Source organism: Fringilla coelebs (genome assembly GCF_963513975.1).
Source record: "Fringilla coelebs genome assembly, chromosome: 5".
Taxonomy (NCBI): Eukaryota; Metazoa; Chordata; class Aves; order Passeriformes; family Fringillidae; genus Fringilla; species Fringilla coelebs.
In genome coordinates, this window is record NC_140033.1 from 56,119,326 (window position 1) to 56,191,414 (window position 72,089).

The window sequence follows — 72,089 nt, forward strand, 5'->3', positions numbered from 1 at the left end:
GCACCTGTCTTTCCAAACCAAGACACCTCTCACAGCCCAAGACCTCAAAAAGCCTTTCAAAATGCAACTAAAACTTATAAAACATTCTTTCACCTCCCAGTCCTATGAATTGGCTGTGATATCCCCTGCTGAGGGGATGAATCCATTCCCCTCCTTGCTATATATTGTATTGATGGCTTTAGTGAATCCAGAGCTTCAGTCTCAGTCTTCTGCTTAAATCCATAATTCCTTTTCGCTTCCTGAGAGATCAAAACAGATCAAAGCTGTCCTTAAAATTTACCTGATCTCTTGACTGAATCCACAACATGCTGCTCCCTAATGAACCTAGGGATTTTGTGCAGTATTCTCATCCTGGTCACCATCTAACTAAGCATTAGATTATAAAATCCTTTTACTTTCCCTGAATAGAATGGACATGAAATTATCTTCAAGAAAACTAGATTTCTGTGGGTTTCCCTGTGCTGTGGCCATCAGTAGTGCACAGAGTCTAGGTCAAAGAAACAGTTCTAACAGGGATCAGTTCTATGAGAGAATGCTCCTAATACAGATATTTTTCTGCTTTTCTTAAACCTTGGTCTCTATGAATTCTATATTACATCCACTGATATTCTGCCTATCAGAAGCCTGACTCCCTAACCCAAAATCATTCTCATCTGAGCCCTTGCTTTCAACACCCTTTGTTTCTTCTTCACATTAAAAGCCCTGAACTGACAGGAGACTACAGCTAATCCTCTGTCATCATGGTCTGTTTTGTGACATGGATGTGGAGACAAAACAGCCAAAACAACACAACTGAGAAGCTGGCACAGAAACAACAAGAATGAACAGTTGAGGCTGGGGCAAAGAAGGATATGGGGAGATAACTGACCAAGAGCAAGTATGGTGGAACAGCCATCTGCAACTGCTCTTCAGCTTTTTGTGGGATTTGGGATATGTGCTGTCACTGCTTCAGAACAGAAATGGTTAAAACTTATTGTACGCAAAATATCTGCTTTAATTGAGATTGAGACACTCCTAATTCTGTTGATTTTTTTTTTCAAAAAGCATTCCTGATGTCGAGTAAGTTTGATTAATTTGTAGTTTCCTGGAATGACAAAGTAGCTACATCTTCAAAGGAATACTGCAAAGCAGCAACCAAGCCTGTCAAATGTACATTTCACATTTAGAAAAGGGTACAATATAGAGAAAGACTGTATCAAATGACCTTTAAATCTTGAAAACACTCTTAAAAATACCATAAAACAGTCTATAGGCCAGAACATTTCATTATATGCAATTTTCAGGAGTTCTTTGAGGTATGTATCTCAAGCATATTTGAATCTGCAAGTACAATCTACATACTAATTAAAAAATCCTTGCTGCAGCTCATAAGATCCAGTTAAAATCTCAGAACATTGTTTGACTCATAGTCCATTTTCTGCATTTCAATATTTTGTTTTTTTTATGACCCAGCAGATTCAAAGGACCACAGAATGCTGTCTTTGTATTCATTATTCTTAGTGAAATATCAAAATATAGCTTATATTTTTCTTATTCTCTTTTGCTTTCCTTTACAGAGGAGGAACAAAATGCAGACTAAGATATAACTGCTCCCCCAGTTTGTGCAAACCACAAGAAATTACACAAATAGATCTTTTTTGCTTGAGGTTTTGCACTTAAAGATAAATTTTGTCATGATCTAATGGGCAATATGTCACTAGGCATTTACAGGAGGAAAAGCATGCTCAAGCATTTACCTGACATAAATTGTTATAGAGCAAAAAGTGGATGGTGTTACAGTATTTACAATTAAAATGTGAGAAGTAGTCCAGTAAATATTGTTTTGCTTTTCCCTACAATCTTTTCCTTTATGATGCCAACAGCAGCAGCAATCTGAAAAACAGGTTTAGCACAGGTGAATGGAGTCCTATTCCCAACAGAGAATTTATATTCTCAGTATACCTGGAAGGCACATACGCAAGTAATGTGGGTGCTGGTTTCTCAATTCCAAAGCCAGACCTATGAAAACAAATTGCCTTAGCTTATTAATCTTTTTCCAGCTTCATTTACATGTAACAGCATGAAATGTAACACTGGTATAAATTAAGTGAAATCAACACCAGGTGTAAGAGAACTAGGAATGGACTTAGTTTGTTGGGCAAGAAGGAACACTCTCTTTCAGGTCAAATTTTCAAAATCTGGCAGGCTGAATTTCTTGCTAAATTCCCACAACCCCATTTGACATGTGCCTGGCTTTTGTAAATGCAACAGTCTAATTAAAGGATGGTTTAAGCAAGAGTTACAGAAGTGAGATCATGCAGCACCTACAAGACTGGCTCCTGGCTTACTTCATGTTGGCTTCTCAAAGGCATTCAAAGAAATCTCCATTGCTACCCATCTCAAAGTACTGGAAAAGATTCAGTGAGAGCTGAATCTTTCATGATTTCTATCTGATATTTTGCTTAATAAAACATCTTCAATCGTGTGAATCAGACCTTCAATTACAGCCTGAGCTGTATTTGTTATGAGTACTCAGTGCAATTCAAGACAGTTTGAGTAACCCTCTACCACGGTTTTTCTAAAGAACAAATAGGAGAGTGAAAAACACAAATTTAATAAAAAAAGCATTACCTACAGGGCCCTAGAGCTGGATACTAAATCCCAGGCTGATCACAACCATACCACTAAGCCAGCCAATGACCCCAGCACTCTGTGCAGCACCAGGGAGAAGAAGCCAAAGACTCTTGAGCTGCACTTCTGAATTTTCCCTACTCCAGGCCCCAAAATTTTCTAGCACACAGGTTCCACAGGAAGCATGGGGGGGGCCTTCGTTCTCACCCAAGCACACCACTAAGCCACATCCATAAGCACATCTACATAGTTTTAAAAAGACTCCAAGGCACCAGGACTACTATTCACTACATTTCATAAGTACAGAAAGAGAAGGTTTAAGAACTTGAGTGGGAACATTGAATAAATTAGAGCAAAACTGGGATTAGAAACTAAGACATCGGTTTCCCATTGCCATGCTTAAACTTCAGAACAATACTCTCTCTCCTGCACTGCCTCTGCTTCATGTTGGCCCTCTTTTTAGAGATTAACCTTCCATCCCTAATTCCCATGATCAATTCCATGGAAATGAATCAGAAAAGGCTCAGGACTGAGCATTTAAATTGCAGTCTTAATGTTTTGTAGCCCTTTTTTTTGTTAACCCAGCACCTGTGCTCTCTTATCACTCAGTACTTAAACTGTGATTATAAAAGTAATTAGAAATAATCACAGGTACCTATATTCCAAAGGCTCCAAATTATATTTGGCAAACTGAAGTTATAATGAATGGTGTAAGAAAAACACACATAATTTGTCAGCCTAATTAATGAGTCTGGTTAAGATAAGTCATATTACACCTGAACAGATGACATACTCCTGAAAGCCTGAGACCTCTCTCCTTATTACGGGTCCACCCACAGGAGATGACTGCAGCCTTTAGCAGAAGACACGTTACATCTGAACTATTTTCGGGTGCTTTCAGCTGATGATGTATCCAGAATAATATCCATACTAACCATGCCAGCAGACACTGTACCACAGTCCTTGTGACTGAAGAACTGTATTCCTTCTAGGGAGGAACTGGAGATGGTCTGGAACCAAGAATCTCAACTTTGCAATTGTCAGCTTCTGGATTTGGCAGCTGAAAGATGAACTGCCTAAATTCCAAACACAGCAAGTGCAAGTTTAAAAGCCTTCTCTTCACTTGTGCATCACTTCAGAACTTGCAGGGCAGAGTGGGCTTGAAGCCTGGCATGCAGAAATATACAGTAGTATGTGGTTTGTTAACCTCTTACAGACTCCTGGACACAGTGAGGACACAGTGAAGTAACACTGCTGCTCTCACAGAACCAGTTGTGGCACCTTACACACAGGGAAGTTTCAGTGAGGTTCTTTCAGTGGCCACCCCTGGGTTGTTCCCTCCATGCCTGATGCAATCCTTAAGCAGGTGATGATGTAGGCATTGCTCATATCTCTTCCTGCTCCTACTGAACAAACTTTTTGTGATGATGTCATGGTTTGACCCCAGCCAGACCCAAGCCCCTGGCAGCTGCTCACTTACTCCCACACCAGTGGGTTGTGGAGAGAATCAGAAGGGTAAAAGCTGGAAAATTCATGGGCTGAGATAAGGACATCTTAATAGGAGAAGCAAAGGCTGCACACACAAGCAAAGCAAAACAAGGAGTTAATTCCCTGCTTCCCATGGGCAGGCAGGTGTTCAGCACCTCCAGGAGAGCAGGGCCCTGTCCTGTGGAATAGTGACTTGGGAAGACAAACACCATCACCCCAAATGTCCCTGCCCTTCCTCCCTCCTCCTCCCCCTTTACAGACTGAGCATGACATCACGGGCTCTGGAGCATCCCTTGGGTCAGTCAGGGTCACCTGTCCTGGCTGTGTCCCCTCCCAAACTCCCAGGCACCCCCAGCCCATCCCCAGCATGGCCTTTGAGGTGCAGGAAAGGCCTTGGCTCTGTGCAATTCCTGCTCAGCAATAACAGCAGCACCTCTGTTTTATCAGCCCTGTGTGCAGCACAGATCCAAACACAGCCCCATTCCAGCCCCTGGGAAGGAAACTAAAAAATAAAATTTAAAATTTGCCTGTTTTCCGAATAAAAGTTGCTCTTAAAAATAGCCACAAATTCAACACCACATGAGTATGGAACAGAGACAGAAATGTGCAGGTACCTAAAGCCCACTGGGGAAAATATTTACAGCTATGCAATATTAAGCTATACAAGGTATCCCATACCATCTTGGCTAGTGGAATTACCATTGCACAATTTGTTCTGGGGGTTCTACAAAAACAGCAGCTTTGAACTTTCCGGAAAGCAGAGCATAGCTGACTCATTCGCTGCTCCTCTTCCCCTCATGTGATCTTTGCTTTGAGGCACTGAAAATACGAATGCATCCCCAGTGTTTTTCCCTTGAAGAAATCAACTTGCTGTGTATTTTCAATACTCATCTCTTCATGTTCCTGCTCTCATTTCTTGTACAATGTACATGATGCAAAGGGAGCACATGATTTCTTCATTCTGTTGAAGCTGGTGATACAGCAAGCTCATCTTGTGTGGATGTCTCCACCTGGCCTGTTGGGAAGGGTGGTCTTAAGGGTAAAGATGATATATGATGTCTACATGTAGTTATGATCCAAGTCTGCTGAATGTGAAATGATCTAGGATATAATTTTAGGAATGCTGTAAATTTGTGAAAGATATTCTCTGGTAAGGACCTGTCTCAGAGCTGGCACAGCAAGTGATTTGCATTGCTCCTGAATCCTATAGCCTGGGGCACTCAGCAGCTGGTTCTGTCAGGTACCAGCTAAGAAAATTTCAGAGAGAAATACAAACCCTTGCATCCCAATCACATTGATCAGATCACATCAAAGAAATCATGATTTGCATCAATCTTGTCTCTTAGAAAGACCATGTATCTTTTCGTTAGGTAATGGGAGGCAAGAGATTTAGCTTCAGACAGCCTCCTGAGGTGGATCACAATTCTTGCACCATTTTGACAGCTGGAAATTAAAGGAAAGGGAGACTGAGTTATTTAAGGTTACAGAGAAATCAGAAAGAGAGCAGAAAAGAAATCATATTCCTTAACATCCTGGCTATAAGGCAAGAGCGCTCATTCCTGTTTACAGGTACAAGAAACAGAAAAAAGATGGTGAGTGCTGACTAACAGCTCGATCCTCAGCCTCACAGGCAGCAGGAGAATCAAATGCTGTGTTAGGATCCTGTGCTCAAACCTCCCACGGTTGTAGCTCACATTTAGTGTGAGTCAGTGAAAAACATTCCTGAAAGTTCATGTGTCCGCACTGAACAAATGCCAGCAGGCAGCAGTGCTTTGTAAACACCAAGCTGGTGCATTAATACATCACATGCTGCTATTAGGGTAACACCACATCAGTGTAGTGTAATAGCTACAGGAGCCTTCATGAAATGTCATGTCTAAAGATTAATTTCAGTTAGCTTTTATCTTCCTGTGCAGTTTATCTTCCTGTGAACATGCCCCTCCAGCCCCGATGCATGTTTCTATTGCCATGTTTTAATACAAAGGCAAGGCAAAATATGGCCAGGTTTAGCTCTGTTCATCAGATGCATTTCAAAATCTGAAACTCCATTTTGGTATGAGCATCAGTGTGCACACACCTCAAGTCAGGGACATTCTTTACAGTATCTTTAGCTTTAGGCACAGCTTTAGGCAGCAGCAGCAGCAAGGAGACACCTCCTGACTCTTCAGGAGTACAGACCACAGAAAGACAGACATAGCAAAGATGCAGAGGAAAAGACTTTTTTCTCAGGGTTAAATTCTACTTCTTCTAAGATCTACTCCTTAGTTTCCTCTTAGCCAAGTTTTATAAAGAGATGGGTCGACTGAGGTTGGTCCCAGTTTACATCCCTGTAAGAGGATCTGAAGTTTTTTTGCCTCCATCACTTTGCAAGCTACATATTCTGATTCAGTCCTTGAGTTCTGTCTAGTTTGAGGGGAAGTGAAACACTGCAGGATTTATTTTCTGCTACAGCACATTTGATTTTTATTTAGCTTTAACACTGGATCATCCTCAGGTCATTTGCATAAACTCTTGGGTACCTGAACAAGAGTCTGCCACCCTCACCCTGTTTGTGAATGATGAATCTACTGACTGCAGTCTGTTTTAACAGGGAATTCCTAAATAGTTTCCATGCATTTTGTGGTTCAGCTGTCTTGAAATACCCAGCAGATCTGATGTGACTCAGGTATGTCAGACCTGAGTAAGCACCGGGCCAGTGATCTGCACACAGGCATTAAACCCTGATGCTTAATATCCACATGCATGCATCAGCTCTGCAATTTGTGCACTAGATATCCCACATCCTCACTTAGTGCACCTGCAACACAGAGACAGTCATCCCAAGTGCAGTTAGTCCAGGGGACTTGGTTTCTCAGCCACATTCCAACTTCTCTTTCATTTAGAACATTATGTTGTTGGGGTTTGAGGGTGGGTTTTTTTGTGTTGCTGTTGTTGCTGCTGTTGTTGTTATTTTTTTTTTCCCTAGCACATCCTTTTAAAGACTTTCTAGTCAATGAAATAATATTTTTGAGGTTAGACTTTGACATACTTTTCCTACCTGCCCTAACCATAGCTTTAATATCTGCAGTTTATTTTTAGTATGAGCAGACATAAGTAAACTACAGTAAAAACATTGATTTATTCAAGCTGGTGGGTAGATCTGCAAAGCCTGAAAGCAGTTACTGCTTAGCCATTTGAGCTGCTACTTTTCCCGAGGTTGCTTCTGTAGAAGAGAGAGTTTGACAGGACACACAAAGTCCACAATTTAGAAAACTCAATTGAAATTATCTGTTGTATTTACTCCCTACTACCTAGACATGTATTTTCTAAGCAACTGTACCTTCTTCCCTTACTTTTCTTCTTCTTTATATTCTTATTTGATTTCTTTCAAATGTATGAATCTGCTACAGATGGTTTGAAGGTTTTAAAGGATTTCTGTTGTGTTTTAGTGCCACCACAGAAAGATACATAACTTAAAAACAAAGCAGCTGTTATAAGACAAACAAGAGTAAACTAAACCAAAGTTCTTCACTGATGCTTCCAGAACTAAGGGAAGTCTTAATTCTGTTGAAATACTGCTGGCTTCTCATTCATGCCAGACCAGGCAGCCACACTGCCTTTCTTTTGGTAGCACAAATACATTTTAAGGGAGGTTAGGTGTGTTGGGTACCACTGAGTGCTGAGGTCTGAGCCCCACCTGAAAGATGCCCCAGGCTGTAATGAAAGCTGTTACCCCCCTGCATACACAGAGGCGGCATCCAAGAGATCGGGATGAGGGAGTCAGGATGAAGAGTATCCTAAACGGGAGTAGTGCAAGGAGCAAATAATCTGTGTTGTTTAAAAAGCAGGTGGGCTCTCCTTTGTCACTGTCTTACCTGCCCCCGCCATGGATCATGACTAATCTCGGTGCAAGGAGGGGGGATGAGCCCCCGGTTCACTTGGCGGCTCGGCTGCGGCTCATCCCTCTCCCCTGCACTCCCTAGCATCCCACCTGCCCTCTCCGAGGCCTTGGCATTGCCACAGCGCCCGCACCGCCGCGGGCTGGGTGGAAACGGGGATGGCGGCAGGTCCTGCCTCCACCCCCGCTGCCTCTGCCGCCGCCGTGTCCGGGGAAGAGTGGGGAGGAGAGTGGAAAGGTGGGGCCGGCAGGGCATCCATCCATCCATCCATCCATCCATCCATCCATCCATCCATCCATCCATCCATCCATCCATCCATCCATCCATCCATCCATCCATCCATCCATCCATCCATCCATCCATCCATCCATCCATCCATCCATCCATCCATCCCCTCCGCTCCCGGCCCGGCCGCGGCTGCGGCTGCCCCGCAATGACATCACCGTGCGCGGAGCCCCCGCCCGCCGTGCGCGGGGCTGTGCCGGGGGCCGGGGCTGCCGCGCCCGCCGCTCGCCCGCCCCTTCCCTCCCCTCCTCTTCCCTTCCTCCCTCCCCACCTCCATCCCTCCGTCCCTCCCTCCCTCCCTTCCTGCCGCCGGAGCGCCCGCGGCCCGCGCACCTCGGCCTCCCCCGCGGCCGGCAGGGAAGAGGATGGCGGAGAGCGAGGCCGAGACCCCCAGCACGCCCTGCGAGTTCGAGAGCAAGTACTTCGAGTACAATGGGGTGCGGCTGCCGCCCTTCTGCCGCGGGAAGATGGAGGAGATCGCCAATTTCCCGGTGAGGGACAGCGACGTCTGGATTGTCACCTATCCCAAATCAGGTAGGCGGGCGGGCGGGCCGGGGCTGCCGCGGCTGGTGGGGCGGCTCCTCCTGCTCCTCCTCCTGGCCCCGCTCGCCGGGAGGCCGGGCCCGGGAGCGGGGGCTGGAGGTGCCCCGGCTTCCCCCGCGGGATGTGGGGGCGAGGCCTGAGCCCGTTCTCCGCGGCGGGTGTGCCCGGGGATGGTGCCCTGTGTCCAAGGACGGTAGCCTGTATCCGGGGATGGAGCCCTGGGGCCGGGGATGGTGCAGTGCCCTGTGTGCAAGGATGGTACCCTGTATCCGGGGATGGGGTCCTGGGTCCAGAGACTGTGTCCTGTATCCGGGGATGGGGTCCGGTCTCCGGGGATGTGCCCTGTGGCCAGGTGTGGTGCTCTGCGCCCGGAGCCGCCGCCGCTCTGCAGAGTTGAGAGCCTGCCCCGGGCGCGGAGGGCGGTCGGGGCCCTGTGGGGCACTCACGGCCGGTGGGTACCCGCGGGCCAGCGCTGCCCGGCACCCTGCCGGGGTGGTCCCGAACCGCTGGAGTGTGACGGTGCCGCTCCGGGCAAGGGAAATCTCGCTCAGCAAAGATGTCGAACGGGGAAGGGCTATGGCATCGCTGCAAATATCTGCTGTGGTGCACAGGTTCGGTGTCTGCTCCACAGCCTTCCGTCCGTGCTGTGCTCCCGAGGCGGCTGCCCTGATCCTTCTGGGAGAACATGTGCTCCAAGTACGTTCTCGCTGCACTGTCTGAATCACCAGAAAGGCCTCCTGTTCACAGCAGAAGTGAATGTTTTGTCCAGTAAATGCATCCTTTGGCTGTTGCACACCGTTTGAGTGTCTGCTTGTAATGCTGTATTTCTTGATTTTTTTATCCTCCCCGTTTCCAAGCAAAAATATTTAAAGAGAATTACCATGGATGTAGTGCTGCCTGCAAAGAGACAGACAATATGGGAGCTTTGTACCCCACCTGATAAAATCATATAAACTCTTTTGTGAGTGCATTCTCGAGTGACTTTTTTCCTGACAATGAGATGATCTCTTTCTAGGAAATCCAAAGTCCACTGGAGATAACAGATGTCGTCTCTGTAAATGCCCTTGTAAAACGATGTTTCAGTATTGTAGGTTTCTCACTTACTTCATTGTTTGTTGTGTGAATGGCTAATGCTTTTCAATTTCCTGGTGTGCTGCTTCAAGCACGCACATTTGTACAATGTAGCATCTGTTATGCTTTTATCATTTCTCAAGTAGTTTCAAACATTTTTCTTTACATTTTTTTCTATTTTGTTACTAACTATGCTCTTAAAGACTGGCAAGAGCTTTATAGATAATCCATTAGATACGGAAAAATGGGTAGATGGATGGCCCTCAAAATACTAGTATTAGGAATAGACAGCTACTTTTAAATTGTTCTTTTAAATTGTCTTCTTTGAGATTTATATAATGCATGCAGCAACAACACTGTTAAATTCTTTGTGGTTTTTCAGTTTTGAGGATCTGAGGCTACAATGTTCATATGTTTGATTTGCACCCCAATTTTTAGTGGCATCTTGTTAAATATCTTCAGCCAATCTCAGCCAGCCACAATATCATTAATAGCTGGCAGTAGCTTAGTTTTGATGGCTAGACAGTTGGCTGTGGAAAGCCAGCTTGCATAATCATATTTAATTTGCTGGTTTGTGCATATAGCAACATAATATTTGATCTTTTGGGCTCCTGTAACAGGGGACTGCCCACTTAGAAAATGGACATGCTGCAAGAGGATTTACTGGCAATCACTGGGAGAAGGAGGAGATGGGTGAGATGGGGCATTGAAAGTGAAGGTGCAGTATTGTGTGGATGAACTGGAGGAGCAGCCTTGAGATCAAAACAGGATTTTATTTGCTAGGAAAGAGAATGCTTGGGTGGTGAGTAATCTGATGTCCTTGTTGAGGGAATAGGCTCTGGACAATAACAGCATCTTCAAGCTCCACCTTCTTGTAGCCCAAAGTCTACCAAGACCCTTGGAATCTTGTTTTGTCAGCTGCTCCTGTGTGGCCTACAGGTAATTTAGGGCTTCAGAGGGGCTAGGGACAGGCATAGCAGCAGAAACTGGGCTTCCCTAGGATGGTTCCCACTGATTTAGCCAAGGTCATGCAGAAAGTCTACAGCAAAGCCAGGAATTAAATCCAGAAGCCCATTATCCAAACTACAACTTTGTCTTTCTGCCTCTATTCAGCTTGTTCTGGTAACATTTAGGGATAGAACATGGCTGGGACCACTTATCTAGTTTCTGTGAATAAATTGTGTTTGAACAATAGTTCAAGAAAGAAAAATGCACCAATGTCAAACAGGTCCAACAAAAAACTTTTTTCTTGTTTCTAAGGAAATCAGCTTTGTTCAGTGTAGCAGCAGCTCTCCATCTGCTCAAACTGTGGAAAATACCCAAAAAAGTCTGTTTGCTGGATGTGTGAGAGGCCGGAGCCTGTGGCTACAAGCAGAAGGCTCCAGCAGTAGCTATTGACCATATGGTGGCTTATTTGGTAAAGAAAATCCACAAGTGGCCAGGGCTGCTTCAGCTGTCCCAGGGACTGCTGAAGTGGTCTGGAAGCCATTTGGAAGACACTGTACACTGCAGGAATAGACAGCACAGCTCCAAACATGTGAAATGGAGGCGGTGCTTGGAAATAGTTACAGTCATTGGTAAATTGGGAGGGACCCAGGAAGAAGCTGTTCCAATAATGGTAGAAAATCAAATGTACCAGTGGCCTTACTGGCAGTAATGTAATAAGCCTAATGGAAAGTGACTCTGCTTTAATGTGATTTCCACTGAGGGATGGCTGAATAATGATATCTCTTATATCTTTAATTATTCTTAACACCTGTGCCCAGTCAATGGTAACAGCTTTTGGGAGCTTCTGGACTATGAGAAACTTAATGCCTAAAACCCAGAGACTCAGATATATGAATGTGTATCTGTGTTTGTGCATATGGGAGTACTGTAATTATAGAAAACCATTTTTATCGTGATGCATAATTTAAAATCAGGTGTGCTACTGAAAAAATGAAGTCAAAAGTTTCATCTTCCACATAACTTTGTTGTCTAGAGTGGGCAGGCTGAGATTTGCAGGAGAAAATGTAAACTAGAATGCTGTTCTCTATAGTGTAAAATAACTTATCACACCACAGATAGATACAGAGGCACTGTTTATAGGGAGCACTGTGTCTCTGCCACAGCTTGAGCTGAGCCCTCTCATCCTGTGGATTTCCTGTGCCCTACTTGAAAATTAAAATTCTCATCTGTGAGCTTAAGCTACAGAATTTATGGAGAGGCAAACTTTTCCATGGTATTCCCTCAGTCACCGTGCTGAGGGCCAGGTTAGCTGTTTGCTAACATCGGTGGAATTAAATCAGTCCCTAAAGTGTCGTGTTTAGTTCAGGTTCACTCAACGCTTTATTGTGTCTTAGAGTGTCCCCCTAGCTGGACGTGATCTGTCCATGTTCTTGCTCAGAAGTGGTGCCCAGCTCTCTTCATACCATCTTGTGTGTGTTCTAAATGGATGTGTACTCGGTATTCTTGGGTCAAAACCCTCAAGTTCATGCCTTTTGCAAAACTGGTAATTTGAGAAAGTGAGCTGTTTACATTAATAATGAAGCTCTCTCTCCCATGGCGATTATTTTGCCAAATAAGTTTTTGGAGTTCTGTGTGGAAAAATGTCAATTGTTGAGCAAATATCAGCTTCAAGTCCGGCCAGTACATGAGAACTTGCATTAGGTGCCAGACAACGGGTGAAAAGAGCAAATGTTGCCTATGGCCTTACCTGTCTGGGGTTGTCTTTCTATAGATTCTCAATTTCCCTTGTAGCACTGGATTTTTGTAACTACCCTTGGGCTGCTAGGGAATATGATGGCTCTAGGCCTTTGCCTTAATGAAGTGCCAGCAGTGATTTTGAGGGTCATTCCAAGGACAGCTTTCAAGTGTGTGTATTTACCGAGTTCTCCTCTTTGGAATTCTTTCACAATCAATTCTGGTGTTACGTGAAATGAACCAGGGAAAGTCAGTTTGAGTTGTCCATTTTGTAATGTGTTTGAGAAGTTCTGTGTGTCCAGGTCACGTCTCTGGCAGTGCATTGTTTGCACGGGGAGGTTCTCTGTTCTTCTCCTGTTCTGTGTGCCTCTCCCACTGTGTGCACACCTCTTTCATCCTCCTCTTTCTAGCACTCCTGAATCCAACACTCCCTCTTGCTGGGTCAGCAGGATGTCCAGTCCCTTCCCTGGCTGATGGAGGAGCTCTGTCCTTCCTCTCCCTTACGGTCTCTCTGCATTCTTCCATGGCCCATGTCCCACATCCCATAACCCCTGTTATGTTCTTCCCATGTGGGCACTCTGTGTGCCCTGGGGTTTTCTTCTCTCATGGGGAAAGGGTTGTTTGATGCATTGACCATTACAGCTATGACAGAGACAACTGTTAAACTGTGGGATACAGAGGGTACAATATAATCAACAGTTTTCTTCTTTGTCTGAATCCCCAATAAAAGTGATAGACTTCAGCTCATCAACATCTAAAATAATTTTTGATTAGACTCAAAAGTTGCTGCACTTAAGGCAAATAGAGGCTTGAACCATTGGAGATGTAGATGTATGTACTTTTTCTTTGGATATGAGATTGGTTTAAGAATTTCTTATCTTTGGCCTCTTGTTTCTTCCCCTTCCAATGAGCCTTAGCTATCTGTGGGACCATGTTATAAAACAGATTAGCAGAATCTCGAATAAAGAAATACATTACAAAGAAAATGTACCATGTAAGTATGCCAAAATCTTGCTTTGTTTATCTTGTTCAATCCTACTTTTCATGTTTTCCACAGACTCTAAAAACTTCCTGGCAATGAGGTTATATTTCCAGGTGAGATTGGTATTACTGTACTTCACAGTAACAGTCTTAATATTCAATATACCGAGTATTATTGCTTGATTAAGTTCCCATGGCTGCAGATTCCCAGATGGACACAGGTCAAACACTGCTGACAGTCAGTCCTGATTTGCAGAATCATAACTGAGAGGAGAATCAGGCTGAAGCCCAAGGATGTTCCTGAGCTGTGGGAGGCTCGGCTGGGAGCTGTCAGAGGGACATGTGGCAGCTGCGGTGGATTGCAGAGGTTTCCCTCCTAATGGCAGGTCTGAGTGGCCTTTGTAGCAAAGGCTCCTCAGGGGACACAAGCATCCACATGTGTTAAATTAATTGACTTCCCTTAATTTCAAGTGTTCTCATATGGAACTTCTCCCAGCAGTTTTGTTGGCATGGTTTTAAACAACAGCTTTGCAGTTGCAAAAGAGCCAGATTCTGCAGTGCTGGATTTATAGTGCTATAGCCTCTGCAGAGTTTTGTTGCCTTGGGCTGAAACCAGTTTTATGTAGGGAATTAATGCAAATGTTACTGGCCCAGAGGCATGCCTTGAGAAATCATGAGGCTGGGTAAAAAATCAATTTTTTTACGCAAAATACATTTGGGATTCTTTTTCTTTCTGGTTTTTGAAGCAATATATGCTCTGTGACATGGAATGAGGAGAAACCTCTGTTAGTTTCATGAATCTGGATGAGCGAGTTGATCCCTTTAAAATCAGAATAGAGCATGTAACTTTTTCTCTCTGACAGTAACATCACAGTTATTTGGTTTCTTTAAGCAATGTATAAAGCTCAGATATTGTTCTGTTTAAATGACAGGTGAATGTGCATCAATTCCCATACCAGCTGGCCAGTATGAATGGAATTCTTTTTCAAACAGGAAGGGAAGAACAAACTGCATTGTGTGATAGAGATATGCTTTGTGAGCTGTCTCTTTAGGGACTGATGGACAGTGTCTATATTTGAATCTGATTTCGTGCTCTTCATGACTGAAATCTTGTTCCTTCCACCACTGAGGAGAGTAAATACTCCACAGCCTAAACTCACTCCATTCAGGTGCAGAAAGTGACTCTGGTAGATTAATATTTCTGGAGCTTAGAGCCACTGGGTTCCTTCCTTCAGAAAGTCCTTCTGAAATGGGTCTATCTTTTTATATATATATATATCTCAAAATACCTTCAGGTATTGACTCACTCTTTAATGCTGCTAGGCAAAGAAATTATAAATAAAACTATCCAAAAATAAGTAATTGAAGACAATGTTTAGTTTGCCACTGATGCATTTGACTTGATTTCAATGTGAGTAGAATTGAATAGGTCCTTGTATATCTCAAACTTGAAATAAAAGCAGAAAAAAAAAAAATCTGTGGTTAAGGGAAACTCCTTTTATTATCCAGATAGCAGTGTTTCTCTCATGACCCTTTTATCAAACCAGTGAAGAGATGTTACTAGAGGCAGAACAAATGGTTCAGAAGACGAAGAATTCTCCAGTTATTTAATAGGTTTTGCTGGGTCTTTTGCATTATTGCTTCCCTGCTGTTAAGTAGTGCAAAACTCAACTTGCTTTTTTTTTTGTAAACAGGCATAGGGAAAAAAAAAAAAAAGAAAAAAGGTTTTACCCTGGGTAAAAAGTCTATTCTGAACATGTGAAATCATTTTTGATAGTATTAAATGATAATGACCTCAAAGGCTAAAGAATTAGAAAATTACATAGATCAGCCAGACCCACCAGCCAGTCATTCTCATTTCATGTTAATGTTCATTTGCCACAGTAAAGATATTAATGAAAGGAAGCATAATGCTTAATTTTTTAATTCTTATTATGCAGTCTTATTAAATGAAGGTTTTTCTCTTGTTGGGTACAGTAGGGACTTATACACCCCATGATGAGGGGAAGGAACTACCCCCTGTTTTGTCTCAAAAATGCTGCTTTAGAAGTGATACAAGCATTGGGACACTGGGCATGCAATGTGACTTTGTGGCTGCAGATTCTGTGATCAGGGATAAATCACGTAATCTTTTTGTCTGTGTTTTCCACTGGATGTGTTTCTTCTCATTTTTCCTATATAATGGTAAGCAGTTCTCATGGGCAAACAGATGTCACCTACCATATATATTTTTTCCTGTCAGGGAGTTGTGCAGAGCCAGAAGGTTCCCCCTGAGCCTCCTTTTCTCCAGGCTGAGCCCCCCCAGCTCCCTCAGCCCCTCCTGCTGCTCCAGCCCCTTCCCCAGCTCCGTTCCCTTCTCTGGACACGCTCCAGCCCCTCCGTGCCTTTCTTGTCCTGAGGTTCCCAGCAGTGCCCCAGGATCTGAGGTGTGGCCCCAGCAGTGCCAGCCCAGGGGACAGTCACTGCCCTGGCCCTGCTGCCACCCCATGGCTGGCACAGCCCAGGTGCCATTGGCCCCTTGGCCACCTGTTGATGCAACCATGCAGTCCAGAGCCTGTTTACTGCTGGTCAGGATTGCCAAAGTAGCACAGAACAGCTGCAGGCATTGCTGAAGCTGGATTGCTCTCTGCATGCAGAGCTGAAATGCACATTGGTAATGATCAGTGTCCGTGCTTATACGGGATCACCAGTGCTTTCTGTCAGAAAAAGTGTCTTCTCTTCAACCATTTTGCTGCAGCACTGTAAATCTGTTGCCGGAAAGGGAAAAACCTTGTAACAGAATTAAAATGATAAAATAAAAAAGCAGGTCTTTGTTGGAAGTTTACAGGTTTCCCCATGGTTATGGGCACACCCAGGATCAGATTTCCACAATTTTTATAAGTTTCACAAATGATGATATCTAACAAATACTGTCCCATTAGAAGAGCAGTTGGTTAGGTAGTTTTCCCCCAGGGTTCTGCCCCGTTAGTGTTGGTTCATGGGCTTCTTTGCCTCATTTCTTGTTGGGTCTTCTCAGATTCTGACTGAAAAACAAAATGTCCTTGAAGGTTCCCTTATTGAAAACCAGTCTTTCAGGAATGTGTTAGAAGATTACTTTATTACTCTAAAATCTTAGAGAAAGGGTAGGAAAAATACCAGAAGCTATATAACTATGTATTATCAGTCCACAAAGCTATGAATATATAAAAAATGTATAAAAAGCTAAAATCTTTAGGCATCAAACCCATGGTGCTACCGGTTGGCTGATCCCCTTTTATACTCCCGAACAGCTCTCTTTCCATTTCTGATTCTGAAGAGCAGCAATGGAAAGGGCTGTAGCTGTCTTAAAACTGCAGTCCAGCTCAATGAGGAGAGACCTAGGTACCTTGAGAAAAATGGTTTTGCTTAGTACAGCTCTCTCTTGAGTGGGATTCTGTGTGGGACAAAATGCTTTACTCCCTGACCTTAGGCAAGCAATAGCTGACTGGACAGGTTGTGTTTTTTTAAATGTGTAACCTGTACCTGCAGCTGTTTCACATTATATTATTGCTGTGCTGCACTCTTGAAACTTCACCACCTGATATGTGCAAATGCACATTATGTGTAGGCAGGTTTTGCCTAACAATTTTCCTGGAAGGGGTTGAAGCTGTCGCAGAGAATTGCCTTTTGAGTAGTGACAGACATCTTCTGACATTATTTTGTGGGGAGAGGAATATGTTCACAGCCGAGGGTATGAGATCTACCTCAACTCAAGTGCCTAATAGAGGTGCCCTGTTGTTCCCTGATTTCTGATCCTATCTCAGTCAGCAGAGCTTGCTGTGAAGCTCTGCATTTACCCACAGACCATATTATGACTGTAGAAGAGAGCACAGAGTGATAGAGTTGTCCTAGAAATCAATGGAGCTAGGGTAACTATGCAGTTCTTTTCCATGCAATGAAGTCCTTGAGTGTGATTTTAAAATCTAATTACTTGTCATCGCAGCAAAGTTCTTTCCTGCATTGTTGTCCTTGGTAGAGTGTGTGAAAACAAAGGGAAATTAGGCGCAGTGGGAAGACTTTCAGCTGGAGACTGTGAGCTCCTGCTGGGATAATGTATTATGCAATTTAGGCATGTTTTTTGATATGGGCTCTAAAAAGATGGGAGAATAGACCTGCCAGAGGATGTAGGAGGGCAGGCTACAACTGAGCTAACAACTTATTGTGCTGGGTTTGCTTTAGACCTGGTCAGCCTTGAATAGATGTGGAAAGGGGAAAAAGAAATGTCATTCTGTCAGAGCAAGAAGGCTTATTGGTTATTTCTATGTTCCTGCATGTTGTATGTTACGTTTTTTTTGGTTTAGCCTGATGGATGTTGTGCTCTCTTTTACCATGGGAATGTGTTTGGTTGGTGAGTAGAAACTGGAAGAAAAATTACCCCAAGGATATGGGCAGATGTCTGCTTTTAAAGGTGACTGTACTAGTGCAGGGCTGTTAGGGTCCTTAGCCTGCTGTCCATCATTCCTGGTAGAAAAACAACATGCAGAGTATTTTGGGTGGATGCATTCCCATTTGTCCCACGCAAAATTTGCTACCTGAGTTGATGCCAAAAGTAGAAACTCCTTCAGCTGATCTTTGGTAGATCTACTCTTAAGTGAATTGGAGTAGTTTGTGTGAAGTTACTCCATTAGTGTTGACACCTGGTGCAAGACAGGGTGAGCATCCACAGATATGGAGAGCCCAGCTAAAGCTTCAATAGAAGAGTAAAACCATTTTCCCTTTGAATATCTGATACCAAGAGATGTCTGTAACTAGCCAGTAGCAGCTGTCTGTGAAGGACCTGTGACAAAATCCAGGACACCCGGATATGATGACATCATGGATGTAGGGACAAGCTTGAAGACATAAATCAGGACTCTTGAATCAGAAGGCAAATGAAGGCAAACTCTTGGCCTGTTGATGTTTTTAACAGTAGATCTGTAGACCTGAGTCACAGTTCTTAGAGTTGTAAGGATGCTACTTACTCAGCCCTTGCTGCAGAGCATGTGAGTGTGTTGTGGATTATTAACAAGGATAGAAAAGAAAGGCTTTTTGCCCCAGCTCTCCTCAGCAAAAGACCTCTGCCAGCAAGAGCCAGATGAATCTCTCTTCTTCAGGGAATCGATCTCTGTGGGTGTGGGTTTGGCTGTGCCACAGATCTCCCAGAGAACAGGTCCTGGTGTGTTTTATTTACTGGTGTTGCTCCAGTTTTGGGATCCAGCATGCTCCAGAGGAGGTGTTTTGCTCCAGGCTGGTGTTTGGTGTGGGCAATTGTGGCCGCCTGCCTGGCTGTGTGGGGCTGAGGCTGCCCCGGCTGTCAGTGCCAGGTCGCAGACGCTCTGTGGTCGATGTGCACTTCTCATCCTCTCCTCTGCTGGGTAGTTAGTGTGCTAATGTATGGGAGAATCACGACTCAGGCCACTTTAAAAAAAATAGTACTAATGCATTAGCCAAAAATAGCTCTTCTTTGTAACCAGTTCATTAAAGCAGTGCTTTAGGATACTGTATTGGACATAGTAGCAATAATTCTGCGGATAATATATGTGTGTGTGTGTGTGTGTGTGTGTGTGTGTAAACAGTTCGGTGACAGCATTTTTAGCAAACAGAAAGTAGGTTTTCCTCCTAAATGTAATGGGGTTTTCATAGTGTGCTGTTTATAGCCTCTGGCAAAGCATACTCAAAACACAACCCAGAATTAATGGACCCATGTCTGCAGCATTTAGCCCGTTGGTTTTGGTTTAAAAGCTGGTAGCTGCAGGAAGAAAAAAAAAATGGATTTCCAAGTCTGAAAATCTAATACTTAGATTTGTGCTTACTGAATGTTGCTGGAAATTGTATTTAACACTTCTTTTAAATTCAGTCGTCCTTAAATTGTCCCCTTAACTTTCAGAAGGTTAAGGTTTGAATACAGGTTTGTTGTGTCCTACAGACTCCCTTGACAGGTCACTATTGAGTATGTGGCATTTAGGCCATATAAGAGGGGCATTAGTCTTAAAGGATGAGTATTCAGTCCTTTCTGAAAATTGGGCCCTCTGATAAATGTTTAATTGGTCAGTCAAAAAAAATAGTGTGGCAATATAACATCACAATTTCAGTCTTTATTCTGAATCCCCAGTCTCATTTAGGAAAACAGAAGAATTGGAAAATATGGTATCAAGGTATATACATTATTTTTATTTTTAAAACGCTAGTTGTTAATGAAAACCTTTGTTTGTAAGCCAGGTGGAATTTGAATGTGGAGGAGAACTTCAGCATACAGACCTCAAGAGGAGACACTTTAAGGTTTTGGAAATGTTTTTTTTTTCTTCTAATGGAAAATCTAATTTTCCCTCCAGTATTGCAGGGTGAGAATGAATCTGTCATACTGACCTGAAGATTTACATTGCAATTGGCCTAGGAGGACTGAGCTTGCAGGCAATTAGAACAACAGTGTGAGGCTCTGCTGTACAGCACTTGCAGACCAGTCTGGCAGCTTTGCCAGCCCTCATTTTTAATGAGCACTTGCATCTACCAATGCTATAAAAAAGTTATGAGTCATAATGGATCTGCTGCACTGGATTAGCCAAAATTTGGTCAAGCGCTGGCAGATCAAAGAAAGTACAGATAATTGGGATTGTTAGATTACTAGCATTAGTCTTTATTTTAATTTTCCATGTGGTTCCATATAAGAAACGAATAAAGGGAATATACCAAGGCCTTTGCATCCTTAGGTCGCAGGTTTGTCCTGTCTTAGCTGATAAGAGAGGAGAAACTGAAAGAAACTACCTTAGACACCACCTAGAGAAGCGAAATTTCACTGGACGTCTTACAGTTTTATATCTGCCACTTCACTTTGAACACATCTATGATATCTAGTGACTTCATAGGAGTGCCAGTGGCCAGAAAAAGTTGAGAGAGAAGCCAGAGAACATCTGCACTAGAGAACATTTCTCCCTCCACAGTGACTAAATTTGACATTGGAAGACATCTAACACACAGAAGGCAGAAGGAGTAGCTGTGGCGTTTCCAAGCCGTGTCTGTCTCCCTGTGCTGCCTGGCTGCTGCTGCAGCAGCTCCCGAGGAGCCGAGGCAGAGTGGCCCTGGTCTGACTTTGCTCTTGCTGCACTGAGGCACTGGCTGTGGAAAGGGCACAAAGGAGGAGTTCCCAGTCACAGGGACTGCTGGGGTGTGAGGGATTTGTAATGAGTCCTGTGCATCTTTAAGTAGCCCAGGAAAGCACAGTGCATCCCCACCAGCACACTCCTGTTATGCAGGGCAGAAATACAGGCTCACAGATCATTTAAAAAGGTTTCCTAAAGACACCTGCAGATTCTGGCAGGCAGTAGCTTCTCACAGCTGTTTCCCACCCCCTCTCTTTCCAGATATTGTGTGATAAACTGGAACACTCTGTTCTCCTGAGGCGTTTTATTGACATAGCAGAGGAGCTTGTCAGGAAGAGCATTTCTCAGGTACTTTGCACTGAAGTTCATCAGATGCTGACTGCCTCCATTTCAGCTGGAATTGGATAAGTGTTCATGAATTCCATGTCTGTTTAGGCAATATGACCTTAGAGGTAGCAGGGTGAGCAGTCTTCCTCCTGAATGAAATGTTGCAGATGGAAGAAGAAAGGGTAGAATTGCTAGAAACTTATTAATGTGGCATTCAGTGCCTCATGTCCAATGGCTGGCAGTTAATCCTGTTTTTCAGTGATTATCCTATTGTGTTTACCATCCCAAGTGAGGTGTGCATTTACATGTGCAGGTGTTCAGCAGCACAAGGAGGAAGCAGTGAAGATACTGGAGATGTACAACATCCCTTGTCTTGGCAGGGCCAGAAATCTAGAGGCACACTCCTTTTCCTCTCCTTTCCTCTCCTTTCCTCTCCTTTCCTCTCCTTTCCTCTCCTTTCCTCTCCTTTCCTCCCCTTCCCCTTCCCCTTCCCCTTCCCCTTCCCCTTCCCCTTCCCCTTCCCCTTCCCCTTCCCCTTCCCCTTCCCCTTCCCCTTCCCCTTCCCCTTCCCCTTCCCCTTCCCCCTTCCCCCTTCCCCCTTCCCCTTTCCTCACCTTTTTCTTCAGTCCAACAGGTATCATAATTTTTCTCTGTGACATTTACATCTGGCCAGGTTTTGTGATAGACTGGGATTGCTGGCATTATTCACATCATCTTCTTTGATAATCTCAGTTTCAGAAATTTACTCTACTTTCCATCCATAAAATGATGGTTCTTGCAAATCTCCACAGAGATCACTAAGTCAGCTGGGTCAAATGGCAAATTTCTGTATGTGTTACACACAGATGGGGATGCAGCATAAGACTCACATCCTATCATACTATGGCATTTTAATAAATTTTGCTACCCCAAGTCTAGGCTTGGGCTCTTCATTTTGTGCATAGGTACAGTATCCCACCTGATTTGGCTTTTCAGCCAGCTGGTGTTCCCAGCGTTGAAGATGTTGCCCTAGCAGCCAGGTCTGGAATTTGGGCTGTCTGTTGCTAGGTTAAGTTCTCCTTCCTGAAGCAAAAGAACATTTAGCTCTGATACTTTTAATTTGAGTGGGTTTTAGTCCTAGAAGAGATGTGAGGACGTCGTATCTATCTAATTATACATATAAAAGCTTTTAGATTTTTTTTCTTTTTAAAAAATTAGGCATGTGATACTTTAATTTGTTCTTTTAAACAGGAAATCAGGTCAAGGATAAATTTTTTACCTTGAGCTTTTGGAATGTGTGTGTGTGGTAAATAATAATAGATTAAGGGTGACAAATTAAAAAAAAAATCACTGTTCCCTCAAAATTTAATTACCTAATTTTCATTTGCATTAAGACCCTGAAATTCTTAAGCATAGTAACTTGAGTGCTAATGTGGGAAAAAATCAGGCTAAAAAAAAAAATCAGGGAAAAAATACAGTGACTAACAAAAGAAAAAAGTAGCACAGAGATCATGGCTGAGGGTAATTGAGATGAGTGATCCTGCTGCAGGTGCAGGGAGGAGAAATTCCAGCCTACTGGATAGTCCCAGCATTTCTCTTTCAGCGTGTCACCGGTTTTGGTGGAAACTCTTTTAGATGGAGACTTTTGAGCTTCCAAAACTCCCACTTTTGATAGGAAATACGTCGTTTCCCACCTCTGCAGTTCTCCATGGATTTGACAGCAATCAAGCCAAGTCTGGTGCGCAGCCACAGGTCTGGGCAGAACCAGGGAAGACGGTGCTCCCCATGGGGCCTGTGCTCCCTCTCCTCACTTTTAACTTTTCTGGTGGACTCTGTGGAGAGCTGGTTCTTCCCTCCCAAAGGTTCAGTGTGGTTCTACCTTAACCCTGCAGCCCTTCTGTGTTCAGAGGCACAATAGAGATGGCAGCTTTCTGCCTAGAGAGCAGCTGAGCAATGAAAAAATAGTTTATTTTGTATCCCCACAGAGTTATTTCTTTTAATTTCATGGAAGCAGGACTGCTGTGATAGCATTTCTCTTTGCAGGTGGAATTGGAAATACTGAAATAAATTATGGAGAACCGGGGTGTTTCTGGTCAGAATAAATTTTTAATGAGAACAAGGGTTGTGCTCATTCAGAGTCACAAGGACTGATACTAAAGTACTGTATGAATGTTGATTTGAATGCATAAAATATATGCTTGAACTTAAAAATGCAGAGTGAACAGCCTTGGGGGCAAGTGTGTATTAAGTGTGTGACAACTGTCTCTGTGGGTGATGATAATATAAAAGTGTCTGCTTTTTTTTTTATTCCCTGTCCCAATCCTTTTTAATTTACCCATCAATCAGTAAGGGAACAGTGGAATCTTGAAGTACTTACTATCCAAGACAATTCTTGGAGGTGTGTGTTCTTTCACATTGTATCCAGGCTGTGTTGTGTTCCCTCCAACCATCGGCCCCACTTAACTGTTTCTGTCTCAGATGAAAAAATAACCAGAATAATAATGCAGTAGGGTTTTGGGTTTCATTTGTTGTTGGGGTTTTTTATGTTGGTTTTTTTTTAATTGGAAACAACATACAAGATTTGTACAAAGGTGCCTATTTGTGTGTACTGTCTTGTTAGTTAAAATGAATTAGCTAGTGACTGTTACAAGTGATTTGCAGCTCATGAATTATCTTCAAATGGTCATTGATCTCAGAGTTTACAGCTCATCATTTCAAGGGCCAGGATGCAGGAGCAAGATTGGGCTTTGTAACCAGTTCTGGAACCATTACTTGTTCCTTTAGGCGACACGAGAGAATGGATAAATCCTGGTCTCATTTCCCTTACTGCTCACAGTAAATAATTAATAATGGGTTAAATAATGGGTTTGCCTTTTGCAGTTTCCAGGGTGTCCCACACTCTTGGGGTCTTTTCATCTGAACTGTGGATTCCCTCCCCTGGCTCATTGTGATCTTTCCCCATTCTGTTCCTCCATTTCAGCAAGAGCCTTTCTCTTCATTACCCTCTGTCAAATATTTCTGTTTTGAGGATTCCCTACCTGCCTGAAGCTAAAGTAATTTTGAAATAGTTTCCCTGTCCAAATTGAAGCACCTATTAATTTTCCAAAGTGCAGTGACTGGCCATGATATCTAATGGTTGCTTTGTAAATGTCCTCAGAGTGGGAAGAGATGCATAATTGAGGCTTCTAAAGCTTGTGACTGATGCATGGATGTATTTGGGGCTTTATCCACTCCATAACCTGGAGGCATAAACAGACTCTCAAATCATTGCGTAACAGGGACCTTGTCTGCAATTTAGAATAAAGGTCTCTCAGCACAGGCACTAATGCATTTTGTGAACTTGGATGACCTCTGTTCGCCTCATTTTTTAGTTCCTAAAATGGAAATAGTAGTGTTTTGCCAAGGTGACATTTACAGAGGTAAAACCTTTTGTTAAATGCTTTGCAATTCACAGGTTAAGTGATTTGGAAGCAGAAGTGTATTTAAATCGTTACTGAAGAAAAAAAATCTCAGGTCTTTTGCATGGAAGATCTACATGTATTTAAAATTAAACCAAGAGAGCTGACATACTGCATTAAAACAGTAGTAATAGACTTAGCTCACAGCCAGCTGTTGAGGACAAAAGTTGCCATTATTTCTCTGTTTAGGTCTCCCTTCATATGGCTGTGTTTAGATAAGAACTGTAATACAATCTGTTCTCTCTCATTGTTTGGTTTGTGCAGGCACAGGCTTGCTGCAGGAAGTGGTGTATCTAGTGAGTCAGGGAGCTGATCCAGATGAGATTGGACTAATGAATATAGATGAGCAACTTCCAGTCCTAGAGTACCCTCAGCCTGGTCTGGACATCATCAAGGTACAAATTATTGCAAAGAAAGTCTTCCAGCATTTGGGGGTCTTTTTCCTCAGTTCCATGTTTATCATTCATTTCATTCTGTGTCCTTCTCGTCACTGGACTTGTTTAGAATGTTGAAATGATTTAAAGTGTTAATAGTTCATTTAAAATTGCTTTTATTAAGCTTCATTGTGTTCTGTTTAATACTTTAAATGTGTCTCCATGTCCTAAATATCTTGGCAGTGGGAATCAAAGTTCCAGGCCTCTCTTGCTTATGTAAATGGGGGCTGGACAAATGAGGCAAATTTGCTTTGATTCCTTCCCTGAATTTGTGAAAGAGTAACTAAAAATGCAGCTATCCATGCATCTGTATTCCCACTGCTCCGAATTTACACATCTCAATCTTTAGATCCACAGATCCTGGCTCTCTACAGACACTGTAGGGCATTGTTTGAGGGGTCTGGAATATCCAGAGCATGAAATTCCACAGTGTTAAGAATCCCTTGAAGTCCAGCTGCATGGCACATGAGTGTGATCTTGTCCTTGCTGCAGCCACTTCTGACAGAGGCATGTCTTGGAATTATTAGGATAACTATACAGGGCCATCCTGTAACAGCTGCAGTGCTGCTTGGACTGAGCAAGCTGAGGCTGGCAGGGATAGAATTAAGCTGCTTGTGGTCAATGACAACTGCAGCTTCAGCCTACTTTAGGCTGAGAGTATTTAGAGGTCAGAGATTGCTCTTCTTTTTTATCTGGGATGCCTAATCCAGCAAGACCTCAGTGCTACCCTGCTGCAAAAAAGTGGTGGCAATAGTAAGAGGTTTAGTTTGAGATTACACATTCTTATCTATGCCATATGCTAGCAGTTTGATTCAATATGGATTTATTCCATTTTTAATAGCAGAGCATGATTTCTGTCTTGAGACAATTTTGTATCGAATTACAGAAAAAATATTGTTTGAAAGACGTTCACACGCTCAGATGAACCTTTGGGTCTAATTCTGAGGATAAAATAAAATGCAAGGGTAAAATTTGGAAGAAGTCAGGGTCATGCTTTCAGAGCTTCTAGTATTTTTCAAGGATTTTTAGTGGAGGCATCACTGGAAATAAAGTGAGTTTGATATAAGAATCTTGAGCAGTTATATTCTCTTTCTGAGAAGGTCCTGCAAATGGACATACTTTGAAACAAAAGGGATAAAACCCCAATATGACAAAACCCCCAACACATTATCCGACCTTTTGATATTTAAAAACCAGATGTAATTCCCTGACCTGATTTTGAGTCCCAAATTCCTGTTAATTTTAGGAAGTGAATTTGTGAATGGAAGTCAGTGTAGTAGAGAGCCTCAAATGTGACAGTTCAGGCCAGCTCAGCATATTCCCAGAAGCAGTGCTCAATGGGAAACAGTTCTCTCTGCTTTATTTTAGGAGCTGACGTCCCCTCGCCTCATCAAAAGCCACCTGCCCTATCGGTTTTTGCCTTCAGACCTCCACAACGGCAACTCAAAGGTGAAAATGAACTCGTGTTTGTTTTAACTCTGCTGGCAGCAGTTGTGTCAGTGCTTTGGGATGAGGAAAAAGCTTTCAACAAGATGATTTTCCCCCATCACAGGTAATATACATGGCTCGAAACCCCAAAGACCTCGTGGTGTCTTATTACCAGTTCCACCGCTCCCTAAGGACCATGAGCTACAGAGGAACGTTTCAGGAGTTCTGCAGAAGGTTTATGAATGACAAGTGTAAGGAGCTGTTCTCTCTGCACACATTTATTTTCATCTCTGCGTTCCTTCTGCACGTACAGAAGTGAACTGGATAAAGGTGCATTTGTTTTGCATATACAGCAAGGAGGTTGCTATGGATAGCGCTGTGGGGATTGAGATTTGTCCATGCAAACTATGAGCCGTGCTTTTTGTAAAGATTTGCCTTACAGTATTTGACCCCCTGGGTTCAGCAGTTTGCCACCTGAACTGGAGCAAAACTCTGGTGTACTTTTCTGAAATTCAGTTTGCAGGCTGCCAGGTACCTCCTAAAAAGGGGTGAATACTCCCAGCATCATTTGATTTCAGTTATGCCTCACTATCAGCTACTTCTCAGGAGTGTTTCTGGTCCTCAGGTTTGGGGTTATTTTCCTGGTAATTCCTTTAATATTTAAATTTTAGCCAAAAACTCAAGGTTCATACTTTGGAAGTTAACACAAAATTCTCTAGTTTGCATGGCCCTTATCTGGAGTGCACCAGTGAGCTTGAGTGAGACCTTGAGCTCTGAGAGCAGGATCTCCTCTAGATCTAGAGCAGCAAACCTGGAATTTGGGGAGCTGATGCTGAAGGAGCTGTGTAATACCAAAGGGAAGAAAAAAGTAAAGCCTACCAGTGGAGGTTATTTAACAGGCCTAAAAAACCCTTTGCTGCTCCTTATCCTGCAAGCTTGAGCAGGGTTAATGCTCTCCTCCCACTCCAGCCCACCTTCAGTTTTCCGTTTGCATTCCCTGGGAATGGAATGTTTGCCTGTAGCCCCTGATATGGAACTTCAAGACCAGAGACATAAGAAAGACACGTTAGAAGGTCTTCTAAGATAGAAAGGTCGGATGCTCTTTTCCATGTAAGTATCCCAAGAGTTGTCTCTTTATCTTGTAGCAGCCACCTGACTTTATCATGACCCCCCCAGAGCCAATGAAACATCACAGCGTGTTCCGTGGCTGTAACTGTACAAATGGGAGGTTTGTGATGCACAGGAAATTCAGCATTCAGCTGCTTGTTTGCATCTCAGCAGAATCCTAGCATCTCGAACGTGTCCAGTGGACAAAGAGATCAGTTTCATAGGAAAACAATTTTGTTCAACTGACCAGTTTTCAATTTTCATAAAGGCACTGAGATTCCATTTTTGTTATTCCCATTCCATAAGAAATGGATGCATGAAGGTAGTACATCAGTGTTCCAGTTACCAGAATGAAACAATTCTTTTCAAAGAGAAAAAGGGGCTTCAAAATACAAACCTAAAAAGTTGCTTTTATAATGTGTCTGTAGCTGCTTTGCTGAAAAGATAAAATTGACCAAAACAAAATATTGGGAAAGAATTGAAAAACTCCTTATTTGCTTAACTCCTGCCTTGATTATGTGAAGTGCTTTGTGAGAATTAGTCACTGGTAACGGAGAAAAATGTAGAATGCATTTCTCATGGCGTTTTCTTGTAATAATGGCAACAAAAGAGATTCTTGAGGTTGTGAATACCAAGTACCAGTGGCTGAACCTCTGGTAGAGACACATAAATTGACTGAAATCAGGGCAAATGTGGACTTAATCAGAGAACTGAAAAACAAATGAGTAAAGTTGTGGGGGGAGGGCTAGGTCTCCCATTACATGGGTCAAAATGAGACACTGCTCTCCTGGGGCTATGAACCAATCCAGTTATTTAATTTTGCTTTTTAAATTTTTTTTCCTTTTTGAAAACAGCTTAATAACCAAAGTGGTTTTTTTCCTCATGCCAATCATAATGTTTATGCAGTAGGATATGGCTCCTGGTTTGAACATGTGCAAGAGTTTTGGGAACACCACATGGATGCCAATGTACTTTTTCTCAAGTATGAAGATATGCACAAGGTAGGTTAGATGTAGCAAAATGGTGTTTTTACCACATATAGCATCCTAGTTTTTAAAGTACCTAAGGCACAGAATTACATTCTTATGTCCATATTTGGGCTCCCTAATGCCTGATACAATTTTTAAAGCACTGGCTTTAAAAATTCAGTAGCTTCTATAGACTTTAGGCATTTTCATATCCATATTAATTTACCAGGAAGTCTGCCTGCAATGTATAGGCACTGAACTACTTGCAGAGAAGGTAGTGATGTGAAACTATTCAGTACTAGCTACACTCAGCCCTGGGCATTCATTTAAAATAAATGTTTTGCTCTATGTGCTGTATCAATGAGGCAAAAAATATATAATCACTGTTTTTTTCCCTGTGTTTGGCATTTACTGGAATTATTTGGTTGTTTTTACTGCTTTCTGTGAAACAAATCTGAAAACAATGAGGGTATGATCATGTAGCATAAGGTAGATAAAATTATTGAGTCCTTACAGTATGCTGGCTAATAAATCTACTTAAATCAGAAGTCTAGTGGAAATACTATGTATTTCTTATTGCAGTAATATCTTTTTGACAGCTAATGAAAATACTTCAGAATGTTTATTTGACTGGAAAACTAATGCAAACATAGGAAAAACCCAGCTCCTGTTTCTAAACCTGTAAGAAGAAGAAATCAGGACAAGACTCTATAAAGCTGGGTAAATTATAATTCCAGCTTTACTGAGCCTTCTGATGGAGTGGGATTCTAAAAGAAGGTGTAATACAATCAGAGTAAATAAAGTTTAGTCAAAATCATTTCAATTCCATGGTTTTGAATAATTAATAGATTCCTTGCTGTGCTCACCAGATGGTGGCATCACAGCATTCTTCTGCTTCCTGATAAATATTACTATTTTGTTGTTGCAACTCATACTGAGGAACCCTGGAATTCTGGAGATGTAAATTACTGGTTATTCTCAGAGGCCACCTCCCCAGCTCCTTCCCATCTACAGGTCACAGAAGCTGACAAAGGAAGAAGGGCTCTCCTAACATTTTTAGTCATTTATTTGACTAAGTTTAAAATTAAAGTAATTTTCAAATCCTCTGAAATGCACTGGTGTTCCAAAGGGATCAGCCAAGGGTGGGGTGTTCCCTGAAGTGGGAAGCATCACAATTACTTTTCAGTTGTTCCCTGTTCCAGCATCTGAGAGTTACATGGCCATGGCTTTCTACCAGCCTGTCTTACTCTAATTGCTCAGAATGTTTCTTTTCAGCAAATTGGAAGATGGCAAAACTTCAATGCAGTGGTGTTTCTACAACTTCCGCACTTGTATTTTTTACACTCACCAGGATATAACTTATTTTGCAATGTTTAAACTCATTAAAATTGGGATTTTAATTATTGTGAAATAACACGGGTTTTAAATGGTCTCTTGCAGGACCTAGCGACAATGGTTGAGCAGCTGGTGAGGTTCTTGGGAGTTTCTTATGACAAAGCACAGTTGGAATCCATGGTGGAACATTGCCATCAACTCATTGATCAGTGCTGCAATGCAGAGGCTCTTCCTGTTGGCAGGGGTATGTTTAAAACCCACAGCAAAACTCTTCTTGGAGAAGTTGCAAGTAAACCCCAGGGTGTGTTAGATGTTGGCAAAATATTGCCATGTAAAGGATGGGAGGGAGCTGACTGTTGGTGCAATTTGGGGGCTGGGTTGTTTTGAAATCATGTTAGGTAGAAGTGACTGAAAAGGATGGAAGAATCCAAGATGAACAGGGTAATATCAAACCACTCCATCAGAGAGTCTTTGTCTCACTTTGATGGATTCAGCTCCTTGTACTGAGAACTCTGCTCTGCTCCTTCTGACCTCTGGCATGCCAAAGCCCACACCATCTTACACAGTTTATCCTGTCCTGAGCCCTGGGGTTTAATTAGATCAGGTTTTCTAGAATAGCAGATATTTCTCATTTGGAAGGCATAAAATCACAAGGAACCACAGCTTCTCTTATAAGCTTTTTATTTTCATTTCCTACCTCAGCTGTTTAAAATGTGCTTATCTTCCAGATGTTTGTTCTGGTGAGAGTCTTTAAAAACCTGAAGGTGCCCTGTGATCTGTTGATATATCTGTCCTTTGATAAGAAATCAAGTCCTTTCAATTGCCTTTGAAAAGCGTAAGAGTGAACTTAGGCTCCCCTAAATTATTTTCTGTGGGCTGCTCTACATCACTTTTAAAAATGAGGAAACCAGGTCAAGATGGTCAGTTCCTATGTTACTGCTACATATTCCTTACCCAAACCTAAAATCACTTCATACACTAATTTAATCCAGTTCTGTTTGGACTTTTCCCTTGTTTTCCACCCATAGCAGTGGTAGCACTTTGTGATACAGCATCACACATGAAGTACTTGTTTATCGTCACCACAAAGTTTCTCAGAGGAATCAATTTGCAGGGTATTGTCCCTTACTCAGGGGTTATGACAGGAATACTTGGGTCTTCTTCTGTGTGTAGGAGCCCTTTCCATACCACCATTTTCAGCCAGCCTTCATGTGACCTGCAAATTATAGCAGCTGCAATTTTTATAATTATTTTCAAATCTCTGATGAAAATGCCAAATATTACCAATCCCTCTTGACTACTAATTCTGTGTTAGCTGGTTATTTATTCAGTTATCACACATTTGGTTGGGACACCCCCAAGTCCCTAGATAAGGTGCTCATGTGGATGCAAGGCTTTGCAAACAGCGGGGTTGTGTTCTACTTGTTGGCCCACATGTAGCCTCTTATTTCTACTGTCTACAAATATTTCAGAAAGAAGCCTCCATGTTGTAATAGAGAAGGAAGGGAGCTGCAGCACTTAATGTGATACTTTGTCATTTGTTCGCTGTGTGCTTTTTAGTATAAATATCCTTATTTTGAATTTCTTTTCTTTGCTGTCTTTGGCTTTTGCAATATTTTGTTACTCCAGAGTGTAGCTTCATTAGCAGTGCTTTGTTCCTTCTCTGTTCGTTTCTGTGACAAAGAATGGTGGCAATGACATGGCAGCTGATTGTAATTTGTTTCAAATATTTTAATTTGTCATTATTACATTTACTTTATTATTTTGCTTTATTTTAGTTCTTCATATTTTTTTTCTTTTAGCACATTGATCTTTACTCTGAAGATAACCCTGAACTGCTGTGAAAGCAGAACAATGATTAGATATGTTACTTGTATTTGACTCTTATCACATCATAATTTACGCAGTTGCATGATTCAAATCATAAACCAGGTGGGTGACTTTTTGACAAGCTATCAATTGATATGGTAAAAAAAGAAAGGAATTATTAAAAACAATCCACTGTGTATGTATGTCATTTGTAGAACTTGTCGTCTGTCCATACGTGTTTTTAGGGAGACTCAGAAATAAAAGGATTTTTTTACCAAGCAGAGGAAGAAAATACTTTATTATCATTATTGAATGGGAAATACAGGGTTTTGTGTTTCATGTTGTACTTTTTGCTGTTACAGTTGCCAGAGCAAGATTTAAGTTAGTATCAGATATTTGTAAGTGTTTCTTAATTTATTCTTTTAAAAATAAGTGAGAAATTTGGTAAAAACAATAAATGGCATTTTCAGTGTCAGGTTATTCTGGCCTTTGGATCTCGAAAAGAAATCAGGACCCTTTCATACCTTCAGGATTTGTACAAAAGCCCTGATTTCATAAAAAGGCCCTTGCCAGACATGCTATACCATCAGATTAATAAGTAATATGTAGATGTTTCAGACAGTTTTGTCTTTGATCGCAATTATAAAGTTTCTGCATAAAAGCAATGGTAATTGAATTAAATGGGTATTCTTCTTATGCATCAAATGCACAATTAAGCTCCCTGCATGTAGCTTTGTTCTTGCTGTTATGATTAAACTCTGGTACCACAGTCCCAATTCTCCTTTCATTTATTCCAGTTGAACAAGTCTGGATTTTGTCTTTATCTCCAGCATAAATGAGAAGAGAATTGGGCCTCTCAGTGTGGTTATTCCATGGGGCTTATTCAGCCACAAGTAACCCTGGCTGACTTTGAATTAAATATATTTTGGGCTGCATTGAAACAGTTGTTAAGTGGGCTCCTGCCTTTGGCTGGTAGGTTCAGCAGGGTCAACAGGTTATGTTAAGTCACTGGTTGGGTTCCATAGGTTAATTCATATGAGGAAGGTGCTCAGTGTCCATATTGCATCCCCCAAAAGCTTCCTATTCCTTGTGTTGAAAATTAAAGTGTCAGTGGCACAACTTGAGTACATGGCACTTGTTCTCTTTCGTAGATGGAAACTTGTATTTAACAAACGAATCTCTCTACGTTGAGAAATGGAAATTCATCTGTTGGACTTATCTCTAGACGCAAAATAGAAATTAGCAATGAAAATATTATACTCCAATAGTCACTTATACCCCACATTCTCTGTACCTTTTGGATAGTTTTCTAAGCAGTGAGTGCCAGAGGCATGGTGATTTTGAAATGTGTTCTTAGCTGTTGGAATTATTAAACAGCCACAGCTTGCACTGAAAGAAGAAATCCACATTTAAGTGAGCACCCAACCCAAAAATCTGTGTTCTTTTCTGATTAAGGCCAGAGTAAAGTCTCTGACAAATATGAATTCTTCCTGTGTGACACTGGGCTGGTGCAGCTGAAGATGTATTCCATTTGAAGGCTTTGCAAGCGTAGTGCCAGAGTAACTGGGTGAGACAATGAACAGCTTTAGGTCTCATTAAGCTTTCAGAGAAAGCCCAGACTGATCAGAATCTCACAGCTGACACTCAGTGCCCAGCACAATTAGACTGTAGGTATTTGGTGTCCTGTTACATCCACTCTCTGACTTGTGTTCTTTCTCTGTGTTTCAGGACGAGTTGGGCTGTGGAAAGATATCTTCACTGTTTCAATGAATGAGAAATTTGATTTAGTTTATAAACAGAAGATGGGAAAATGTGACCTCACATTCGATTTTTATTTATAAAAAAATGCATGCATATGATATCCAGATATAGCTAGAAGTGCTTTATGCATTCATTTATTACCTGCTGGACAAACTACTGTATCTATTATGTGTAATAAGATTTAAAGAAAGAAAAACAATCTAAGTAAACCATATCAGATGCAATTATCTTTGATCCTGAACAGCTGTTTATCTTCTAGTATTTAAGTCCTTTGTCCACATGCAAGAACTTCTCAGCCAATACTAGAACATTCAGCTGTTATGGAATGTATTATATACGTATAAGGTATGTATCATATATGCAACTAGAATGTACACCTTTTCAGCCCCACATTGATTATTTAATGTGTTTTATAAAAGCTTGTCACTAGAACCGAAGTAAACATCCGTAAACCAAATAAAAATTTATTTCTGAGGGAAACAAGTAACAGGCCAAAACAGTATGCTAGAATGATCTCAGGGGTTAATTGTCACATTTATTTTTATAGCAGGTATAACCAAGTATAAATAAATCCCATTCCAAAATAGGAACTGATCCAAGTGGGGTTCACATTAGGTTCTGCACACCCTTATCTGTGTGATTTGAGCAGGTTCCGTGCACGGGCACACTCTGGGAGACCGGGCTTGTTCTGATTTACAGCTGTGATTGTCAGCCTGATCCCAGATCCCACCCATGCCTTTATGGACACAGCGCAGAGCCGGCTTCCTGATGGAGGCAGTTCAGCTCCATGCCCAGGGACAGCAGATAGAAGATTCTTAAGCCCTCAGCTCTAGGTCACTCCCTCAAAATGGGGCTTAAAAGCCAGGAATCTGGTACAGGGACTTTCCTGAAGAATCAGTCTCCAACCCATGTCACTTTGCTGAGTGAATTTCTCCCTTTAAGGGCAGCCCCAGAAGTTAAGGTGCTGAAAAAGCTCCGGTTCCACTAAAAGTTGAGGGCACTTAGCACTGCTTATGGGTTGTTCTCCTCGACTCCACCAGACCTAAGGGGAAGATCTGTGCCAGTGTAAAGCAGGCAAAGGGAACTGCAGCATCTGAGGAAAAGAGTTGATGGATATGCCAGCAGGTGGGAGTATTGCACAAATATCCATGCACAATAAGTTCCAGGAATTGTTAGCCATGACTGATCTGGATTATAATCAGGATTCAAGTTTATTTGTCTTATCTTTTTTTGGTCTCTACACAAACAGCCCGAAGGAGGCTACTATCACTACAGAACTCTCCCAAATTATTTTATTGTCCATTATGTAATGACATCTATGCTTTATAGGTTCTCAGCTGCAGGAGGCCGATTTTTTGCTAGTCAAATGTTCAGGCTCACCAAAAACTATGAGGAAGGACTAGTTTTTAGTGTTTCAGTTCTGTTGGGAAACTGTCAGTTCAGCACTGGCAAGTGGTGTAGCATGATGTGGCTTGACAGCACTTTTCCTTGTATATTTGTGAGTGAAAATGCTTTCAGTGAAATTTTATTTCTATTTTTATATTTTTAGTACTGTATGAATATTAAGCACTACACATTATACTTCTGTGCTTGCTTGCTTACTGAATAAAAGATGTGTTCTGTGCATTGTGGCTGCTCATTTTCTAGACCTCCCACTCAGGCCAGGTGGTCTTTGCAGACAAACTACAACAAACTGCAGGAACATGGAAGAAAGAGAATTTCCTCTTGCTACAGAGGAAGACAAAATTCCTCCACAGTTTCTGCAGATTAGAGTCAGAAGAAAATTTCATTAGCACAAGAAATCTACTTAAATCACTTAATCCCAAGGGTGTACGAGCAATACAACCTAACATTTCTGAATGCACCAGGGAATCCTCCTCTGGTTCCCAGAGCTGCTTTCCTTTGCTGCAGCCGATGCCCAAAAGCCAGGAATGTCCTACACCCACATTTCTAACAGCCAGCTCCATCCATATGCCACTGCCTGTGCAGAGGGCCACCAGCTGCCAGGCCACGTAACGTGCTGAAATTCTGCCTTTGGATCTCTGGTACTTGAAAGCATTTGAGGTTTTCTATAAAAATCCAGGGGTAGTGAGCTCCCTCCTTGAACTTTCAGGACTCAGCCCAGTGTTACCAAGACTCTGCACAAACACAGACACCCTTTGGTCCAAATTATCTGTGGAGAGAATGCCTCATTGCTACCAAAGCACTGCAAATGAAGAACAAAATACCAGAAAACCAAGAGAGTTTCTATTTTTCTCCCCTCAACATTCCAGTTTGGTGAGCTGCTTCTGCTGAGGGAACTGCTGCAAAGTTTGTGCCCTGTCCAGATTTGTCAGAGTCCTGAAGGTTCAAGTGTTTATTGCATCGAAGTTGGGCAGGACAGAGGAAAGACAAGAAAGCTGAGGAATAACCAGTAAAGGTTCTCAGCACTTTTGTATAAGCTTCACAACATGGCACCAATAGTCCTGGCAATAATTATAAAGATGCATAGGCTTGAGTCACCATTATAATAAACCATCCAGTCTTGCCTGGGCTACAAATAACCACTTAGTAGCTACCAGCAAAGGTTTAAAGAGAGGATTAAGGAACCACTACTGCTGCTTCAGTCAAAAAAAAGGTTAAACAGAAAATCAGCTGAATCAAATAATATTCAAAAATCCCAAACCCAGTGAGCACACCTGTGGGAAGGGCACAGTACAGAAATGATGATGTGTAATCTCACTTCATAATCCATTTGATATCTTTACTGCAGGATCTGCAGAATGGTGTCCTCTAGTTTTTGAATCATAAAACATGTGCCAATGAGTATTTTCTTATTTTCTGCTACCTGTCATAGTGTGTGTCATGCAGAATGGAAATGCAACTAATAATCAGCTTCATTCTGGCAATGGAGAGAGAATCAGCAAAAATGAGCATTTTTTAAAAATAGAACATACCCAGATTTCAGCTTAATGAGGTTTAGACCTCGAGTGCCAAGTCATACTCCAGTACAAACTGCTGGTTTATGTTCAGATAGTGGCAAAGAAATCAAGAAAACTGATGCCACTGATCTCTGGTCTATCAGCTTGGAAACCACCACTCTTAAAGATGGGCGAGCGATGACAAATTCTACAGGCAGACTGGAACAACTCCCCCTTACAGTTCTCAGGCTTGAATCACACTTGGGTGCATGTAACATCCAGTGTCCTCCTGACAGCATCTGAGCTATGCAGTCTTTAAGAATGAATGTGAGAAAAGTTTACAAAAATGCAGGGAAAGTCTTTGTGCTTTAGAGCACTGACATGTCGGAATAACTATTAGCAGCTCAGGACTCCTTAGCAGAAGTTGGTTTTAAAAAGGATGAAGAGCTAATGCAGGAACATTAGGTTCTTTTGGTGAGCTGTACCATGCCAGCACAATTCTTCTGGATTTTGCCACTTCATCCACGGGCAAAATTGTAAAGCCACGCAACAAGTTTTGCTGGAGTTCTCTCTGTGCACAGATGATAAGCCCTGGCAGTGCAAGCTAGAGTAGTTTGAGAAGCTGCCACCTCCAGCTGTCCACGCTGCCTCTCTGCCAGGAATGGCCACCACGGAGGAGAGACAGCAGAAGCAAATGTGTGCTGGTTCCTCAGCTGCTGGGATTTACAGGCTGATGGTAACTGGAACCGACGTGGATGTGGTGGCAGATAGTGGGCTGTGCCGAGAGCCAAAGCACGTGCTCAGGTGCTGCCCTGGCTTGGAGGTGTCCTCGAGCTCCTTGTCTGAGCTCCTCTGCACCAGCCCTGCCATTGGCCTGGGAGCAGCCTGCTTCACACACAGGCTGAGTCTCACCTGCGAGATATTGTCTGTGAAACTAGCCCCGTGTCCTTGAGCGAGGAGGAGAGACAGATCCCCTCTACCACATGGCGTGTGGAGCTAAAACCTGCTTTTGGGAGGCATGCTGTTTTGGAGGAGGGAGTGCTGCAATGTGTGACAGCACACAAGACGAAGGAAGAAAGGCAACGTAATGACTGCTCAGACTGATCCCAGTCACAGGCACTAATGTGCCGACTGGCTTGATGTGTGTGCTACGAGTGATATTCAAAGGAACTGCCACGCAGACATTCAATCCACTGTCACCATCTCTGTCACATACTCGGCTTTTGCCAGCACTGAACATAAGATGACAATTTAATCCTCGCAGCTGGTGTTACAGTGTGTTAAGACTGCAGCCCTTGCAGGCCTTACATCTGCTTCCTTTTGGCTTTGGAGGAGAGTCACCCATTAAATATGGGAGTGCTCTAAGGACTCAGAAAAAGTGAACCAATTGGAACAAAACAAGAACTAAGGAAAATGTTTGGATTTCAAGCTCCACTGGGAAAACCGCTCTCTTGTTTCAAAAGAAAAAAACCCATTATTTTTCCCAGGTACCACTCTTGCTTTCCTGTGCACCTTGTTCTGCACCCCCCTGCCCCCAAAGGCAGTTCTAACCCTACAGAAACAAATAATCCTGGAAATGCTGCAGGAGACTTTCAGTGGCTGGGATTGGTACTGTTCCATAGATGGTAGGATTTAAACTCACAAAGAAAGACCCACAGTGGGTCTCCAATTTCAGGTTTTTAACCACCCTGCTCTGGCCAAACATGCTGAGGGGTTGGTCTCTCTTAGCAGCCAGACCCTTTCAGACACATTCCTTATTCCCTCCTCAGTAAATACCAGAGAGATTAGAGGCTAAAATAGTTCTGATTTGTTTTTAGCATTAAAGATCTGTATAAGCCTGTGTACTCTAAACAGGATGAAAAAGGAATATAAACAAAAATATGGCATGGGTCAATTTAAGTTGTAAACATTTAGATTTTAACCATGCAAGTGTGGATCATTTGGTCACTCTTTTACTGAGTAATCTGCAGCAATTTACATGAAGTCTTTGAAATAAAGAAGTAATTTCAAAACTATCATTTTATTCTAGCAGTAACTATGTGGCCATGTACAGCAATTACATTTCTGTGATCCTACACACTTCTGCTCAAGTTATTGTCTCTAAATGAGAAGTATGACTGAATTCAAAGGGTGTACATTGAAGGTAGGCTACATACACCAATATTTGGGGGAAACTTTTAATGTGCCATGTAGGGCATTAATCTGTATCAAGAGCTACTGAAATACTGAATCTGTTAATGGATATTGGAAAACAGCATTATCATTTGGTTGCTGATGCATGGCCAGTATGTCTGGATCCTGCCAGGCACTGCATTTTTTCCCAGAATGTGGCTACAGTATAGTTTCAAGTAATCTCTCTCAACCTATTAAGAAAATACACCAAACCTGAGGGACAGATGTAGAATAAGGCCTTTTTAGTCTTTTTCCATGTTGGACTGCAGTGATTTAAGTGGTCCTTTAGAATGTCCAGGAGGTCATCCCTAACTGCCCCCAATGAAGAAGAATCTGCTTTATGTGTATTTTAATCCACAGTTCTGCTTGGCAGGAGTTTGTTCACCTTTCCACTGAAGTACCTGAAACAGAGATGTTTTCTTGCTAGGACCTTTATAGGCCAGTAGTCCGTCCCTGCAGCCCAGCATGTCCTGATAATCAGAATGAGCTGCTGCACAATGAGGAAGAGGTGCCAGAGGCAGCAGGGCAGACCAGGAGGCAGCCTGTGTGCTACTGAACCTCCTTATGTGATGTATCGCAGGTTGGCTTTCACTTTGCACATATTTCTGCCTTTGGGACACAAAATTACTTGGTCACTACATACAAAATTCTCTTTTCCTCTAAAATAAATAGCACCTCCTCTGGGTGATTTCAGTTCTGCTGCATTATTGGGCAGGTCTCTTGGAGGTGGTTTGTCCGAACAAATGGCATGTGCTGGAATCCAGAAAACTGTCACACACACAGGGACAGATGACATGTGAGAGAGAGCATGGTATCTGTAGGATTGCTCATTCTTTCTAGAGAGCGCTGTCACGTTTGTTTGCTTCCATTTTGTATGTTCCATAAAGCAAGTGCAGATGCTGTTTTCCCTGCATTGTATGAAGTGAGGAGGAAAGTTCTTTGGTCCTTCTCTGAGTAGGTCAAAGGCTGGCTGTAAGTAGTTGATACTTCTGGAATGTTCCTTCTCCTCTCAAGTCATGGAAACAGGGAAAAGTAGCAACTGCAGACTGAGAACACTTTGATTAAGGGTTTCGTAACTGGAGTTAGCAAGGTGCCAAAAGGAAGGCAGCAAGGAGACACCATCTATACTGTGGATAGTCTGATTTACACGTCAGGATTTTTCCTCTGGCTGGTGAACACTGGCAAAGATGCTGTCTGCTTCCAATAAACACACAGCTCCAGGAAGAGGTGGGAATCATTTTGCAGGAAACTCCTGCTTCACCCCACATTTGGATTTCAGGGTGACTTGCTCTGTGTGTCTATAGTACAAGCAGGTGTGCAAAGCTGTGCTGAGAGAGAGAAAGGAGTGAGGGGAAAGAAACAGTGTGAAAACCACCCTGCAGATCCCAGAGTGGCAGAGGAGGACAAGGAGAAGGTGGCGGTGGTGGTGCCCTGGGCGGTGAAGCAGAGATTCCCCTGCAGGGCCCTGGGGAAGCAGGGATTTCACTGCAGCCAGGGAGAGGACCCTGCTGGGGCAGACACCGTTCTGGAGCCACCTTTTGCTATCCTCCAGGTAACCATGGCCTGAAGGAAGCTGCTCTCTGCTGGAGAAGATTCCTGACAGGAGCTGTGGCCCTTGGAGAGGAGACCATGAAGGAGCTCTCTGTGAAGGACTCTAGCCAGTGGGAAGGACACACACTGGAGCAGGAGAAAAGTGTGAGGGAGAAGGAGTGGCAGAGAGGCCTTCTGCATTTCTGTCTAAGCTGACCAGAAATACAACATTTGCAAGATTCATCCGTCTTGTCGCTATGGTGAAACATGGCTCAGCTGCAGGACTACGCATACAGACACTTGGGAAACTCCTATCAATTAAATTATTGAAATGAGAGCCAAATCTCTTAGTGGCTATAAATGCTGTAATTCTTCTTAAGATAGGAAAGCAAGCAGAGCTGTTCTGATTTATGATAACTGAGGATCTTGCTCTCACACTAGTAGGAATGTACTTAAAAATATAAGCAGTGGGTCTGATTTATGACTTTTTATGCACTGCTGTGAATTCCAAGTAACGCATAAATCAGGAGCTATTCAGTGCAGGTAAGCTATTCTTGATTCATGCACTGATATTGTGCAGGTATAAAGGCAATGGAAGTGAGAGAGAACCAGGCTCAGTATTTGATGAAACTTGAAATCTGTTTGCTCTGTATCAGTAACTTTGACTTCTTATCGATCACGTCCTGTTTCTGAAGGGTCTTGAGAAAGACAAGCTTAGACCTGATGCACATATACTCCAACCAGAAAATATTTTAGAGTCCAGAAAAATGCCAGCTGACTTCACAGGAGTGTTTCAGAGCTTCATCCTGATTTTCTGGAGTCAAAGATATCTATGCTAATGACTTCAGCAGCATTAGGATGTGCTACTACCTACCATATTCCTGTTGTAGTCTAGTCACTGAGCCACAGAGCTGCTGCTGCATCTGCTTTTGGGACAGTCCTTTTGCTAACAAATTGATTAACATATGATGCAGTAAAAGGAACTGCATTGAAAGGTCTCTGAATTTCCCTGGGCTGGTACCAGTATCTGAGGAGGTAACAGCAGAACCGTCATGTGTGTGTTTGTCTGAAACATTTTTGTTGTCTGAAAAATAGGTTACTGCCTATATTTATGATGGGGTATGTCTTGCAGGCAGAACTGGTTAATTTGTGGTTTTGGTCTCTAAGAAATGGACCCTCCCTGTTCATGGTTTCTATAGAGCCAAACACAGGTCCCAGTGCCAGTGTATCAGCCACTGTGGTGGGTTCATCTGTTCATTCATTTCGGGTGAATTTTTTCAGAGTGGGAGGCAGAAGGGCTTTTCTACCTATGCAAAATGCTGCACAGTGCTCCACTTTCACTGGCTGACCAGTAAGTCTTGCTCTTGTCCTGCTGTTTTTCACTTGGCTGTGCAATATCCACTGGTTTTTTTTCATATCTCCCTTTACCGAGTTGTAATTGACAGCATGGTGAGTTGACCTTGACTGGATGCCACCAACCCTTTCTATCACTCCCCCTTCTCAGCTGGACAGGGGAGACAAAGGATAGAAAACAACTCAAAGGCTGCAGAGCTCACAGAATTCCCTGTGCTAACATTTGCTTTCTATACTGTGATAATTGAATGGCAGGAGCATGGTGCAGTTGATTGGCACATATCAGAGAGAGGAGAAATATGTTGTAGTCTCTGACTGTCACTCAGCTTGGAGAGAAACCAAATTTCTCATTTTGAATTACATTTGTAACAGAGAAAACAAGGTCTTGAAACATTTGCTTTGAAGTCTGATTGGGTTAACCTTGTAAGTATCACTAGAACCACACTGTGATTGAGTGCCTAAGAATGTCAATATTCAGAAGTGTTTTTGTGACTAATGACTATAAAACAGTGTGTAAAAGATTGGATGATAGCACCATCAGCTGGGTCACCCTGGTTTTGCCAGCACTTAAAACCCTTTACCCGGGGGGAAAACAAGTGCCTCATCGTACCTGAATAAGCTTTGGAGCAGCCTGTTGCCTAAAATCGGAATAAAAATTTTAGGCACCAGGCCTCTGCCAGAGTTTTGGTCCCTAGATTTCCCATGGCTCTTGGATTCTTCCCTGGAGCTGGCAGCATTGCTTGCAGGAGCTGTTGGAGCTGGGTGGCTGCACAGAGCAGATGCAGATCCCTCAGCTTTGCCCTCGTGGAGCCACACTGACCCCACTCTGGGAATGCCATGTCTGATTGCTGTTTCCCCACTTCCCTCTTCTGTTTGTACTTGCAGTGTAGTTTGCTGCAGATTTCCTGGAAGATTAATACTGTCTCTTCATGAAACAGAGTAATTAGTTTAATGAGCTTGTGTCTAGTATATGTATTTTTCTCCCCAAAACCCTGGAACTCAATAGCAACATTTAAAGCAGCTGTGCTGCTTAATAAAATAGCAGGCTTTCTTGACTAAAAGGTGGTGGGTTTAAATATATTTAGAGTACTTTAATGTGCACAGACTTCAAGATAACAGCAGAAAACTTTTCCAGGTATAATTCTGTGGCAAAGGAGTTCGTGTAAAACTCCAGCCTCCTACTCTAAACTGTGTATCCAAAAGTACTGATATAGGAGATAGCACCCAGCACAACCACAGAAACTGTGAGCTCCTCTCATTTGATCACTACCATCAGCAAGATGTATCTCAGTCTATGCCTTTATTAGCAAATTAGATCCCACGTCAGAATTCAGTTTTGTCTCTCCTGTTGCTGTGCCAGCCACACTGCTTCTCTTGGTGTCCTGCACTCTGCCGTGGTCCCATAACCCAGGGGACACCATGGCCAGGGTGCAGACTGCAGAACTCAGTGCCTGGCACGCCCCTGCCAAGACATCACACCTGGACCTCGTTTTATTCCCAACACAAACTCCTTGTGTGGCAGCAGGTGACATTCCATTAAATCAACTGCAGGTTGTGTCCACAGTCTTGGAACTTTAGGTCAAAATTCCTGGTTAGGGTGTGGGACACACTTTCTGCATTGCTTGGGGAGAAGTCATCTGTGAGGCACGCTGCGTTTGCTGGATCCTGTGGAATGAACTAAACCCATCTCGTTCTGCAGATGGGAAGAGCGTGGAAGAGGGAGCCATGGCCCTGCTCACACAGCTCTTGTTCCTCCTGCTTGTATGTGAGGAAACAGGGTCTTCATTTCCTTCCCCACTCTGCAGTCCACTGAAACTTGAGAGAGGTGTGTCCTTTGGATTAACTTCTGTTCTGAAGTCACTGCAGGACTACTGGTTTGGGTTATAATGGATTTGGTACCCATCTTATCCTTTGACAGCTCCTTTGGAATGGCAATACACTTACCAAAGAAATCTCATCTTCTGGACAAGCAAGATTTATAGTTTTTTCCAATCAAGTATGAATTTTCCGGTAATCCCAACCTGGACAATTCTCTTGCAAGTAATTTTTAATTATTATCATGTGAGGCTTCCTCCATCACAGTTTGTGTCACTTTTCCTCCCCCCCTTGTCGTGCAGTTTTAGATTTAGGGTCAGATTCATTGTAGGAGTAAGATGTGACAGCTCTATTGATTTCACTGGATTTGTATCCAGCTGTGAATTTGAATGCTTTCTTTTGTCAGAATGCCTTGAAGTTGAAATGAAATGTGCAAGGCATCTGTGATTGTGTACCTTCATTGTAAGGAAGGGATGAGCATAAGAAAAAAATTGGCCCTTGTAAAACTGCAGCAAAGCTGTAAATAACAAAAAGCTGCATTTTGCCATCTTGCTTTTTGTAAACAAAGCTTTTTCTGAAGGCAGTGTTGTTTAAGAGCAGATCCTGAGCTTGGGAAAAACATAAATACCTATGAACTAGCCCTAGAGTTCAAATTTGTGTTCAAAGCCTCCTTTGATCTGAGTAGAAGGTAGACAAATGCTCATTGGTAGGGCTGAATTTGGCTCATCATGAATCCAAAAGAAACATGAGGGCAAATCCATGAGAGCCAGAGGTGTCTTAAGTAAAATAAATCATCTCTTACACATTCTTGCACTGCCAGGGTGCATCACTCTCCATTGCTGGTTGTGCTTTTAGTGGGAAAGGAGCTGAGATACATACCAGGCACAGACCCCTGATGCAGACAATGAATTTTGACCTCACTGCTCCATGGCATCCCTACCCAAAGCTCAATAACTGAATAAAGTCTCTCAATTGTCCAGGGCAATGAGGTTCTCTCTGTTGATTGAAGTGCGAGGGCTGCTGTCATGGAACACAGTTGGGCACTCAAAATTATTTGAACTTTTAAAACTTAAGTGTGTATTTGAACTTGTTGTTTAGTCTGTAGTATCAGAAAGAGAAACCCTGGAATCTTTAATTACTTACAGTTGTGTTTGGCTATTAATTGCTTTCAAAGATGTGGACCTATCAATAACTGATTTGCATATACATTTATAGGAAATTACATTATGCATTAATACATTTATAGAAATTAACTGATTCATATTGAGTTCCCAAAAAAAAAAAAAGTGATTTTGCCAAACTTAGGAGTATCTGGATAACTGCCTAATACGTTTTACAGCTACGTTTGTGACCTCTGTCCCAGATCCCAAATTTTTCTCCTGGGATATTGGACAGATCTTACTTCAAAATATAGTTGACAAAGAAGAGGAACTGGAAAAAGAAAGCATTTCAGATGCTTGATGTTGGTCAGACTTTGACAGTCTCAAAGGGTGGGTTCAGGAGGTGTTGAAACCTTTCTCTCCTGTGTAGCAGAAGTGAAATGAGATGCTGTGCTGGCAGGGCCACACTGTGTCATTGCTGTTGATAATTGTTTAGAGGCTGTCCCTTTTTATGTCAAGAGCAAAACTTCAAGTGGGAGCAGGTTTCCAGATCAATAACATCAAAAAGTGCAAGACGTGGCCAAAACCTATTCAAGTGAAAGTTTTGAAAAATTGCAAAAGTAATGTTACCTGAATTTGAGAACTGGAATGTTTGCATGAGATTTTGTTTGTGTAATGTCTCTCTATGTGAAGGAGCTGCAGTTTGCCAGCAGATGATTTTTTTGATTTAAGAGAAGATCTCAAAGCTTAAATTTATATACATGCGGTGTTATGAATATGCATAGATTAGGTTGTGAACTCTGAGTCAGAGACCAGCCGGTTTTTGTCTGCACAGAGAGCTTCTCTGCTCACTTTTGGAATTTGTCACCTTATAAACCACCATCAGATTGGACTTGAAGGAGCACTGGGTGTTTATATGATATCATAACTGAGGCCTATCAAAAACAGAGGAGGATTCTGATGCACAGTCTGCACCGGCATTATTGTATGCTTCAATTTCTGTCCTGAATCTGGAGGTGAAAAAGTTAGTTTTTTTTTTCCAGAAGTACTTGACTGTCCTTTTTGTTTAATTTAGGTGAACTGCTCTGTTACATTTGCATTTTAAACTAGTCAGTCTGTAATGGGTTAATGGTTTGATTTCTTTGCCCAAACTAAATTATCATTAGGAGGACACCTATCCTCCTGAAACACTTCAAGAGTGTTTTGGTAGAAGAGAGGGATGTATCAGTGAGATTGATGAGAATGAACATGTTTTCATATAAACATATGAAAGTTCATAGAGCTAAAGCTTTGAAAAAAAAATTATCTTACATGATGGTAAGTTTTTTGTTTTTTGTAAGTTTTTTGAGAAGGACTTACCAATATTAAATTAATGCCCTGCCTAATTCTGGACAAATCATTGAGAAGTAACAATGTATAATGTGCAAAATAAAACCAAAACTGTAAGAGAAATTTATTTTTGCTCAGTTTGAGGAACTAGTAGTCCAGATGTAGTATTTAAAAAATCTGACATCAATTTAGGCCTTATCCATGTATACTCAAATACAGACCCCAAATATTTTCAAAGTTACTATGCCATATATTGATTTCCTGTCAAACTTCCCTAAAATTGCCAGAAGTACCAGCATGTTCAAAAGGTAGGCAAGAGTTCTGTAGTTTGCAGTCAAATTTCTCCTAAGCTGTAATTGTGAATCACTTGTGGGTTGTGGTGCTCTCAGTCCATAGTGTACCTGCTAATGTGAGCTTCTAGTGATGCAGAGATATGCTACACTTCTCCCTAAAATTGCTTTTTCTGTATGTGCAAGTGGCGTAGTTGCCATAGGAATGTTACCAGGTTGATGAAGGGAATGGTCTGCTAAGCCACTGATCTGCTCTTGGAGAAATGTGAGCCTTTGAGACTATTCAGTCTGTTCTCTCAAGTGACAGTGGTAACTTGTTGTGTGTGGAAGAAATTGTAACTGATTGATTTTAATTGTGATTTGAAAACATGCCACTCAGCTTGGCATGTCTTTAAGTGAAACAGGGAAGTTAAGCCAAGGGACCCACTGATGGAAAAGTTATAATCTTTCAGGATTCAATATTTTCGTAATAAATAATTCTCATTCATCTTCCTTTTGTGTAAAGTAATTTTTCATTAATAAAGTTGTGAAGAGACCAGCTGTGTGTGAACTACATTAAATTAAATTTGGATTCTTCCTTCAATGAAGTAAAATGAAAAGTAAAGTTGTACTCTGCATGAAAATAAAAACCCTGAGCAAATCTGTGCTGTCACGGTAGCTTTCTTTGTGGGGCACTAAATAGTTTTTATTCCTCCAGTGAAATATAAAGGGGGAAAATCTGCAAGAGGCTCTGTAGGGAAATTCCTTTTCCTTAATTTTGTCTTCTGGGTTTATATGATCTGGCCTTCAGTAAGGCGTCACCTCAAAAAATATTCTGTAAATTCTGGTCCAACTTTGTTCCCAGCAAGTGCAAAGCTAAGGAAACTCTCAGACAAAGAGGGAATGGGGGAGTGTAATACTGAGGATACAAAAATGGGATTAGGACTTTGAAAGGAAGCAGGAGGAAGAAGAGGAGCAGCAAAAGAAAAGAAGAAAAAGGGAGGCACCTAAGCCACTTTCTCCCAGAGAGACAGAGGAGCTTAAAAATTCTAATTAATTAGTGAAAACTAATTAAATAACAAATGACAGAACTTTCCTGGAATAAAAGGTTAATCTTTTCTTTATTACATGCAATATAATAAAATGTAAAGCTTTTTGTACGCTTGGGGTTGGATTTTCTTCCAGTGTTCAAGGAGAATATGTGTTACTCTTGACTTCCTCTTAAACTCATTAAACCGTGGAGAGTAAGGATCACACTCAGGCAATCTTGTCCTTTGGCCCTCTGGTTTGTTAGGGAACTTCTCTGGGGCTGTCTGCTCTGTGGAGAAGCTGAAACCCCAGCACAGGTGTTTGCTCGGGCTGCCAGGCACAGATTGGTGAGATTTCCACGGGAGGGCAGTGCAGGTGCTGTTTTCCAGGAGTGGGGACGGAAGGAAATTTCAGAGATGCTCTCTGTTTAAAGCTCACAATTCAGAGGCTGAGTTGACAGCAGTGCTTGGCTTCTAGGACTTCAGCCCCCAAAAAAGAGATCCAACTGAAGTTGCACAAGGCTTTTCAGAAGTGGTAAGTTGAGGCTGAGAGCAAAGGAGGATGTGCAGAGGGTGCAATTTGGCACCAGCAGAACCTGCTTGCACAAGCAAACCTGGCTGGTAGTTGACTCTGAAAAAGACCTGTGGTGATGCTTGATGCAAATCATTAGGGTGAGGAAGCAAAAAGCAAAAGCAAAGTGATGTGTTTTCACCTTTTAAAAGGCTTTAAAACTTACTGGTGACAAATGGATTGGAGGTGTGTGCTGGGGAGAAGAGGAGGAGAAAACACGATGGTAGTCTGGAAAATACTTGAGCAGAGGGGAGAACTTGTGCTATAATTTCTTGACCTTGGGACTCATGAATACGCTGTCATTCCAAAGGTCAGATCAAGCTTCAGATGATTTTTTGTGCTCCGTATGGCAGCCAAAACAAAATCCTTCAAGAGAAGTTATTTTACACTAACAGTGATAACACCTGTGGTAGAGGAGCCACATTTCTCAGGGATTCAGATTTGTGGTGATTTTCTCCAAGAGCAGAGCAGAGCTGTGAAGAGCAGCCACAAGAAGAAGGCAGGATCAAGCCACTTTCTTCCATTTGTAGTTGTTCACATGCTAAAACAAAACTGCCACTGATGTTCTTACAGGGGTCAGTGGTACTGTGGAGCACTTGTGGTTTTTGTCTGTCTATAACTTGTGGTTTATGTTCACCTAGTCCTTTTTATTGTATTTATTTTCAGGTTGATCAGCCACAGCTGCCAAACAATGACATTAAGTCAGCTGGAATCACTGCTCAAGGAGAAAGTATGTTGACCAGGGTAATAACAGAAACCACATGCAGGGGTAGTGATTCATTTCAGATAAGTAGATGATGTTCTTGATGTACTGATATCAATTTAGTAACAAGTTTTAAAGGATGTTGCCCTGTTGTTGTATCATGAAGATCTATTCATACTTGCATGATTAAGGGATTTGTTGTTGTTTGGGCATTTTTTATTCAGCTCAATGAATATTTTAAAAGCCTCTTTTATCCCCACTGTGAATCCCTTTTTAGCATCAAAACCCCAAGAACTCCTCTTTCAAGCAGTCTTGCTACAAATCTCTGGTGTAGGAATGACATAGTCCCACAATTTTATTTCATTATGTGCTTGTGTCTTGACTTTTTTAAGAGACTAGATTCTCCATGGCAGCACAACTTCTATATTGCCCAGCCCTTTGCAAGGCTTGTGTAAAACATACTGTCACATCACAAGAATGGTATTTGAGGCATTTTGCTCTCTTTTTACACAGATGTATCCAGATACTTAAATCTCAACACAAATTTGAACAGCACAAACCCTCTCTTAAAAAGCAAGGAGAAAGTGGTCGTGTGACTGTGGGAAATTTGTATTTTTATAATTTTATATTTGCACAAATGGAGCCATGAAAATTTGTTTATAAACACCACAGTATTTTAGTATGTTTGGGCATTTGCAACTTTACCTAATGTCACATATCACTATCATTAGCAACTAAATAATAGTTATTATTTACCAGGACACAGAAGAGTATTTAATGCCTTTCACAGAACCGTGTGACAGTCTGTTGGCTCCACCCTGAAACTGCTCATAGAAGAAGAAATACATTAAACATAACCTGATGTAAATTCCTAGGAAAATCCAACCTCCTGCTGGGTTTGGCATGGACTTGGCCTGTAATTTGGGAGAAGGAAATAAAATCTTTGTGATTTCACAGCTGTTATTGCACCTCAGGGCTGCAGTTGTATTTGCAACCCATTTGCTTCTCTTCCACCGAGTAGGACATGTGAATATATCCTCACTCCAGCCTGAATAAAATATTAACATATCGCAAGGCTGTTAGGACAGATTGTATCCAAGACAATCTTTTCTCGCTCTAGAAAAGCCTATCAATCATAACTTGGTATGGCTGTTATTAATGCCATAGCTTATTCACTTGGCTATATGCACCTAACTGAAGAGCAAAGTTTACATTTTCATGTTAAGTGTTTACTATCACAAAAGAAACTGCTGAAATGCTTTTTTGTTACAGAATTTATGAATTGAAAATATCCTCCAAAGTTCTAATTAGGGCTATATTTATTTTACAAGGTCTTGTGGTATTTTTTTCAACAGCATTATGAAGTAGAGCTGTTACATGCATTTTAGTATATTAACAGAAATAATTATTTTCTTAAGGCAAGGTTACTGCTACCCATGTGTCCCAAGAATAATTCAGTTAAAGAAGTAAATATAAATGCAAGATGTATAGATGCATGATGTACACAGACAGTCATTCAAATGCACCAAAGAGTTCATTTACTCTGAAATATTTATTTGTGAGCTATCACAGTGGTTAGTCTCAAGCTAAACCTTATTCTTCTTCTGTTTGGATGCACCTAAAGTACCAAGAATACATTTATATTCATAACTCTGAGTTTTTAATTGGCATGTGTGTAATAAACAAACAAACAAGCAAACAAACAAACCCCCCAAAACACAACCCTTTCCTCAGGAAATCTGCCCCAGCCTGGGCTTCCCATGGGGTTGCAGCATCCTTTGGACATTCCCCTGCTCCGGTGCTGGAGCGTGTCCAGAGAAGGGAAACAGACCTGGTGGAGGCTCTGGAACATGAGGAGTCCAGTGAGGAGCAGCTGAGGGAGCTGGAGTTGTTCAGCCTGGAGCAAAAGAGACTCAGGGGTCACCTCCTCACTCTCCAACTCCCTGACACGAGGGTGCAGCCAGGTGGGGATCAGCCTTTTCTCCCAGACAACCAGCAACAGGACAAGGGGAAAAGGCCTCAAGCTGCCCCAGAAGGCTCAGGTTGGATATTAGGAACAATTTTTGCCCTGAAGATGTGGTTAAGCTTGAACAGGCTGCCCAAGGAAGAAGTGGAGTCACCATCCCTGGGAGGGTTCAGAAAATGAGTGGATGTGGTGCTTTGCAGCATGGCTTGTGCTCAGCTGAAGGCTGGAATTGATGATCTTGGAAGTCTTTTTCAACTTTAATGATTCTATGATTCACTGACCTGGCTGTCAAGACTCCAAAAGTAGGGACAGGATTTGTTTCCCACTAGCAAAAGGTGGCATAGAAAGGAGCCTCTATTTTCATGACACAGTGTTCCTGAATATTAAAAGTCTCCCATCTTTGTTCAAGAGCTTGCAACTTGCAACAGTTTTTTTTAAATGGCAGCAATAAGACTCTCCTGAAGCGAGTCAGTCCCTACAAATTATAGTCTCTTTAAGAAAAGAATCCAACCACTGTGAAAGTTTGTCAGAATGCAAAGATGACTCTGTACTGCATGTGCACATCCATTTTCTGTGGAAGTCCTTCACTCAGAGCTGTCTGGTGGGACTGAGAATATTGTATTAGCCAGATTCAGAACCCAACTGTTTCTATTTAAAGATTACTGAAGTACTGTGATTGATTCACAGTTACAATCAGGCTGTTCATATAAAGAAGAAAGTAAAGAGGAGTGAAAATTGATTTATTTGGCATGCTCATTGCACAAATTTCAAGGTCTCTAAAAATTGTTAATGGATTGTAGAAGACTATCTCTATGAAACAAGCATCAGACCCATATATTCTACTCCCTCCCTCTACTTTTATCTCCCCTCCCCCTTTAATTTTTGATTTTATGTTTATGAGGATCTGAAAATAGTCTAATTCTTTTCTATCTGGTTTGGGCCTATCTTTACCAGCTGGTAAATAGGAAATGTTCACTGTAGGAAGCCAATACTCTGCAGAGTGTAAACAGATGGAATCAATATAAAGTGACAAGTTAGACTGTGCTACTGAGAATACAGAGCCAAAACTAAGAGCATAACAGTCACGATACTTATTTCGTTCCAATTCATTTGGTACTGAATAGCACTTCATATATGCACAGCTGTGTCCTTCCATTTTTTACTTTCTTTCTTCTGGTTTGATGATGACAATTTCAAAGAAAAACTTTAATTAAAGATTTTACACAGAATGGCCCAAAGTAGAATATAGAGAAAATGAGCACTGATGTGTTTATAGCACAGAGAATATTTTTCGGGCATTTATTTCCTTTCTTTCTTTTTAACAAAACAAACAAAATCTGATGGCCGTATCTCCCTGCATGTAATATGCTGGATTGATAGATCTTTGCAGATTGAAATCTCCCATTTGGTGACAAGGACCTCTAAAATCTTCCCCATCATCCCCTTTCTTCCTGCAGTACGTGGTACAGCAGGGTGCCATCAAGGGCAGGAGATCCGAGTGCTCATCCCTGCTGAAGGGAGGGGGACAGTCAGACACAGAGGCTGCTGCAAAATGCTCTAGACTGCCCTGAGACAGCCTGGAGGCAGGGTGGCTGAGGGTCCTCCTCCTCCTCCGCTCTCCAGAAGGGTGTTTTGGAGACCCTTCAGGGACATTTTGTGGGCCAGCGAGCTCCCAGGCTGTGCTGTGTCGCAGGGTTTGCCTTGAAGGCACATCTGAGCTCCAGTCCTTTTGCTAGAGAGAGTACCAGGTGTTGCAGTACGGCTTTTTCTTTACTCATTTATGCATTTTTGACACATTCTCACAAAAATGGAAGAATACAGCATGTTTTACCGCTCTATCTCCAGCTTATTCTTTGCAGCATATTTCTTGATGCTGCCATTAAAATTTTTGCTATTTTTGCTTTCTTGGCAGATAAGAACCCTGGATTTCCCATATGTTGTTCATTAGGGTGGCTGTATGGTTCTAATGAGGGGCAGCAGCCACAAGTTTGGACACAGATTTTGCTTCTGATCCTTGTGTCAAGGGCAAGGTGAACTCTTTCCTTCAGAAGAACCACTGGGTGTGTCCCAGCGTCCTCTGTGCACCTTCCAAGGCGAGATCCATGGGGCAGATTCAGTAGCTGAGGAAAATGCCAGGTGATACAGCGGCTGGCAATACCTGTGGGGGTGACAAAACGAATTCCAGTGATTTGTGGCAGGAAATCATCTCACAGACAGCCACAGTGTGCAGAAGGGAGTGCCTGCAAGCTCCCCCCTCGTGATGGCTGCAGGAGATCTGTTTTCACTGGGTATCCTACATGCTCCTGAAGAATAAGAAAATATTTAAAATATTAATTGTCTTCCCTCTTCCCAAAGGGAAGCCTGAGTGTTTTACATGCATAAATGCTGCTGGGATGCAGTCACTGCTGGGGTGGGGAGCAGCAGCCAGCTGGCACGTGTCGGTGACAACAGAGCACGCTATGCCAAAGACACTGTGGCAAGGCCTTGTGGTTGCTGGAAGTGTGTGATATCAGCAACACTCCAGAGAACAAACAGGAGCAGTGCTTCCACTGCTCTGCTGGAACATCCTGATACCATTAGCTGGTGGGTTCATGGCCTTTCTAACCCGTAAGGACAAATGGTCACATCAAGCTGGCAGAAAAATGTGCCGCTGGTGCCAGGCACCCCAGCATCCAAACCTGTGCTTCACTCACTCAATAATCCACTTTGCTTAAATCTGATTGCAGGGAGAAAGGAATCGTGATTTCTGTGTTTCTTTCCCCTGAACAGCTTGGATTTGTGGTGGAAACATTTTGCCAATCATGTCATGGAAGAGAAATCCATGCTCTGGTGAAGTCTAATCCTATCTTTGAATTTCAACTTCCTTTCTCATTTTTATCTATAGAAATTGTAGAAATAAATTCCTATAGAATTATAAGAAAATACTTTTTAAAATGAAAAAATTCTCTTTTTCTGCCTTCTTGTCTTTAGCCAGATAAGCTTTGTCTCCTTCCACCCTGCTTTGACAGGCAGAGTTGCCAAGGAGTAGCCAAATCTGCCTGACTCACAGCTTCTTACTTTGGGCAACCTTTGCTTATCTCAGGGGCTGGTTACAGCCACAAAGAGGCTAAAATGTGCTGCAGTGGAAGGACTGGGCTTGAAATGCTGACTGGACTGAGACTGTTGACTCTTTTGGTGAGAAAAACCCCAAAATATGGAATCTTGGCCCCTCTGAAATAATTTCTCTATGATCAGGACTCCCTACAAGGGCTCTCCTCCTTACTCCGAATAGTAGCACTGCAGAGCAGATACAGCTGAGCTGAGTTTAATTGTCTCAGGCAGCCACCCTCAAATGAGTGAGTAAGGAGCAGTGGCAGGATCTTTATTATTGCTGCTGTTATGTGAGCCAGAGAGAACACAGCCTGACTCAATTCCCAGTTGCTTCTGCAGAAAAAAGCAGTAAAAAAAGAGTGATATTTTTAAACAAGGCTTTGTTCTTGCAAGCTGAACAATTCAACACAGAACAGAATAAGCGTGGAAGACTTCCAACACTACTCTTATTGTCAGTTCTCAGTTTTTAAGTTTACTCTAAGGTCCAGGCTGCTGAGGGGTTTAACAGACCTGGAGAAGGCACTTACAGTTGCTAGAATGTTAACATATTTGTGGTTTTGTCCCATGTATCCATTTTCTTTCAACCTCTTCTTGATTGGGGGAATTTTTGCAGAATTGGAAAAAAAAAGTTTTGGTATATTTGGAAAATAATTCACTAATGTTCTGGAGTTCATTGATACTTTGGAAATGTATACCTGCCTTGATCTTTTGTTTCCAGCAAACCTCCAGGTTTTAGTATTGAAGGAAAAACATCCTCCGCCTGCCATTTAAAATATATGAATCTGAAATTCATTTCTTTGCTTAAAATAGTCTTGAAGTTTACTAGTGCCATTTGAAGAGAAATTTGCCTTAGAACACTGAGTAAATGAAAAACACTCATTTCTCATGGGGTGTTATTGCAACATTTCCTGCTGTGCCAGGGAAGGTTGTACTCTATTCCTGTTCATTGGAATCACCTGTAATTTGTAGATTGCAGAGCATGTGGAAAACATTATCAGGTGCTGCAGACCTTTTGGCTGCAGCCAGGCAGGATGGACAGAGAGGAACATAGCTTGAGATGACCTGGTTTAGGATGAAGGGCTTGGAATTTGAAAGTAAGTAAAGAAAAAGCTGTGATTTTTCTGTGAGAGTAAAAATAACAATAAATGATGAGCCTTTGTGATCTTCTGAGTGACAGTGGCTGCGGGCTGCAGCAGCAGGGTAATTTGACAGTTTATCTTCTGTGTGCAAGTTGCAGCCTTCAGCCTTCCTCTGACTAATGGATGCAATGGTATGCAAGGATAAATGTGTTGGTAATTCATTCCAAAGGCATGAGTCCCTGCATCTGAATGCATCCCAATCACCTTGAGTTTCAGGATGGAGGTTAAGATACTGGAGAGATGATGTGTGGCTGCCCTTGCCTGCAGTCCCATCGAGTGGCTTTGGGAGTGGATGTTCCTGGCCTCAAATCCAGGACAAAGTTGGGGAGTCTGCATGGCAATGTTTGTGCCTACTCCACTCTGAAAGCTGCATGGAAGAGATAGTGAGAACCCCAGAGGCTCTTCCAGAGGAAGAAGTAGTGAAAAGAAGAAGGAATTTTCCTTACTCTGCTTAAAAGAGGGGTTAGGACAGCATTTTTCTTCATCCCTTCAGTTTCTTGGTGTGACACAGGATTTATGGTTTTTTTAAAAAATAATTTTCAGCAGAATCAATACGTCGGAGGACAGAGTGTGTGTGCAGGACATACCTACAGGAGCCAAGATGCCATCCCTTTTGCCGCTGATTTGAAGCTGGTGGTTTCTGAATGAGAAATTGGCTCCCCCTCCTGCTGATATCAGTGAGTGGAGAGAGCCAAGAGCTTCTGCCCCTCACAGGGAAAAAGATCCTGATAACCAGGTGACAAGTGAAACCCTGCCTTTGGAAAAGGAAACATCTCTTATCAGCTGTGTTTCATGCCTTTGCTAAATTCCTGCAAGAGGCTTGAATATGACTGGGTTTTTCCCTGGGGTGGAGGAATGCTGTTATTTAAACACTGTGGTACCTTTGCACATCTTCACATCCTGTGCAGCTTGAGGCAGTGAACAGGAAAATGTCATATCACAGACACTGGGATGTTCTTCCTCTCACTTTAGCACTGTTCTCATATGAAGCAGTCTGGTGAAATGAAAACTCACAGAGTTTTGAATCACTGAAAATCATGAGGTTTAACCAGACCAAGTGCTGGTACTGCCCCTGTCTTGGGCACATCCCTGTGTGTGATGGATCCAGGCTGGGGATGAGCAGAGGGAGCAGCCCTGGCAGAAGGACTTGGGGGTGCTGTGGGTGAGAGCTGACCCTGCCCCATCCCAGAGCCCCCCTGTGCTGGGCAGCACCCAGAGCCCCAGGGCAGGGGGGATTCTGCCCCTCTGCCCCACCTTGCTGAGCCCCCTGCAGGTCTGCATCCAGCTCTGGGATCCCAGCACAGGAAGGACAGGGAGCTGCTGGAGCCAGGCCAGAGCAGGGACACCAAGGGGATCAGAGGGAAGGAGCAGCTCTGCTGGGAGGAAAGGCTGAGGGAATTGGGATTGCTCAGCCTGGAGAGGAGAAGGCTTTGGGGTGACCTCATTGTGCCCTTGCAGTGCCTGAAGGGATGGAGAGAAACAATCTACAAGGGTCAGGAGTGACAGGACAGGGGGATGGCTTCACACTGACAGAGAGCAGGTTTAGATTGGATATGTGGAAGGAATTGTTCCCTGTGAGGGTGCTGAGGCCCTGGCACAGGTTGCCCAGAGCCGCTGTGGCTGCCCCAAGCCCAGCAGTGCCCAAGGCCAGGTTGGATGGGGCTCAGAGCGAGCTGGGATAGTGGAAGGTGTCCCTGCCCATGGCAGGGGGTGGGACTGGATGGGCTTCAAGGTCCCCTTCCAACCCAAGCCATTCCATGATTCTTTGATCTCTTGGAGTAAGTCCAGAGGAGGCAACAATTGGAGCTGGGGCACTTCTGCCACAGAGACAGGCTGGGAGAATTGGAGTTGGTCAGCCTAGAGAAGAGAAGGTTCTGGGTCCTTTTTGTGGCATTTCAATACTTAAAGGGAAAGATGGGAACAAAGTCTTTCGCAGGATCTGTTGTGATAGGATAAAAGGTAATGGTTTTAAACTAAAAGAGGGGAGAATCAGACTTGATTTAAGGAAGAAATTTTTCATGGTGAGGGTGGTGAAGCACTGGCATGGGTTGCCCAGAGCTGTGGTGGATGCCCATCCTTGGAAGCATTCAGTGTCAGGTTGGTTGGGGCTCTAGGCAACTTGATTTGGTCAAAGATGTCCCTGTTCATTACAGGGGCATTGGACTGGATGAGCTTTAAAAGTCCTGTCCGACCCAAGCTATTCTATGACTGCACGATCCTACGCACTCTCATTCTAAATAATGTCTAGTGTCTTATGATTTCAAAAGACTTTCTGTGGATTTTGGAGTCTGTGATATCCATCAGGAAATACCACCTTCAATATTCTTTGGTGGATAGGGACCTAAAAGAAAAGGAAGCAAATTAGGATGGTGTTTAACTGTTTGAGAGTTTGTTCACATTTTTTAAAAGTTTTTACATTAATTTCATTGTGAGAGACTTCCAAAGTATTTTTTCTCATTTCATATTGCCTGGCTACATTATTTCTCTTTGTGTACTTTTTTCTGGTTGGGATACTTTCCATAATTAGTTATCAACAAAACCAGTTAAATAATTTGGTGGAAGCAATTATAGAGCAAAAGCAATATTCTTCTAAAGCAGGCAATCAAAAAACAAAAAATTATGCTTTATTTGGCAATAAACCTTATGTTTGGCATTGCAATCTGAAAGGTAATAAATTTATAAAAATTTTGCAACATTCCATAAGTGCTGAATGATAAAAAAGAACACAGAGTTTCATACTGGGGACTTAAAGCTCTAAAATGAAGTTTTATCAGAAAAATTTCTGAAGTTTAGCAGATGATAATAATGGTCCTGAGTCACTTTTGTATGAAACAACAGGATACCAGACACAATACTGATATAAAATGTAACCTTTACATAATTTTCTTACTGATGGAAAATCACGCAAGCAGCTTCAGAAGTCTATGAAATTTGAGGGTGTTTAAATATACCCTAATTATATCTGAATTTCTTCTTATGGATGAACCATAAAGCAAATGAAAGTCTATTTTCTTCTCAAAGTACAAACTGTGAGACAGTTAATATTAGGTTTAAAGGAGGAAATTACTGCCCAAGTCAAAGGAATAAAGTGTTTTGGTTTTTTTCAAAATGTCATTAAAATCGTGGATCAAATTCGCTTCTCTGCTGAAAATTTTGCTCAGCTCCAGTTAAATCTCAATGATAAGACAAAACAGATGAGTGTGCTCTGCTCCTCTGTCTGCACATTTGTTAATGCAAAATGCTGGATGTTCTGTAATCATCATGCCCAAGAAGAACTTTGTTGATTTATTTTGTCTGTATAATAGTTGGGGAGACAAGGGCAAGTCAAGAACTTTGAATCTAGATGGCCTCTGTCTGATATTTTAAATATATTCATGTGTCCCCCTGAATTCCTGCAATTTCAAGTATATCCATGTCTCCCCTTGAATTCTTGTTGTATTGGGTTGGGACAATACATTTTACTTTTTGGGAACTTTTGTGAGTTTCTCGACTGCTCCAAAAATCTGTACTGCTGACAGTAGAAATAATGGCTGTGAAACAGGGGAAATCCAATGTGAACAGCAAAATCTGGATATGGAAATATCCAAAATATGGAATATCTGGGTTCTCCACATTTTCGTGTCCGGAATTCCTTGATTAGTAGCCCGCAGGCTTCTATGGAGTTTGTTTAGCTCATCCAGAGCAGATAAGCAGGGAGGCCAAGGAAATCCTTTGCTTCCCACTCAGATCCCATCCTCAAGCAAAAGGTTGGAGTACCATATTCCAAAGCCAGCAGGGCAAAAATTTGGATTCCTCTACTTTTGAGGCTGCTGTTGAAGTTTCTGTGAATGTAAGGAGCCCCTGCTTCAATGCTGTGTGTCCAGGGACATTCCAGTGTACTGCATGCTCAGCATGCCTCAGGACAGTGCACCTCTCACAGCACCCACCTGTGGCTGTGACATTTAGAGAAAATGCATCTTATTTCATAGGGCCTGTGTTCCTGCTGATCTCCAGGTTTCTAGTTTTGAGTCATAGTATAATACAATCCATTTAAAATTATTCTTGCTGCATTGATCTGTTATTAAAAAAAAACCAAAAAGACAAAACCAACCCAGTCCTGCTCTTTGGTCCAAGTTCTGCCTGCTGTCCCCTCACAGTGTGGTCTTCTGAATTGATTTCTGCTTTTTGGACTCTGCAGCTGTTTCTGATTCAAGCCAGAGCCTGCCAAATATTTGCCTTGGATCGATTAACAAACGTTTTTTCCCATAATCCTGTTATGGTTGCTCTGGGCCATGGTGCCCAGTCTCTCAATTAACTATTATGGACTTTGGACCAGTCCTGTAATTATTAAGAGGGTTTTTCTGTCAGGATCCTGACCTGAGGCACGGCTCATACTTATCTTTTGGGCTGAGGAAATATACTACGTAGTATAAGGGAAATATTCATTTTTAGAGATGTGTTTTGGATCCACAAACTCAGCCAGAGATCCCTGTTTGCACTCGTAGCATTTCTTTCAGATCAGTCAGGCCAATGCCAGAGAGATGGAGGAATTGTTGTACCTTACCAAAAGGTTATGAAAAAATTTCTGGAAAACCCCAGAAGTCTGACAGTTCTGAAACCCAGGTTTGTCTAGGAAGCTGTGAACCCTTTTTGAATGGAACTCCCATCCAAAGATTTACTTGATTATGTGAAAAATATAACTCTCCCTAAGACCAAATCAACTTAGTTAGGCTTGGTCAATTAGTCTTAATGGTCAGGAAAGTTATTCAGGTTTCACATCAGGGCCTCGCCTCATTCTACAGTTTTTTGGGGAAAAGCCACCATGAAATATCCATATCTCTATATATAAATATATATACACACACACACTAACCTATTTCCTTAACATTGCAGTGATATCCTGAATTTATGGCAACAAGGTAATACATACCTTCATTATTAGAAAAATGGCCAGAACCATAGAAACAAAAAACACCCAAATTCTTCCTATATGTGATAACTGGGTTCAATTTAAAGATCAGAGGAAGAAAAAGGATACAGCAGCAATCTTTAAATATTCAACTTAAAAGCTTTTTCTTAGAAGTCACATGCTCAAGATGAAGCTGTCCCTAGGCATCTTTAATGTCCTCATGTGGCAGTTATGCAGCAAATAACTCAAGGTTATTTTCTTTGGCAGCAATTTCAGAGCAAATCTTTGTGCAAAGAATGATTTCTTTTCCTTGAACAATGGGCTGGATTCATAAAAAGTATAATGGGTAGGTTTGTTTGTTTTTCAATTTTATCAATTAGGAGTATCCGTATGGGTGTAAAAATAGGAAGTAGAAAAATAATGAATAGTAGTACTTATAATTAGCATATTTTGATACTTAGGAAACCAGAAGCCATTTCTATGCTTATGAAATGTGCATTGTCAGCTTCAATGTTTTTGAAAATTACTACCTAAAAAAAAATTCAGATGAAGTGTTGCTTAAGGAATATACATTGAAGTTCAAAGTAAACCCAGACTTTAAAATGTGTAAAATACCTGCTTAAGTTTTACCAGCACTGAAGTAGCTTTTAGGGAAAACTTGTGCAAAGATGCAGAAACAGTGTCCAAATTCAAGCAGGTATAGCACATAAACAGGTACTGGAATTTTTTTTTTTCAGATTATAACCTGCGAAATGGTTTAGTTTATATAAGTAGAGAAGTCATAGAAATAAACAGGGAAATAATTCAATGAAAGGAAGAGCAAGGCCATCCAAAAGCTAATTTGAAGTACCCAGGGTTTGTTGCCCTTCCTAGTAAGTGAAAAATTCATAGTATATCCAGCGAACAAGCAGATGAGAACAATAATTTAGAGTTTCTTGTTTTCTTCCTTCTCACTGTGGAGAAGGATGGAAGAGATTGCTGTGTCGAAAGCCAGTCTTTGGGAATACTTTTCTTGGTCAATAAAGTTATGAAAGCAAACCAATAACTGTCATAATTAGAAACAAGAATTTGGGGGTTTAATTATCTTCTCTTCATACTCCCAGGTGAAGGCAATAAAAATTCTATTGATTTTTATCATGAAAACAGGCTCTGGCCCAGTTTTAATGGCTGCTGCTGCCAAAGCCACCTTAATCTTCATTCATTACAGGTCCAAATTGTACCATGCCCTTCTGCAGGGATTTGTTTCGTGGTGTGCAAAGTGTGGTGGTGATCCTGGCCTGTAGGAAACAGGAGCATGAAGAACAGAAGGCAAAAGCACAATTTTAAACCAGCCATTCCTTCTGTATTTCTATTCATAAATCAAATGGGATTCTCTTTCCAGCCGAGATATTTATGGGTGCATAATAAGCCATTTGGTTCAAAGCAGCAGGAATTGAAGGAATGATCCAGTGGAAAGTTCCTGGGGGAAGGAATGGTACTGTTTCCATGGGGCACTTCCTATGGGAAGGGTCACAAATGAAGGATCTTGACTGAAGAGCATTGCTATTTTGTAGTAAGGCTATGATAATTTGAGGATGTATCTCTTTGTGTTGTAGCTTGGGGTTATTTCAGTAGATTAAAAAAGTAAACTGTGATCAGGAGAGAGTTTCAGACTCCCCAATAAAATGTGAGAGTATCACTCCTGATACTGAGATTTACTGTTGACCTGACCTTTCTCATGGCATTCTCATGGTAAAATCAAAGTGTCCATCACCAAATAATCCAATCACAAATGTTTTTGAAGTATGCCTTTAATTTTGACTGTAGGCATGAAAACTTTGTTCAAAGTGGAACTGAATATTTCCATTTTATTTTATGTTTCCACCACGTTTCACATATGTCAGAGTACTGCCTGTACATTCATTCTGTATTTCCATATGTACAACTCTCAGATAACACAATCTGAATCCCTTTAAAAGTTCCTTGAAAATTAATTCTCAGACAGTTCTCACCCTCTAGCAAGACATGAAGACAAGACTTGAGGGGAAATAGGATGTGGGGGGAATTTCAGGGGAAAAGCATTAAAGTCCTCTATGAATTATGCAAAGGCTCATATTTTACCTGCATCAGAAACAGGTGTGTAGTTTACTGTCAAGCAGAAGAGCCCTGTGGGTTGGCCAGGATTATATTTTTATTAAATTATTTAATTTCAATTAATCATTAGAAATTTTAATTGTTTACAGTTGATTGTTACAAATGGGGAACTGAAGCAAGAGGTGAGTAAATAACTTCAAGTAAATTAACCTAGCAACTTAAGTTTGTTAAGTAAATTTAAGGTTGTAATGGTGAATTCCTGTCTTTCAGTACCTCACAAAAGGAATGGAATCATGATGATCTTAGCAGCTAAATATACCTTTGAGCTTTAGCAAACAACCCAAACTCCAGAGAGGAAAACAGGGTATGTCAATGCAGCTCCCTTTTCCTGTCCCAAATGGAATCTGACAATTGGTTAACCAGGTTCTCTTCTCATTATCACTTAAATAGTCCCAAAAACTGCAAGTAGAATTTCCCTGACTCTTCTGTCCCCCATGTTGATGCAATTAGAGGGTTATATATGGGTGGTATTTGGGGTTTTTTTCCCTGAGATCTTGGCCTCTGCTCTGAGGGTTAATGCTCCAAAGATGTCCAAAGAAAAAGTCTGAAAGAAATAGAACTTTTGCTTTCATCTATTGTTGAAAGTCAAAACCAGAACACAGCTTCACATCAGCTGCTCTCGTTCCCAGGATGTTGGAAAACTATGCAAAAAAAACCCCAAAGGACCATAATTGTGATTCAAGGGGTGATGTGAATCCTTTAGAGCTTAAAGTTAGCAGACATTCTGTTTAACCTTTGAGAAGGGAGTTTCAGAGGTGTCTGCATCATATGGTGTAGCATCTTCAGTAGATAAATTCAAATTAAAAAGTAAGGCAATCAGTTCTTCTCAGAACAAATTCATCAGGACTAACTAGACACATTTTTGTAAGACATGTTTAATCAAACGCAAGATTTATTGTATTTAGAGACTAATTATGGGGCTAAATGCAAAAAATCAAGAGAAAGTTAGTTGCCTGTGATATACAAGATGTGCTAATGGTGCCATTTTAGCTGTAGACTTTATGGATCCTCTTTATGTGACAGAATTCTAATTTTCATTCTTAAAACTACATCTTTGTAAGTTCCTTGCTTAGTAGCATAAATAATGAGCTTGAATCACAGCAGTGTTTTCTGAACAACCTTCCATTCTAAAAGCTGTGTGCAGCAACTTCACTGTCAATCAAGGGAAATATCTAAAAAGTAAAAAGCTGCAATCAGGCTGTAAAAGTTAATATCATGTGGAAATGAATTCTAGCTGCAAAATGAGGTTCCCATTTAATCCAGATGAAGCTGCTGCAAATTTTCCAGCCTGCTATGAGATCTAGACAATTTGCTACAGAGTATAGATATGACCTGCCATAAGTTTCACTGGAATTTAGATATTATAATATTCTAACATTATTGGAAGAGAAATGTGCAGATCTATTAAAATTCATCTTCATCTTGATGGCCAAGAAAGTGGCACCTTACGTAGGATTTGAATGTTCTCAGGACCCCATTGGCCTCCTTGCCCTCAGGACACACTGCTGGCTTGGGGACAGCTCGTTTCCCACCAGGACCCCTGGGATTGTCCTTCCCCAGGTGCAGGACCCTGCATTTCCTTTTCTGGATTTCAGACAGCTCCTCTGTCCATCTCAACCCTGCTGAGATCCTTGGGAAGGGCTGGGCACCTCCAGGGGGATTGGCTGCTCCTCCCAGCTCTGTGTCACCACCGAACCTTTCACCCAAGGCACTGATGAATATATTAAACAATTAATCCTGGGGACACCACTGGTGACAGGCCTCCAAACAGACCCTGTGCCACTGATTATGAACCACTGGGATTTAATGTTCAGCCAATTCTCAGTCCACCTCACTTTCCACTGATCCAGTCACCACTTCCTGAGTTTGCCTAAGAGGATATTATGAGACAGTCTCAAAAGCTCTGATGAAGTCAAGGCAGACACCATCCACTGTTCCTCCCTTCATCTGGCCAGGTAGTTTCATCATAGAAGGCAATCAGGTTGGCCAAACATGACTTGTCTTCAGTGAACCCTTGCTGAATACTCCTGATCACCTTCTTGTCCTCCCTGTGCACCCAGATGGCCTCTGGAGTAAGGCACTCCCTCACTTGGCAGGGATTTGAGGGAGGCTGACTTGCCAGCAGTTCCCTGGGTCCTTTTTCTTGCCTTTTGAAGACGGGGGTGTCATCTGCTCTCTTCCAGTCATCAGACACCTCTCCTGACTGCCAGGACTGTGAGTGGCCTTGCTGTGGTGTCCAGAAGCTCCCTCAGCATTTGTGGATCCATCCCATCAGGGGCCGTGGACTTGTAGCTGTCAAATTTGCCTGGATGTTCCCTAAACCAGTCAAGAGACCAAGGGAAAGTCAACAGGCACATTTATTATCAAAGGCCATTCAGGGTTCTGTTTTCCATTTTCTGAAAATATCCTTTTAGTGATGGACCATTCTGGAAACACACAGACAAGGAGAGGCAGTTATTTTCTAGTGGTTCATTCTGACATTAAATCTAATAAAGTTGCCTTTTAAGATTGTAAGCTAACTGTATTAAGTTTTAAACCAAAACAAGCTCTCAGATTAATTAGAATAATTTTGAATTTTGATCAAGTTTTAAATACAAGAAAGTTATGTTTCAGGTTTGGTTTAGCCTGTTTGTAAACAAAGATATATCCAGATAACAAAAGCTGTCTTGAAAAGTTTTAGATGGTTTTATTTCTTTGAAGCTGACAGAGCTCTGGAATTGGCTAAGACAGTTTCCTTAACAGCACTATTCTTCCAGGAATTAAAGGGAAGGAGCAGAAGCAGAAAAGGATTTCCTAGACTTCTCTAGCAAACCTTTCTCCAGTCCCCACAAGCTGAGTGCCGCATGCCAGAGCGCACTCTGATTGCACAGAGAGGGTACCCACAGAAAGGGTAAGGGAATGCCATTAATACTTTGCAATATTTTGACAGACAGCAAAGCTAAGCCAGACATCACAAGAAAAGAAAATTGCCAAGCTTTGAGGCCTGGTAATTATACCCACTTCTTTGATGAATCAATTCCATGCAGAGGGTTCCTTGTTTGAGTTTACAGCTGGTTAGCAAAAGCAGCAGTTCTGTTTCATTTTGTGTGTTTCAGTCTTGCTCTGATCCACAGCATTGAAACATAAGAATTGGGACTCCAGGTTCCTTGGGCTAACACAAACTGGGAGGGCATCAAAACCGTGTTTTGAGATGTGAATTGCTAGATCACTCTGTCAGATGAATGACTTGGAGTAACAACTAGTGCTCAGTCTGACAATTATTTTCTGAAATAAATTATTAGCAGATAGGTGCTGTTGCAGAAACACATTTTTAAAATGTTGTGGCAAGTTCAGAATAGAGAGAGTGGAGCTGGAATAGATATGGCAAATGACTTCTCCACATGCCCTTAGATCTGAATTTAACAGTAGGTGGTTGTGAAGTGTGATGGTGGAACATAACTGTGTTCTACCTCCTTCATGGGAAGGTGAATAGAAACAAAGTTTTCCAGTATTCCATACTTTGCCTTTATGTCATGAAATTCCTGGCTCTCCAAGAGAAGAGAAGCTGAATCAGGAATATTTTGCTACAGGCTCAGTTGTACAGCACTGTAAAGGGGTTTTCTCAACCTTGAAAGTCCAGGAGAGTAAGGAAAACAAGGCTACAGGGACTTCCAACATCTTGACCCTCTTTCTTCTTGTCCATCTCTGTTGGAGCAAGGTGCTGATGATGCCAAGGTGAGGGTTTGATCCCTGTATGGGTCTGTGCTCGTGTAAGAATTGGGCTCAGTGATCCTTGTGGGTCCTTCCAGCTCAGAATATTCTGTGAGATCTTTGATAGGGAGGTCAAGGCCTGGACTGAAAGCACAGTGCACTTCACCTTATGAGCCCTCCCAGTGCTGGAAGTTTATTTTGGGCTTTCTCAGGTCCCTATCCTGTATCTTCACCCTGCAACTTCAGTAGTTTGGAACGAACAATAATCAGCTTAGAAGGTGAGGCACTTGTCAAAAAATGGTGTGGGGAGAAAAGCCTAAGGGATGCTCTCAGTATTCAACAGCCCAATGTGAACTAACATCTCAGAAAAACAGACCAGTCTTCCTATTGCTTCATGAACTTTTTCAAAATCTGCAGTAAGTCAACTTTCAGGCATTTCACAAGTCCCATAAGCAAAAAAAGCCAAAAAACACATCCACATATCTCCTTTCCAATAACACATGAATTAAAATAACCAACCAAAGAAATGTGTGATATGTTTGAACAACATTTCTTTTAACTGTTCCACATCTTCTAACATTGTCCAGTATTATTTGTGCTAATGACCCATTTTAATGATGAGAACTTTGATACTAGGGTATGCCATGGATGGATTTAAGGTTACATTAAGATAGGTGCTATCAAGCAGGCTGATCCACAAAGTATTTTTAGCCCTGAATTTTGAAGCAGAGTTATTATTTGAGAAACTTGTCTGACTTGTCATTTGAGAGCATGTGATTGGGAATACTGTTGTTATTAATTAAACATCTGACTGAATACTGTTGTTATTAATTAAACATCTGACCGTCAGAGCATGCCAGGGTAACCTATTTGATCAGTTCACAATAAGGAACATTTGAAAAGGTCTTGTAAAAAATGCACCACTGTTTTAAAAGCTTCATGAACTTGGTTTTTCTAAACAAAACACTATAAATTGTATTCATTACAGCTGTGCTCAGCCTATCAGGACATTGAAAAAGCCTTCAGAGAAATTGATGTCAGTCAGAGTGGATTTGTGTCTTTGGATTACTTAAAGTCAGTCATAAATGGCTTTATATTTCCTTTGCCAAATGAAATTTTTCAAGAGCTAATGAATAGGTAAGAATCATATTATTTTCTTAGGGAACATTTTTTAGCACTGCTGTCTTATAACTTTATTATTGCTTCCTGTGACTACCATCATTAATTCATCTTACTTGTGCCTGTGTTGCAGTATATATGGCACAGTATGCAAAAGCTGATACAGCAGGGTAAAAAAACCCCTTTTTTTCCCTTTACAGTGAGATACATAGGTTTAATGGAGTAGAAGCTTTAAGTTACTGCCTTCTAATTCCATTTGCTCACTAATTTGTATTTAATTTCCTAAAGGAAGCATTGCTTTCTTGCATTCAAGTGACTAGTGGTGTGGGACGGTGTAAATTTGCTGGAATAGCAGCTTCATGACTGTTTGCACCATGCTTGCATGGTGACAGTGTGGTTCTCTCCATTTTAAATATGGGGCTGTGGCAAGGAAAAGAAAGAAAAAGTGACACCAAAGTGAATAAATGAACTTATGATGAAAGCTTTCATTCTGTAATGCTCACTGTCAGCCACTGGAAAAGACAACTGAAGGGGCACTTCTGTGCTGCATAACAAAGCAACTTCATACCTGGGAATTCAAATTTAAGCCAAAGAGAGGCAAAAATCTTTTGAACTTAGGTTCTGAAATTGTAAATATTTTTATTGAGGTTTCTTTGAAGAATGAGAAATCATGCCAGCTACTGAATTCAAATCAATGTACTATTTTACTTCAGCCAGGGATCTTTGTAGTACTGTGACCAAGACCCAAATCATCTTATGGGCAGAATAGTGTACAGAATATAAATGGAGAGAAAACACTTTACAGCCCAGCTTCAAGGATCTCAGCTGACAGATTTTAGGCCACAGGACATTTTTCAAGATGCGATTTCCTGAATAGGATCACTGTCAGACACTGACTAGCTTCCTAAATTCATAGTTTCCTTTTCAAAGCCAAAAGACCATAGGAATGGATTTTTTTGTGGCTTTTGGTTAAATCTAGTCCAATATCTCTCATGATTAATCTCTTGTACTCAGAAACCAAAAGCTGTGAGAAGAAAACTGACAGAATAGACTTTATACTTGTTGGCAACAGTGCCGAGGGCATATGGCCAGTCAAGGAGAAAGGGAGAACAACTTAACTCTTACACAGCATTTTTACTCCAAAATATTGCTTTAAGCTTACCCAGGCACCCAAATCAAGCAGTGTGAAGAGGTCAGTAACCAGATCAGGAATTACTGGCAAATGATTCCACCGCTCACACTTGATCCATTTAACCTGTTGAAAGAATGGAATTGCCCATGTACGTAACAAGTTGGGATTTTTTTTTCTGTCTGTGCACTGGTTAGCTGCACAGAGCTCAGTGCAGATATACATTTTGCAACAGCAGGTGCTGTATGAGAGTGTCATCTGCAGTAACCATATTGCTTTGTGTATTCAGCAGATAAATCTGATTTGCTTCTAATCATTCACAGTGGGATATAACAATGATCGACTATTACTTTGTCAAAAAATTGCTATTGTGGAAGTTTTTGGGGTTTTTTTTCCAATTAATGTCACTTGTTAGTTTAAATCTTCAAGTAAATCTTGCTCTTAAGGGCAGTTGCATAATGGAAAGATTTCTTCCACTGAAGCTTTATTCTATCATTGAAAAATGCATTGACATTTTAATGATGCTGTAAACAGAAACGTTCAAGCCTATGCATACTGTATCTCTTAGGTGATATTTCTCAGATAATACAATTCAAAAGCTCCACCAGGTGAATGAAACAACAGCAAAAGCTTTCCTCATCATCTAATTTTAATAATGAAGTAACCTAATAGTACCTAATAATAAGTGTAAAAGGAATTAATGGGCTTAGGACATGATTTCAAGGTTTTAAAATTTTATTTATGTAATATGACATTTGTTGTGCCAGGGACCTGTTAGTAAGAAATAATACATGACAGCATTTGATAGTTTTTTGAGGTAATTTACATCTCATGAGCTCCTGATACAAAATTCAGGGCCTGTAGAAGTGGACTCAGTTTTGCCTGGAGACTTGCACTAGAATTATATCCTTTCCTGGTTTAGGACCAGATCACCCATGCATTTTTCTCTGCATTTATCTCCTCTGCAGCATAATCAAGGATATCCAAGGCACCACTGAGGTGTCCTTCACTCAGAGAGCATCACTCATCTGAGTCCTGAATTCCCTGAATTGCATCACTTCTACTCTCCAAATTTCCTTCATTTAGAAACAAAACATCATCACTTGAGGCTGTGTAAAGGGCTGCATAAACTGAAGGAATTAATTTCACAGAATCTTCCAGCATTCCCATGCTGTGGGAAACATTGAGATCGTGTCTTTGAGCTTTGCTGTGGATTTTGCCCCTTGATGAATGAGAGGTGTGAGTGAAGGGTGCTCTTGTCAGTGTCTGGGAGCAAATCATACATGACCAATGTGAAGGCTTTGCCAGCAGAGGATCTCACTTCTAAGACTCTTTTCTCATGGCTGCCAGGATTTTTAATTGGTGACTTGTATTTGTGCTATGAGGTAAATCATTATTCTCAATTGGTCAGGACTCTGATGAACATAATATAGTTAAAAACACAAAGACATGTTTCAGCAGCAGAAGTAGTTTTTGTGTTACCCTCATGCTTCATTTCTTTGATTTATGATTTGTATAAAAGTATCAGATGCTAAGACACCGATGATTAAAAATGCCTAAATTCCTAGTATTTTGTCAAGGACCAGTATGGGATGATATATCACATGGATTTGCCAGCTATCCATGCTGTTATGGCTCTAATCAGTCAATTCTCTTGGAAATATATTCTTCTGAACTCGGACATATCCATAAGCATACTTCCAAAAAGCCATACCATGCAGAATTATTCTTATTACTTTTGTAATTTAGCTGGCCTCCTGCAGTAGATAAAATGCTGGATTATCCCTCAAAAAGATGCACATTTTTATCTGGCCCTACAGTGAAGCAATATTTCTATTTCTCAGTATTTCTACCTATGGCATCTAAATATTGTATTTATTGCCTTTCTAGCACAGCCTGAAATCTGAAGGCCAGTTTTATAACTCTAAAGAGGAGATGTTTTGAAATAAAAAAAACAAATGCCCTGAAGTTCCTTCTCAGTTTTTATTCCAACTGATTCAGCTTTATCTAAAACCAAAGCTTAACGCTGGTGAGTTCCTCCCTGAGCTCCCCATCCCAGCTCCTGGAAGGACCAAATTCATCCCCTTCTGTGATAAAATCTGTGTTGGCCAGACGCAGGCAGCACTGAAAGAGCTCCACAATCCCCTCCTCAATCTGCAATGTGTGGCAAAACCACTGCATCTGGTGGACTGACCAACGGCACCACAAGCAGGACTGAGGAATGCCAGAGCCTCACACAGCCTCACTGGTGTTTCTTCCTGAGCTCCCTCCAGCTCTCCCAGGATTTTGGCAGCTGTCACTGCTCAATCTGAAAAGCAACTGTGGGATTACTGAGCAAGGAGGTGGAAATGGAGAGGTCTGCTGCTCTGACTGACACAGCTTTGCCTGGTTGCTCATTTCCAGTGCAGAATTGCTCTCTACAGTGTGATTTGAGGGATTTAGCAGCCCATAGACTTTTGAGTGTGAAGAGATCTCAGCTGGGGGCTCGAAATAACTGTTGTTATCTTGGCCTTAATTTTAAAAATAATCTGTTATTTCATACTGTTTGTTTTGTATTCATTTATCCAAGACAATAATCAGACATGAAATATCTATCCTTCCCACAGCTTTTTTTTTAATAACCCATTCCTCAACAGCATTGTTGGCAAAGCCCTTCCCTGCAGGGAATGAAATGAGTCCCCGGTGAAATTTGAATGCCAGCACTGCCTCTGTCTTCATTTATCTTGAGTCTTTGGTGCTTGGCCCTTCCCAGCCCCTGTTCTGGGCTCAGGGCAGTGGAAGATGCTCAGCCCCTGAGCCCTGGGGCAGCTGCTGCTCACAGGCAGCACCACTGGAAGAAGTCAGGTTCCCTGCACACCCTCTGGTGTCAGGTTGCAGCTGATCAATAAACTGCTGTGATTCTTCTAACTTGTGTTGAAGCTTTGCTGGCTGTTTAGGCTGAGCTCAGCAAACTACTGGGCAGTCCAAAACCAGGAGGTTTTTTGAAAAAGATCCTGGAAGCTTTGCATACCTCTGGTAGTATTTTTAGTTTTGTCCTTTGCATCCTGGATTAGGAAATGCTCTTAATACCACCTGCCACCGTTTTGAGGAGCATTAAGAATTTTAAAAGCTTTTCTGAGGTGGCAGTAGTAGGAAGTCAGCACATTTCTGATAATACCTGAGGGATGTAGCTGCCTAAAAAACCATCTGAAGCAGGAGTGCCTTTAGCCATTGGATCTTTCTGCAGTACCATTGAAACTGAACGGGAGACATGCCAATGGTTTGGGGGGGTTGTGTGGACAGGTCCTTATTGATTTTAAAGTAATTACCTATGAAATATGATACTAGTTAAGTTCCCAGAGTTTTTAACATAGTCTAACATTTCCAGTACTTTGGATGCTTTCAAATTTGGGTACAATGTACATCATAACATTAAAACAGCTCAATATCCTATTCCCCCTAGTTAGTTTCTCTACTGTTATGTGTAAATAATGAGAAAAGATGCATTAAATACTATCTCATTGTAGACATCTCTAATGTGAATGTCTATGCCTGAACTGCCCCTCCTGGACTCTGTTTTATAGTCACTGGAGAGGAACAATAGGCAGGATTCATCTAATCAGTTAGAGATGTCTGCTTTAGGATGAGATGAATCCTGTCCAGAAAGGGCTTGTTCCTCCCCAATGACTATAAAGGGACCTGAGAGTGGCTCGCTCAGGTGCAGGCATGTACATTTGGTTCGATGAATTCCACAGGCAGGCACTTGGAATGGAGAAAATAAGTTGGCTCAGTTTACATATTTAGCAACAAAGAAAAGCTATGCAAGCCTACTCTAATGATGAGAGTTGCACACATTGGCATCGTAGTTATGATGTGATGTTCTAGTTCAAAATTTTTATTGGAATGCAGAGTATTTTTATAAGGAAGTCTCTAAAAAGCATTTTTCTTTTTTTTTTGTTTAAATCAGATTTGGACTGAAAGCCACAGGTAAAATTGCATGGCAACAATTTTGAGAAAAACTCCAGAATCCTGGCAGCACCTTTGAAAAGCAGACAATTTCTTTGAGAAAAAGCAAACATAAGTAAGTTGTGAGTTCTTATTTGTTATGTGTTATGTGAGTAACCTGTGGCTACATATTTATTGAAAAAGAGACGTGTATCCACACAGAGATCACCGTTGATTAAATTCTGTTAAAAATCTCTTGGCAATGCTTCCTCCAAGTACATTCTTATTTCAAATCCTATCAAATCTGAAGTCTTAATGAGGTCATTTCTTTTTCCTGCTCTGAGAAAAATAGAGTGAGTGAAAGAGGGTGAGACATGAAAGCATTGCAAACTCTTTTTTCCTCTAGCAAAATAGATCCAGCTAAAGGAGATGAATATTTCTCTAGTGACACTGTTCTTCAGAAGCTGTGCAGATACATCCAAGGCGTTTATCCTTCTTTAAAGCAGGTTTTCTTTACACTTGATGAGGTAGGAGCAATTATTTTTAGGTGCTGCCTCTGTTAATTACTATTACAGCTAAGCATTTGTCTCATATCTTCTTCAAAGTCATCTGGTGGTTGCCAGTTTGTTTCCTGTTAGAGCAACACCCAGAGTCTGGTTTTCAAGTTTCTTTAACATAGATATGTGCAGTTGGGGACTAAATAATCTGTAACAACTTCCCTGATGAGCAAAAATTTTTGACCTCCTACAATTTTGCTTCAAGTCATGTTAGCCAGTAGTTTAATCCTCCCAATGGCTGTCTTTGAACTCCTGCCAGTTTTTCTGTACATTTTGTGAAATGTTATGGCAGAAATGAGAGTTGGTGCTTTCACAGAAGTTACATTGGTAGGAGAGAAATAAGTAATATAACTTCTCAAGTACTGCTATGTGTTCCTCTGTTTCTAGAGCCAAGGACTGCCTGAGTCCCTTGTGCCTAGCATCATACTGGCAATTTATTTATGCTT

General features: G+C 41.7%; 1 protein-coding gene across 1 annotated transcript; it reads left to right on the top strand.

The window, feature by feature from the left end:
* Positions 1-8,626: 8,626 nt before the first annotated feature.
* SULT4A1 (sulfotransferase family 4A member 1) lies at positions 8,627-33,318 on the top strand (the record flags this gene model as incomplete). Its single annotated transcript, XM_084205577.1, has 7 exons — positions 8,627-8,795; positions 24,661-24,791; positions 26,199-26,279; positions 26,383-26,509; positions 28,272-28,366; positions 29,774-29,912; positions 33,206-33,318. 7 exons carry the CDS (start codon positions 8,627-8,629, stop codon positions 33,316-33,318), a joined length of 855 nt encoding a protein of 284 aa, XP_084061703.1.
* Positions 33,319-72,089: the final 38,771 nt, after the last annotated feature.